Source organism: Typopeltis vanoorti, chromosome 4 (assembly GCF_054136105.1).
Source record: "Typopeltis vanoorti isolate ZY-2024b chromosome 4, IOZ_Tvanoo_1.0, whole genome shotgun sequence".
NCBI classification, from domain to species: Eukaryota; Metazoa; Arthropoda; class Arachnida; order Uropygi; family Thelyphonidae; genus Typopeltis; species Typopeltis vanoorti.
The window spans coordinates 128,319,569-128,391,657 of NC_143552.1; the positions used below are offsets into that span (position 1 = coordinate 128,319,569).

The 72,089-nt window shown below is 35.0% G+C and overlaps 1 protein-coding gene across 3 annotated transcripts; it reads left to right on the forward strand.

Moving 5' to 3' along the window:
• The first annotated feature begins 17,460 nt into the window (after positions 1 to 17,460).
• On the forward strand, positions 17,461 to 50,295 carry LOC150107668 (uncharacterized). Of its 3 annotated transcripts, none has more exons than XM_090391998.1 (2): positions 17,461 to 17,583; positions 44,499 to 50,295. In XM_090391998.1, exon 2 carries the CDS (start codon positions 44,517 to 44,519, stop codon positions 49,326 to 49,328), a length of 4,812 nt encoding a protein of 1,603 aa, XP_090248124.1. In that variant the 5' UTR covers positions 17,461 to 17,583; positions 44,499 to 44,516; the 3' UTR covers positions 49,329 to 50,295. The 3 variants fall into 3 exon arrangements, with proteins under 3 accessions (XP_090248124.1, XP_090248122.1, XP_090248123.1); XM_090391996.1 differs by lacking the exon at positions 17,461 to 17,583 and adding an exon at positions 18,036 to 18,303; XM_090391997.1 differs by lacking the exon at positions 17,461 to 17,583 and adding an exon at positions 18,322 to 18,644.
• Positions 50,296 to 72,089: the final 21,794 nt, after the last annotated feature.

Below are 72,089 nucleotides of genomic sequence, written 5' to 3' on the forward strand. Positions count from 1 at the left end.
ATTCACTATATTCTTCTGCAACCTCACGGCCTTATATCCTTAATCTTTGACTCTATATAAGATGCTTTAATGGCTCTACTCTTTCACACCCTTAATTGTAGAATCCCCCAAAAATCACAATATTTTTTTTTCTATCCTTTTAATCTTCACGCCGCTTATACCTACTGCTGCTTATTTTTGTCCCTGTTCTTTTCTCATATTCTTTTGTACATTGCTCATAATCTCTGTAGATGTATTTCTGCATTTTTCATTCCACGCACACATCCACTTAATCGTTACTAAATAATCTGTCATTCTCATTCGTTATCATTTTCAATCCCCCATACTTTCTATTCCATAAAAAAACATCAGAACATACTGGAATGTGCAAGATAAGCTACACAAATTGGTCATTTCAAAATTCTAAAATTCTAAAAATGTCAATTCCTTTGTCTAAGGAAAACCTGTAGAGCACAATTTACTCTACGTACCTCTATCAGTTACATTGGGTATAATTATACAAAGAAGCCATGCGTTCTACGAGACCGATCGCACTCAAATATGAAGTTTTGATGCTCACTTAAACTCGAAAAGTAGACAAACCAGATGTATTATCATTTGTAAATATAAGAGGAAAAGAAAAGAAAAAAGAACCAAACAAAAATGAGTATCAAAATTGTAAAATCGAGCTTTAACCTTTTTAAATTAGAAAATGTGGACCAAGTGTACTTTAGGTTTAAGACTGGCTTTCATTAACCGAAGGCAGACGAACATTTCTTCTCTTCTCAATAACGGACAGTTCCATCAGCCATCGACTTAAACATATCGTATGTTATCAACATTCATACACACACACAATGGCGGCTCGTCTATAAAGGCCATAGGGGCCGAGCTCCACTTATATTTGTATAACTAGCCTAATAATTGTAGTTTTAAAAAATATATTTCTTGTAATTATTATTGTTTGTTCTATTTCCAACACGTTTTATTGTTTAATAATAAAAAAAAATTACTGTAGTATTTTGTGGCAGTATTGTATAATGCGACTTAGTACGGTCACTGGGATCAGCCACGGCTGGCCCCAGAGACCGTACATAGTGCGCGATTCTTTGATTGTGAAGTACGTGCACTAGCGATCGTGTTTGTTTACCGGGCACAACGCTTATCTTGGGGCCAGTTCAGTCTGGCCCGGTCACTGTGTTTGTACGTAAATAGCGCGATACTTTCATTGTCTTATTATTTATTCTCTTTGTTGATCTGTTTTATTGTTTTAAGTGTGTTTAATTCTTGTTGTCTTTTTTTTGTTACAATTTATTTTAAAGTTTTAAATTTTTATTATGTCCATAAACAATACATTTTAATTATGAACAAAATCGATAGTTCATATTATGTTTACTTTGTAAAAAAATAAAATTTATGATTTTTCTTTGACTTTTATGTGTTTATATTTATGGATTCTATTAGTCAATCTTAATTAAACAATTTTATCTTTTTAAAAATTCATTTTCTTCCGAAGTTTCGACATTGATTTATAAAATAAATAATAGAAATAATAACTATTTTTTTAACAATTTAACTATTTTTTTTAACTATTTTTGAAAAATGAAAACATTTTGCAGGACAGCTAGCTGGAGTCAAACCAGCGTCTTTGGATTGCCGGTCCACTGCTCTCGTCCGATTATATTTTATTTACACCATAGCATATATGTACAGTGAGAATAAATATATATACACAACTATTTACAATATATATCTGTACATATAATGCTTATTCTAATGGATGATTTTGGTTTTCATGACTTGGGAAGAAATTCCAAAGTGGGAAGATGTGGAAAAAAGTTTTGAATATTTTAAGACAAAAAAAATTGATATAAATGACGCATACTTATTTAATCAAATCACCAAATCGAAAACCATATTAGAGGAAGAATTAAAATCTTCAGAATGGAATAAAAAAAATATCTTTAGAAAAATGGGCGTTTATATTTTCAAAAATGGAAACGGAATTTCCGGAGCAATATTAAGATATGTATACTATATGTGAATATGTTTTTTCTATACCTGGTCATAATGGTAGCGTGGAAAGAATATTTTCCTTAAGGGAAATCCAATGGACGGAGGATAGAAATAGACTTTCAGTAAGTAATGTCGAAAATATTCTTCAATGTCTCGGAAACTACGATTTTAATTGTCTTCAAATGCATGATTATTTACTGAATAACAAGATTCTATTGAAAATGGCCAAATCTAGTGATAAGTTCAAAAAGAAAGAGTAATGTTTTAATTAAAACAAAGGATAATTTACCGTTGTATAATTAATAAAGTCTATGTCCCCATCCTCACCTATGGTCATGAGAGTTGGATAATGACTGAAAGACTGCGGACACGAATCCAAGCGGCTGAAATGAGGTTCCTTCGAGGGGTTGCGGGGCTGACAAGACTCGACAGCGTCAGAAGCTCTGCAATTCGGGAAACCCTCAATACTCAACCGCTGCTTCTCTGTGTTGAGAGATCACAGTTACGTTGGTACGGGCACCTGGTCAGAATGCCACAAGAAAGGCTCCCCCAGCAGGCCCTCTTTGCCAAGCCAAAGAGTGGGAGGCCACGTGGAAGGCCAAGGACTCGCTGGATAGATTATATCCAAAACCCTGGGTGGGCACGTTTGGGAGTCCCACCAGAACACCTGAGCTTGGCGGCGGAGGATCGTGACCATTGGAAGTTCGTCTTGCAGCTGCTACCCCCACAACCCAATTAGGAAAGGTGGGACTTGAAGATGTATGTATGTATGTATAATTTATAAAGAAACTTAATTTACCTTTAATTATATATTGTATGTATTAACCAAATATCGCACATTCGTAAAAGGCAAGATATTATTTTTTAATAATTATTAAAAAATAATAATTATTTTTTACTGTACTGATACCGCACCCCACAATGTCCAAATAAGAATTGTTTGAAAATAAGCAAATGCAATATTATCTGTACAGAATTATAAATATAAATAGAATGCTTATACTAAATAAAAAGCGACCAATGAAAGGGACCGTCGCCGCCGTAAATATATATATATATATATATATATATATATATATATATATATATATATATATATATATATATATATATATATATATATATATATATATATATATATACATATATATATATATATATGTATATATATATATATATATAACTTATAATATAATATTATATAATATATATTCATATATAACTTCCTATGGAGTTATGTAATAGATGAAGTATACAAACCGAAAGAGACTTCATTAGTTAAACTGCTTAAAAGGTTTACTGTATAGTATATGGTGAAAGGAGAGCAGAAGTTCAGAGAACATACTACGAAAGTAGAAAAGAATTGATGGGACTGCGGTAAATTCAAGATAAATAAAATAAAGACGCTGAAGCCTACGATTGCCAAGGAAATAATGGAGAGCACATGCCAAGATCCAAGTTATAAACTACATTATGCAGAGTTACACATGAAGTTCTTATTTAACTTGTAAACCCTAAAAAAAAAAAAAAAAAAAAAAAACATTTCATTTCACACTATCACTCACAGCATTTGATACTGCTATATCTTATTTATTTATTTCAATAAATATTAATCAAAATAAAAGTTTTTCTTTCTGAAAACTACATTTCAGCATAATTTTACTTCATTTTATTAATTATGACTAGAGATGTAATATTATCTATAATTATTATAGATAATATTTAAAATTATATTGTAAACTGAAACATTAATTAATCATAAAATATTAATAATAAAAGTGTGCTTCTTTAATTCAGGAACTTTTTCAAAATAGGAAGTAAATTTTGTATTTAATATTTGTAGCTAATTTCGAGTTTATTTCGAAATCGGCATTTAAAGAAGTTACTTTTCATAAAGTATTATTATTATTATTATTATTATTATTATTATTATTATTATTTCGGGGTTACTCACGTTCCTACCACTCATGACTTGAATTTCATGGAATCAAGAAGAAAGGCAAGTTCTAGCTTATTTAAACGAGCTACGGAATTTCTTTTTAAACGTCATACATCCAAATAACGATTTGAAAAAATAAAATAAGATAAAATAAAACAATAATAACTACTTTATATTCAGATTAATGCGTTATGCTGAAATCATCACAGGTCCGTGAAATATTATATACTATCATATGGCTGGTTTTTATTATTATTATTATTATTTTATTGGTAGGATACAATATCTGAGGATACTGCACAGCAGTCTGTTACTTAAATTGGAGCAAATAGGTAAGGATATGAAGTTGCTGACATGAGAGATATTGGTTGATGTATTATATATATATACGCACGCGCGCACACACGCACACACACGAGTGTGTGTGTGTGTGTGTGTGTGTGTGTGTGTGTGTGTGTGTGTGTGTGTGTGTGTGTGTGTGTGTGTGTGTGTGTGTGTGTGTGTGTGTGTATACGAGGGCTGTTCAATAAGTAATAAGACTAATTTTACTGTGGCGAAACCACTCATCACAATATTAATTTCTGTGGAATAAAGAAATGTTGCTGTCTGTATTAACAAAAGCGGTTGATAGATGGCGTATACGGGCTGATGTGCCAGAGTGTCACGTGACTAAACGCAAGCTTGTTTCGACGCGTCTACGAACGCGACCAGTCGTCGAAATGGAAGCGTCCTTGGAGCAGCGTTATGCGATTAAATTTTGTGTGCGTTTGCAAAAATCGGCATCGGACACTTTTAACACGATACGCGAAGCTTTCCACGATGAAGCAGTGTCGAGGGCAAGTGTTTTTCGCTGGCATAAAACTTTTAAGGAAGGAAGGCAAAGTGTGGAAGATCTTGAACGTGAGGGAAGACCTTCAACGTCCATCACAGAGACAATGATCAACACAGCAGCGTTTATCATCAAGGAGGATCGCAGAATTACATTACGCCAGCTGCATGTTGTCCTGAATATTTCTGTGGGAAGTGTTCACTCAATCATGGCTGAACATTTGGGACTGAAACGTGTTTGCGCCCGATGGATTCCCAAACTCTTGACACTGGAGAAAATGCAGCATCGAGTGGATGTGTGCACAGAATGGAAAGAAAGACTGGAACAAGAAGGCGACAACTTCTTAAAACGCATCATTACAGCAGATGAAGCTTGGTTGTATCACTATGACCCTACAATGAAACAACAAAGCAGTGAATGGAAGCATCCGTCTTCGCCTACCCCCAAGAAAGCAAAAACTGTAAAATCGGCTGGTAAAGTTATGACCATAATGTTTTTTGACTATGAAGGCATTGTTTACCAACACGCTGTAGAACCAGGGAATACTGTAAACGGCTCATACTATGCGGATGTTTTACGGATAATGGTACAGAACGTCAAAAGGAAGCGTCCATTGCTGAAGAATGGCTTCTTATTGCACCACGATAATTCAAGGCCACATATTGCTGGTGGTGTAGTGGACGTTTTGCAGAAGAACAACACAGATATCCTATCACACCCTCCATACAGTCCTGATCTCGCACCGTGCGATTTCTGGCTGTTTCCTCAGCTCAAGAAACCACTAAGAGGCCGCCATTTCGAAAGCAACAAAGCATGTGTAAAAGCTGCGGAGGCGGTCTTGAAAGAACTCTCAAAAAACGGACTTTCACATGTGTTTAAGAAGTGGACGCAACGTTGGGACAAATGCATCGCGTCTCACGGTAGTTACTTCGAAAAAGACCATGTAAATGATGACGATTAAAAGTAATCTGTTTTTCTGTATAAATATAGTCTTATAACTTATTGAACAGCCTACGTATATATATATATTTAAAATTAGTTAAAATATACATTTGATTAACTCGAAACAACAGATATTTACACTTAGGCTCGAAACAATAAATATTTACACTTTGAAATTCATACTATATTCATATTAAGTCATAAATCAAAACTATCATAAAAATAAAACAAAAAATGTAATTATTTGTAAAAACCTATCTGGGGATTACCACATAGGTTCATTTGGGAAAAACTGTGCCATTTATAACATAATAAATCTAAAAGCATGTTTTTAATACATATGGAAACATAATTAAATTGGAAGTAAACTATTAAAAGTGTATCATCATTAAACAAAGTTTTAATTTTTATTAAACGAATAAAATAATATGATATAATTATGTTACTACTTACTTTTAATAATCTGGTTGAGCCTCTCAGCTCTTGCAGAGGTGCTGGATATCTGGCTCAATATTGGTCAACTTCAGTCGAAGATCGAAGAAATTTTGTTTTTATTTGAAGGAGCGATGAAAATCCTTTCTCATAAAGATAGGTTGCAGAAAACTGCATGACGATTTTCAGTTCTTTTTTCAGATAATTCGGGAAATTCACTTCTTACTGAAGGCGAGATCCAGAATCGAGCCAAACCAAGATCACGGAATTGCGTTTTAAGCCCACTGTCACTAGAAAGCTCAATTAACTGTTCTTTTTTCGATAACGCAAGGTCGTTCTCGGGACTATAAGCCTGAAATAGATCTCGTACCCAAGAAATTTCTTATTAAAGTTATTCGGAAAATATGTTTCAAAATTCTGTTTCAGAGTTTTGAGGTAGTCACAAACACTTTCCAGAAACTCAGAATCAACAAAAATATCATTTTCCAACGAAAAGGATTCCAATGTTGGAAAAGGTGCAAATTGTCTGTCTTTCACATAACTAATCCATAACACCAGTTTTTTTTATCGAATGCCTTTTTTTTTTTGTCGTAGGCATCAAGAACAGTTAAAGAATTTCTCTGAAGAAAGAGATTTAGTTCATTTAATTTCGAAAAAATATCTGAAAGATAGGATAGTGTTGATAACCATGCTTCGTCAACAAGGAGTGATGAATTACGTTCATTTACAAACAAACTTCGTGAATTAATTGAAATAACATTGTTAGCACTTTGCCCCTGGAAAGCCAGAGAATTTCAGAATGAAGCAAAAGTTGTATATATATTCACTACCCATTTCATCGCAGAGTACTGAAAATAAAGCTAGTTAATAAAATTAGCTAGCTGTAAAGCTAGTTAAACCAGTTAATAAAATTAAAGTAAATCTAAACACTATTTAAATTAAGGGGATATTAAATCCCACATTGTTTTAAAACCGAATAAGAAACTCAGAGATTGGAATCAGAGAGTTTCATGCCGAATATAGTAAACTATAAAAATATCGGCGAAAACTAGCGTGAGCTAATGCAAGTAGTCCTGGTACGTAGTAAAATCTCAGGCAACTCGTTGCAAAAGTGGGGAAAGTTCTGATCACTATTCTTTGGTATTTTCCATAATGTAAAAATACACTTCCTAGGAAATGTATGCTGTTATTACATTATGGAGGGAGGTCACTACCCAGATCAGTTTCAGCCTTTTTTGAGGCTTCATCAGTCAGTAGCTAGACCAAATTAATACCAAAGGGTATAGCGAAAAGAACTTATATACTCTGCTTATACGAGTTGTCCAAAAGGTGCACCCATTAAGTTGCTTAAATATAAAGGGCCAACAGGCTTCATTTCGGCGATATAAACACTATTTCAATTACTGATAATTGAAATAGTGTTTATATCGCCGAAATGAAGCCTGTTGGCTCTTTATATTTAAACAACTTAATGTATAAGTTCTTTTCGCTATACCCTTTGGTATTAATTTGGTCTAGCTACTGACTGATGAAGCCTCAAAAAAGGCTGAAACCGGTCTGGGTAGTGACCTCCTACCATAATGTAATAACAGCATACATTTCCTAGGAAGTGTGTTTTTACATTATGGATAATACCAAAGAATAGCGATCAGAACTTTCCCCACCTTTGCAACGCTTTGCCTGAGATTGTACTACGTACTAGGACTACTTGTATTAGCTCACGCTGGTTTTCGCCGATATTTTTATAGTTTACTATATTCGGCATGAAACTCTCTGATTCCAATCTCTGAGTTTCTTATTCGGTTTTAAAACAATGTGGGATTTAATATCCCCTTAATTCAAATAGTAAAGTAAATCTAGTTAATAAAAGTAACTAACTTTACAGCGTTGTATAGCACAGTTTTAAATTCTGGTGGATTCCTTTGGAGGCTAATGCTTCCCTATGTATGAAACTTATGTATGTTTCCCTATTTATGAGACACTTAATTGAATCAATACCACAGAGAATAGGTTGTTCTTAAAGCAAAAGAGGGTCCCAATCGGTATTAAATGCTGTTCTTGATAAAGTGCCCACTCAGTGTATATTGCAAAAACCAAATGTGTCTAAATTATATATTACAATAATTCGGTTCTGACTGGATGGATTATGTATTTTTTTTTTTTTTTTTGATTTCAATCAGATCATTTGTAGCTTTTTTTTTTTTTTTTAAATTCCGCACTAGCTAAGTGCTAATGTAATAATTTGTGTATGAACGAACCGGCAAAGTGCTTACGCATTATAAGAAAAGCCCTTATAGCTCAGATAACACAGATAACCATATTCTCTGGTTGAAAAGGCCTTGTTCGAATCCCATCTAGGATGCAAAAAATCTTTATATGGTCGTTTCAACTGAAGATAAATTAGTTGATTTCATTATTGGGTTCTTGAATTTCCTACCGGGAACTTCATTTCTAAGAATACACACCATTGATAGACTGGGCAGAGACGATTAACTGCATTTAGGTTTATATGAATCTCATTCAATAATTTGACTGTGATCGGTCAGGTGAACCTAACACGTTAAGGAAAATATAAGACAAATGCATTTTGCCAAACGCCCAAACACATCTCTTAAGTTCAATCGTGATAATGAAATGGTACTCTATACAAAGATGCTATTGTGAAACTCATTGTTTGCATTGTTGCAACATATCGCCGGCCTAGTTGATCGAGTAAAGTCTTCGTTCTTTCCGAAAGAACCTGCGCATGCTCGTGTGCTGACGAGTTATATTTGCAGCTCTCAGAACTAATGAATCCTGTCCTTTTTTTTCCCCTTCCTGCTATGGCTTTTGACCTAAAAAACTTCCCGAGGAAGCAATCAACACTAACATTCGTGTTACAAAAGCTAAAGTGTATTCGAAGAACATTAATATCTCAAAACCTAGTTCTAAGAGCTTCGAATATAATCCTTCAGCACACGTGCACGCGAAGGATCTTTGGACCCAGTCCATGAGACGCATGTATTTTACACCAATTCTGAATTCGATAAGTCGATGTTTTGATGATTTTGACGTGGCCAAACTCTTACGTAATATTGTTGAAAAACAATTAATGTAATATTCATTTATTATTTTTTAAACTTTCGTTTTATTCGAACTACAAAATGATATCGTGCTCAGAGCAGCCGACCAATGATCTAGTTATTTTTTGTCTATTATTTAATGAATGCGTTGTAGAAAATATAGCATACTCAATCGCGCCACCTCTTATTTTTCTTTCATCCTGCTTTCATTATATGTCACGATATAGGGTGCAGTCATCAGGATTGCTGTTACCCTAACTACAGTCCTGATGGCGTCCCTATGTAAGCGCTATTTTGCTGCTCCTAAATTCAAGAAAACATGCAAAATAGATACAGCTTTGCTGGATTTTACCATCCTCCAAACTTACCGCACTTAGGAATTGCCTTAGCTTGCTTAGTGGCAGCCATAATTCTACTCATATTTTATCAACCCTAAGATAAACCTAATAACTGACGGAAGTTATGTTTCGATAGATTTAAAATACAAACAGCGAAAACCAATAGACTAACAGAGTTCAGCAAAAAATACTATTACGGCTAGTACGTTAACTAGGACAGAATACGTAGGGCGTAGCGGTAAGGTCCGCAGTGTGACAAGCCAGCAGAGTGAGTCCCAAAATATGGAGAATAATGACAAAATGTATTCCACGAATACTACTGTAATAAATTTATTTCCATTATTTGTGTTTAGGATCTTCATATCCAAGGGGGGGGGGGATTATAAACCAGACCAGATATCTGCTTTCCATTCTATAAGCCTTTAGAATGGGATTATAGAATTCCATTCCATATTTATCATAACACTAATTACGGGTATAAACTATATTGGTCTGTTCCGGTCTCATTATCCATCCAATATCCTTTTTTGACGTCTTCCGTGCCTTCACTTTCCAATTGGCTTATATTTTAGTATTTGTTTAGGATGTCGGGTGTTGGCCATTCGGTTTACATGTTCAATCCATTTTTGTTTATAATTGTTTAGTTTTTTTTCTATTGATTTTGTTTTTAGTTCTTCTTTTAAAATATCTTCGTTCCTTTTTTGATCTAATAATGTGTATTCTGCAGTTCTTCTCATAAATCTCATTTCACTTGTTTTTATCCTTTATTTATCTTTGTTTATTGCTCAAATTTCACTGCCATATAATGATGTGGGCACTGCTAAAGTATTGTATATTTTCAAGCGTGTTTCTTTTTGTGCTATATTTGGGTTGAGTGTTCTATTTATCAGGCCTATAATCTGTAAAAATTTTAAAGTTTTCATTTTATGTCGTTTTCTTCCCAAGATAACTGAAAGTATTTATCTGTTCTATTATTTTGTTATTAATTTTGCTTCTAACTGGAATTTGTCCACAAAATGCCATTGTTTTAGTTTTATCTATGGAAATTTTCATTCCAAACTGTTCTACTATAATGTTTAAATTATATATTGCTCTTTGTAAATTGTCTTCCTTATCTGATATTATTACCTGATCATCTGCAAATAATAGCGTATCTATTTTGTTATTCCGGGAAATTTCTATACCCTGAGTGTTGGAGACAGAGGACATTCCTGTCTTACTCCTTGGTTTATAGATTGTTTTTCAGACAACTTTTCATTTATTTTTATTTTTATTTCATTATCTTTATATATATATTCAATATTGCATGTAGTAAAACATCAGGTATATTTATTCTTTGTGATATATCAAACAGTATATATATTTTTTACTTTGTCAAATGCTTTTTCGTAATCTATAAACAATTACTAGATATCTTTTCTAGATATGATACAAATTTTTCCTAGCTTTCGCTGTGTCTCTTTCTGATTTCTCTTTCTATTTCATTTTGAAGTTTATTGTAGCTAAGATAAGTTTCTAAATTAAATTCTCTTCTTTTTTCTATAAGTAGTTTTAAACAGAAAGCTGCATCCATTGTAGAGCGTCCTTTTCTAAATCCATTTTGACATTCTAATAATATTTTTTCACTGTATATTTTTAGTTTTTCATTAAGTATTCTGCTAGCAGGTTTTGTTTTATCCCCTTTTTTAAATATAGGTATTACTATGCTTGTATTCTATTCTATTGGTATTTGTCCATTTGTATATATTTTATTTAAAACTTTTAGTAATCTTTGATGAAATTTTTTTCTAGCAAATTTATACAGTTCGGAGTTTATCCCATCTTCTCCGGCTGATTTGCCATTTTTTATTTTATTTAAGTTGTCCTTTAATCCTTTCATTGTTATCATATCATTTAAGGTATTTTGTAAGTTTCTGGTAATTATTTTTGATGCCAGTATTATCAGTCCAAAGATCTGTAAAATAATCCAAGAATTCTTTTACATCTATTTCACAATTTATATTTGCAGTTTCTTTTATATCTGCATTCATGTGTTTTAGTATTTTGTACGCACTGGGTCTTATTTTGTATGTCATTTTCTAGATATGATACAAATTTTTCCTAGCTTTCGCTGTGTCTCTTTCTGATTTCTCTTTTGGCTATTGCTCGTCTTTTTTATATTCAATTTCATCTTCTTGTTTTTTGCTACTTAACCATCTTTTAAAAGCCAGCTTTTTATTTTCAATTATTGTTTTTATTTCGTTGTTCCATATATGTAAATTTTTATTTTTATGATATTTTTTGTGTGTTCCTAAGACTTTCATATGCTGCCGATGCGATAATTTCTTTTATATTATTCCATTCTTTCTCAATGTCTTCATTTTCTTGTATTTTTTCTAAGTAGTTATTAATCCTCTGTTAGTATAAATTTCTTATACTTTTATCATTTAGTAGTCTTACTTTGTAATTAGATTTTGTTTCTCTAGTTTTTTGTATTTTTTGTAGCCAGTTTGGTGGAAATCTTAGTTCTGCCTGTACTAAATAGTGATCTGTGTCAATTTCTAGCCCTCTTCTAACTTTAACGTCTAGGAAGAGGTTTGCTGCTTTTTCATTTGCTATGAAGTAGTCTATTATTGATTTTTGTCCTCTTGCACATCACGTATATTTATGTATATTTTTATGTTTGTAAAATGTATTCATTCTTTTTAAATTATTATATATTGTATAATCAATTAGCCATTTAATTGATTATACAATATATAATATTGTATAAACAATTAAACCATTCCATTTTTGTTTACTGTTGGTTCTCCAAATTTTTGTATATTATTGTTAATTTTTTTCATTCCTATTCTGGCATTAAGATCTCCGGCTATAATTATATGGTCTGTTTTATTTGATTTTTCATATATTCCTTGTAACTCTTTGCAAAAGTAATCATTTTCTTCTTCAGGGGCATACACTCCAACAACTGTTAAATTTTCTTTATTTAATTTTAATCGCATTTCTAATATTCTTTCATTCTAGTATGTATAATGAGTTATTTTTGCTTTAATTGATTTATGGATCCAAATCATTATACCAGCTTTTGCATGTGTTTTTTGTCCACTCCACCATATATGATATTGTAGTTAGCTGTTTCGTTTGTTCCTTTAAGTTTCTTTTTTGTTTCTGTAAGAACTGTAATTTCTATATTTTCGTCATTTAAAATGTTATCTAATTCTTCTTCTTTATGTGCTATACTTCTAATGTTCTATGTAGCATATTCCACGTTTTTATTTTTCCAAAGTTTCTTAACCTTTTCCAGTTTGAGGTCATTTCCCATGTTTTCTGTCCAATTTGGATTTCGTTGAGACTTGAAAGTAATATGTGTTTCCCTATGTCAAGTGACTAGCATAACGATAGGTATCCTAGTGGTGGGCTGCCACCTTAAGACAACTAGGCTTGCCTTTTTTTAGTAGATAGTGGAAACTACAGTTTGAGAGGAAAGAGTCCCCCCCCCCCTGGTCTTCAAATTGCTCTAATAGCACTGGGGGGGGGGGGAGTAAGAAAGAGCAGACGGAAAGAAGAGCAGAAGACCAGTCTCCAGATATGATATACCAAATGTATATTGTTTTGTTATAAACAAATAAAAATATTTTTCTTATATATACGAATAGAGCGCCATACATTATCAGATAGTTTTAATAGTCTATGCAATTGTTTAAAATAATTTAGTGAGTTTTTACAATATTTTATTTATTTATTTATTATGTGTAGCAATACTGGTTACTAGAGAATTAAATTTGCGTGATACAGTTAACTGCAAAATCCAGTGACTGCATCTTTGAGGGGTCACATAATATGGTATATACTTGTTGTAATATATTAGAATCATAATTGGACATGATATATAAGTTATAGTGATCTCGTGATATAAGTTTAAAATAAAAGCGAACATTATTTAGTCCCATGAGGTAGTCTCTCAATCTTTTATTGAAAGCATATTCTGAGGTTATTGATTTTATTTCATTTGGAAGTTTATTGTAGCTGTTTGTTGCTAGGTGTTCAAAGGATTAATAAAAAATTTCTTTGTTTGCCTTGGGTACTACCAGCAAGTTCCGGCCACAGTAAACCATAATCTACAATCTACATTATATACAGAAAAACTTACAGCGTTCTTTCTTACATATAATATACAATAATAAAGATAGAGTTTTTGTAATGGTAAAATATGATGAACGTCAAATAGATCGTTGGTTAAATATGCTAGGTCACTAATAGCTATAGTTCTAATTATTCTATTTTGTATTCGTATCAAAGGAAGCAGATTGTTGTAGTAATCTCCACCCCAACAGGTGATACCATATTGTAGTGAGGAATTTACCCAAGCATAGTATAAGCATCTTAAGAATGATATATTTACAAATTTTTTAACATAATATATTCTTTTAATTAAGAACCTCAACTTATTTGTTAAAAATGTGATGTGAGAGTTCCATTTCGGATTGCTATCGATGTGGAGGCCCAAATACTTGGCTGATTTTTTTTTTTTTTTTTTTGACTAAGCTATGGATACAATTGTGGATATTACTACATTTCGTTTCATGCCATTTTATAATTATATTGTGACCTAGCTTATCTGTTAACGTGAAGTACATATATCTCGTTTTATCGGTATTAATTTTAAGACCATTATTGCTAAACCACTTAATTTCAACATATCATGGTTAATCTGATTTTCTAGATCCTCAGAGGTTGTTTCGGTGTATACCTAATGCCGTATCATCAGCGAACGATATCATTTTGCCAAAAAGTTTGTATTTGCACGGATCATTAAAAAGTAGCAGTCAACGTTTTTAGATGTAGATGACTTTCGTCTTTCAATGAGAAATCTGTACTTAATGAAGGCTCACATATATTTCATCGTTAGGATTGAATATAGTCCTTGGAGGTGTCACGTAACAATAATATGTAGGCTTATTTTTACATTAAACAGCTATCATGTATCTGTAATTTTAAATTGTCCAAATTCTAAAACTTAACTTAAGATGGCAACCCTTATCAGAAAACGAACTCATTATGAGATGAGACTGACTTGGGATTAAATATTTTTCATTACATCCAACAGAAGTATGCCGGCTATGTTAACTGACTGGACAGCATTCTTACTTTTAATGTACAAAAAGCTGTGGCCACAGTCTGTAGAGTGAAAAAAGAACACGGTGGGTTTAAACTCGACACGTGGATTAGAATCCCACTAAGCTATGGATATATGTGACTGTCATTAGGTGGAAGATGCTTTATGGAGGCTTGAAGTGGCTTAAAAGTTCCTTGTTAGGTTTCTCGAGTAGGATTTCTAGTTAACCCTTAGTCTACTCGCAGTAAAATATATGAAAGATCGACAATGTTTTGCAGTGAGATTCACATAAAGAAATATTATTATATGATATACTTAATATATTTCTTAAGCAGCAAGGAGGGTGAGTTGTGTGGGTAGCAGAGTAGAGTGCCCTCCTGCGATAAGTCCTTGGCCTTCTTAGAGATGTCACGTGATAATAATAATAATGTGGAGAAGTGTTCATAAGTATAATGTATTTATATTTTACAAATAAAAATAAAGAGGCATTTCGAATTAGTATTGAATTTTCCAATATAAATAAAAAAAGTCTTCAATTCATAGCGTTTTTTTTTTTTAATTTATGTATTTGACAATATCATTATATCCGTTTTCACATAAGAAATACTATTGTATATGCGAAAACAAGATTGATTTAGTAATTAATTTAGTGAAATAAATGAATAATTAATTGTAAGTCACATTGATTAGAACAAATAATTCTTACTAAATTATTGTATGCAATGAAGAATGTTTACTCCTAAACATTCTTCATTACATACAATAAGATTGATATACTCCTAAATAAGTCTATGTTAAAGGTAGATTCGTTTACTAATATTCTTAACTTTGAGCTCAGAAAATTGTTCAGATTCGTATTTAGAATTTGGAAAATTCAAACTTTAAATAAACATATACAGTAGTAGCTCCTTGAAGTACAAGGAAGCATGTACACTTCCTACGCTTCCTGTTATTCTTTTATTTGTAACCCTGCTTTGTTTTCTTTCAAAAAAAAAAAAAAAAAAAAAATATATATATATATATATATATAGAGAGAGAGAGAGAGAGAGAGAGAGAGAAAGAGAGATTTATTAATTTAAATAATATTATTATATATATATATATATATATATATATATATATATATATATATATATATATATATATATATATATATATATATATATATATATATATATATATATATATATATATATATATACTTCTTGTGCTGTATATACAGGGCGGTTTTAACCAGTTTAGCGCCCTGGGCTAAAAAAATTGGCGCCTTAATCACATTGGATTCAGCAATAATTAAATAATACATATAATTAATTAAATAACTTTCATTGCAAAAAATTTAATTTTAAAATATATCGACATTGCACATTTTTATTTAATTCAACAATCTTATAATACAATAAAGATAGTTTATTTGTATTTATAAAGATACACAAATATAATAAATAAATAAATAAATAAATATATATATATATAATATTAAAAAATAAGTCGAAATTTGAAACGTTTTTTGTCTTACCAGCCCCCCGGAACTCGGATTGGGCGCCGTAGACGTCAGGGGGGGGGGGGAAGCAGTCCCCCTAGTGTGTATATATATATATATATATATATATATATACTAGTGTATGTGTGTGTGTGTGTGTGTGTGTGTGTGTGCGTGCGTGTGCACACACACACACGTATATTTACATATATAAAATAAAAACAGTTGTTTTTTTTTTGTTATTTTACACGTTAATATTTATCAATGCATTGTTTTTGAATAAAATCTCTAAAAAGTTGAAAACAAAGAGTGAGCCTACGATTGGAGGTAGGTATTATTTATTTTTAAATAAATGAAAGAATGAAACGTTGGGTTGAATGATTTCAAAGTTAGCAAAAGTGTTAATTTAAAAAAAAAAAATGTTTTGTATACATTTTCGGATGCTTCAAGTATCTCAAGTATTTTGGACACTTAATGTATTAAAAGTATTTTCATGCATTAAAGTGTTATTAAAAGTATCACCTTGTTGTTGCAGTAAAAGTCGGTCTTCTCATATATATATACAATACATATAGTTTTTCTTCTTATTCCTTCCAGATAAATGATCTGGAGCAGGCACTTCCAGTATTTCATTTACAGTTAGGGCTGAGATTCGAACCTATGATCTTATAGCTTGTATGATCAAGAGTTCTTACTTTTAGAACTGGGATGGGAGAATAATGAACTCTCTCTCTCCACTGAAATGTTCCTTTTCTCTTAAGAAGTTTTAACTAGGTGACAACACTCGCTTGGCGTGGTTCAGTGAGTCAAAGTAAATAGGTCAGAATTGAAATAAGAATTCATTTCGGTTAATGATTATTTTGTTTGCTAGACCTTATGTTTTGATGACATGCTTATATTAGCATGTTTAATTTATCTAACTTGAACGTAATTGACTTTTCTATTTGCTTATATATATATTCAAAAATTGGTAAAATAATAAAGATATAAAGTCCTAATTTAATAAGAACACTCAATTTTTGCTTATGTGAGGTTTTATTCAATCACTAAATTCATTTAAACGAATACTGCGTCTTTCACAAACTCTGAACATTAACCATTGTCATTCCTCAAAGTTGTCTTGTATTTTCCTTTACCAGGAAAGGTTAAAACGAAGCATCACCGCAAAGCATCACCTTGCTGCTGACAAGATTAAAGAGCGAGATGAGAGGAGGCGTTACGTTGGAGGCCATATTGGATACGTAATTTTTTTTTTTTTTTTAGGTTACCGACCTATTACATTCATAATGACCAGCTATGTCCTGCAAGTTGGCTTTCCTGCTAAGCGTTGTTGTTACAGAAAGCTAAAGATGTTTTTGTATAATTTATTAAAAACTGTATTGTTTAATCTAATTACCAGCTATATTTATCCTAAATTAAAAGTCTAATTTAGTAAGAAACAAACTATTGTCCGAAAACTTAATCTGTAAGTAGAACTTTTCTTCACGTGTGTGTGTGTAAAATTATGTGTATAAATTAAGCTGGAAGTGATACTCTAACTGGATAAATGAAACTGCGTATAGACCATCCACTTTATTAACTTATGTAAAATATAAAATGCTGTCCGTATGGTTGTCTTTAAGTAAGCAATGTGAATCGCCTGTAATGCCGTGGAGGAAGTTAAACCTATAATGTAAAACAGTATTATGAATTTTAAAATATAAGTAAATGGTCAAAAGATATGAACTTGTAATCAATAACAAGATATAGTGACGCTAACTATATGTTGCATTTTATAAAGAAAATTTGTTTCACTGAAAGTTTCCCTACCACTCTCTTCCCCTCCTTTTAGTTAATGAATAGTGGACGCTTCCACCGGAGAGTGATTCGATTGGATAATAGAAACGCCGAAGCAGTTTTAGAGTTGGATAAGTTTTGACTGTTTGTTGAGTATATACGTGTATATAGTTATACATGTTATATATATATAATTAATGGTTTTTGAACATATATGAATAGCTCGGTTGATTACTGCGGTATATGTTAATAGAATAAGTGAATATCAAGAAGCGAATTAGAGCCTTTTAGAGACATTTTGTGCTGTTATCAGTATGACCCGATAAGAGCAGATGTTCTCCATTGCTCCAGTGTTGCAGCAACAGGTGTCATGCGTGAATGCCATCACTCACTTTAAACTCTTTACGTTGTAAGTTCGTATGTTTTGTTTTATTATGTTTTAATTTTGACTGTAGAGAATCAGTAATCATTATTGAAGGTGTATTCAGTTTTTATAATCTCCAAAATATTCCCGATAACAAGGAATGTATGGGTATTATAAATAACGGTAATGTAGTTACACTTAATGGCTTATCAAGTCATGTATTCGGATGTGATTTTCGTCTCTATCGTGCGCCTCTGCCATTTTCGAAATAGTTCTACATAGTAAAATGCCTATTGTGATTTATGACTCACTCACAACTGGAGATGAATTCATGAAGTGAAAGAGTGGAAGGATATCCCATTCAAACGCTAATATTTCCTTGTTGTGTAAGTTAATACTTTCTCTAAATTTCATCATATTAATTACATTAAATACTACTTGCCTTTCTGTGGTCATTGTTAATGAATCTTCAGATTTTGATTAATTGTTCATAATTAGTTACGGAATGTGCTAATTTAGGGATGAATGTGCTGAAATGTTTGGGTCTTCAACAAAAAGTCACTTAAAGATTTGCTGTTAACGTCCCGGAACTTTAAGGGCACTATATGTTCGTTCTACGATGTTCACTCATATACCACACAGACATAAAATATAAATAAAAAAATACTTAAATCTGATTTCCCAGGATTAACTGCTGACTTATTTTTATCTTTTTATTTATCTGTAGACTGTTTTTATCATTAAAAATCCATTTTCTGAAAAATCTATTTTCGTTTTTATTTATTTATTTATTTATTTTCATTTACTTATTTGTTTTTATTTTCTTGTAACAAAAACATTTTGCCTGATTATCCCACTTACTGTACGTTAGTATGCCTGTGTTTTCAAGTTAAACAATCTGTAAAGCATACTCTAGAGTGGTTTGAAAAAATTCTTACAACCAAAAACAAACCGATCCCTCCCACACCAAACAAACAAACAAAAAAATTAAACACCATCTGTTATTAGTTTGGATTTTAAAGAAGCCGGCTGATCCTTTAATTCCAACCTAGATTTTTATGCCATCACATGGTTTGTTAGCTGCCATCTTATTCTGCCAAAGCCAGTGGCACATTAACATGTATTATTTATTTATTTATTATTATAACATAAACAGCAGGAATCAGTCTACCTGAATTTAGAAATCATTGCAAAAATTAAAAATAAATAAATAAAATTATTCTGCCACCATTCAAAGATATACAAATACATTCCCGTTTAATATTTTCCTATATGTCCAACTGATTGCTTTTCTCAGTGTTCATTATTGTCATTGATTTATGTTTTATATTTCACAGCTTATTCATTTATTTGACCATCATTACAAACATTTTGATACTCTCCTGTATCTGTTAAACTCTGCTCAGTTTTGTATGAGGCATCAGCTTTAATGAGACCTTTTTTTTGTTTAAATAATGATGACTGTGCTATTTCTTTGAATGTGCACTTTATATGAAATGGCTCTTGAGTAAATAACTTATATTTCCTTGGTTAATAAAATATATGGAAATATGAGATGAATAGAATAAGAAGTCAAAAGAAAGAAATGTGTTTAACTTCCAGCAGCTATACTATAATTTTTTTTTGAAGCTACTTCATATGTTTCCAGTAAGCAGGGAACACAGTGTCATGTTGGGCAATGACATTCATGTACTACTTGAAAACATTTCCAAATATCCATGCCTTCATTGAGAAACAAACCAATGTCCTGTTCATTGGAGATTGAAGGCACTGTCCACTCATGATTCTGATATCGTGTTAAGTTTACCTCATCTCTGAACATTTTAAAGAGTTTCCTCTTCCTGCTCCTTTCAAATGTGGATAAAATCTGCATATAGTAATTCAGATATTGTGAACAGTGGCTTATAAAATGGAACAATTATTTTCTTTGCTCTATTTGTTAATATTCTTGTCATAATTGCTTTAATCCCTCATACTGTTTTCTCAACTAACTTCAGTGTACTTCCTCCAACCGAATAAGTACTTTGGAATGAATAGATGGAAATATATTCACCCAAAATTCTTTATACTTGGAAACTTTAAACCAATATTTCCCACATTCATATCTATTTAATTAATTTAAGTTTATTTAGATCTTCTTGTAGACATATCGCTTTTATTCATTAGTACCCTCCCAAACTTTTCATCATTTGCAAAACAACCCAAATATCACCCTTCAGATACTATTCACAGAAACATTCATATATGAATTAAACAACATTATTATTATTATTACGGGTGACTCCAGGGAGTCCTTAGACTCATCGAGGGAGACCCTAAACATCATGTCCACACAACTATACGACATTCTCACAGTATCTATCATACCTTGCCTTGAACTCGCTGACCGTCATAGCACCCACAACAGACTCTAGCAGCTTATTCCACTCATTCACCACTCTAAAAGTAAAAAATCCAGCTCTAGCACCCTTACTAACCACAATCTTGCCCAGCTTCCATAGGTGTCCCCTAGTTCTCCCACCACCAGTCCTGATCTCAAAAATATCCTCTGAATTAATCCTATAGAAACCCTTTAGCAATTTGAATGTCTCAATCATATCTCCCCTTTTCTGCCTATCAACTAATTTCTGCAACCCACAAATTAGCACCAGCACAAACTTCCCCTCCTCTATGGGATCACACTTATAACTTTTTTTTTTTTGAGAACTTTCCTTTCAATGCATAACTAGCTAATGTTATTACTGTCAGAGAATCAATCTCCCGTCTATGAATATATTATCCATTCCTGCTTTAACTAATTTAAATAGCATCTTCATTATCAAATTCCTGACATGTACTCTCAAGGGGAGGTGTGTGTGCAGGATATGACAGTACTATACTATAGTTTCCTATCTTCCTATATACAAATTTCCTCCAACTCAATCTGTTACCTGTCAAGACTCCAATCCTTGTCAGATCTTATATTTCTATCTTCTAAAGCACTTTTTACCATATCAATCCACCTATAACTTAGTCTTCCTCTGGGTCTTTTTCCTGCCAACCTGACAGAGAACACTTGTTTTGCTAATCTTTCCTCTACCATTCTGTTTAAATGATCATACCACCTGAGATTAGCTCTGCTAACACATTCCTGGATGCTAACAATATCAAGTTCTTTCCTAATATCCTCGTTTTTAATGTGATATTGCCATTGATGCCATCTGTTCATGGAGAACCTATAGGACAAATAAAACATTTCAGCTACTTAGGCACAATTTTTAGTGAAGACGGTAAATTAAATATGGAAATTTATCATCTCAGGACTCATATCTATGGTCTCTAGTCTTTGATCAAGTGTTTTATTTCTAACCCAGCTCTCATATCCATAAGTTAAAATTGGTTTGAACACTGTCTTGTATACAGCTAATTTAGTGTTTTGACTAATTTCTCTCTTATTCCATATAAATTTAATCAGTTGACTTCCTACCATACCGGCTTCACTCATTCTGTTGTCTATTTCCATATTTAATTTACCGTCTTCACTAAAAATTGTGCTTAAGTAGCTGAAATATTTTATTTGTCCTATAGGTTTTCCATTCACAACGCAGTCGATATTTTCAGTGTTTCTTCCTATTTTCATCATCTTTGTCTTGTTATTGCTGATTTTCATACCAAATTTATTACAACATTTATTCGATTTAGTCAGGGAATCTTGTTGACTTGTACTGGATTTATTTAAAAGTATACTATAACATCATCTACATAAAGCAAAGAGCTGACATTAACATCTCCAATTTTGGTATCAGGTTTAATACCACTTTTCTTCATAATCCTGTCCTGTCAGGTGTCTTCTCCCTCCAGGAAATTGACTACCATGTGTCTCCACCATGTCCTATTCTGCACCTCTCTGCTGCATTCCTCATATGAGAGATAGGTCTAGTCTTCTATATTTTTCATCCACTCCAGTCTTTGTCTTCCTCTCTTTCCCTCAGCAGTTCCTTCAAGAAGTGTCCTTTGTAGGCAGTTATGTCTCAGAATATGTCCAAAATATCTGACTTTTCTCTTTTCAATTTCTTTCATCACATGCTCCTGTTGACGCCTGTCATCTCTAGTACCTCTTCATTTGTCTTTTTTTCTTTTCATGATGTTCTCATAATTCTTCGCAACATCCACATTTTCATAGGCCTCCAGTTTTTTCACACTCGGATTGGAGAGTGTCCATGTCTGTACTCCATATAATAACGTAGACCATATGTAGCATTTGGAGATTCTTAGTCTTGTTTTCAGATTAAATTCTCTAGATGTTAGTAGATTTTTTCATACTGTTGAAAGTTGACCTTGCGATTTCAATCCTTTTTCTAATTTCGTCTTCTGTCCTGCCATTTTCGATCACAGAGAGTATCCGAGGTATATGTATTTTTGCACCTGTTCTAATTTATTTCCTTTTATATCGATGCATATTTTTGGTATTTTCTTTTCTCTTGAAATTATCATGATTTTTGTCTTTTTAAAGTTGAAACTGAGGCCATACTGTTCGCTATACTTGAGGGTTTCATCTATAAGAGTTTTGAGGTCATATTTGTTTTCAGCTAGAAGAACCGTGTCATCTGCATATATTAGGTTATTAATATTTCTACCCCCTACAGTGATTCCTTTGAGGTTACTAATTTTATTAAATATTTCTTCTGTGTATAGGTTAAAGAGAATCGGAGAAAAGACACAGCCTTGTCTCACACCTTTCTGAACTGGGAATTCTTCTGAGGTCTCTCTATTTATTCTCAAAGATGCAGTCTGTTCCCAGTAAAGATTAGTTAATAGGCTAATGTCATTTTCATCCATGCCTATTTTTGAAAGGATTTCAATTAATTGTTCATGTTGGACATTGTCGAATGCCTTTTTGTAATCTATGAAGCAGAGGCACACATCTTTTTGTTTTTCTAGATATCTTTCTATGATGGTTCTGATGTTGAAAATACCTTCTCTTGTACCTACATTTTCCTTGAAGCCATTTTGTGTATCATTTATTTCTATGTTTATTTTTCTTTTATTTCTTTCAAGAATAACATATAGGAGGACTTTTGATACTTGACTGATGAGGCCGATTGTCCTGAACTCTTCACATCTTGTAGCTTTTGTTTTTTTTTGGGAATTGGAACGATAATTGAGTGATTAATATCTTTGGGTAGAAATCCAGTCTCATATATTTTATTGCATAATTTTGTTAGAAATTTCAGTCCTCCTTCATTGAGAGCCCTCAACCATTCTGCCAAGATGTTATCTATTCCTGCAGCTTTATGTGGTTTTAGCGGCATTTTCAACTTCACAGAGTAAAATGGATGGTCCTTCTAAATCAATCATATAATTTCCTTGTGTATTCAATCCATCTTTCCATGATTTCTTTTTTATCCATTAGAATATGGTCTCTAATGACACTTGCATGGTTTGCTGTATTTGTCCTGCTTGTCATTTCTCTGATCTTTTCATGCATTTCTCTACTTCTGTGTTTTCTATCAAGGTTTTCTATATCTATACATTTATATTTAATCCATTCCTCTTTGGCTTTCCTGCATTCTTTTTTTATTTCTTTATTCATGCTTTTATATTCAGGTTTGTTCTTTAACTTTTTTCTTTGTTCCATCAACGTCAATATTTTTTCATTCATCCAAGGTTTATTCCTTTTCCTTTTTAATTGTGGGAGTGTATTTTTGGCTGCTTCATTGCTGCTATTCTTGAATGTTTGCCAGTTCATGTTAATTTCATCAATTAGCGTTCTATTTTCTGTGTGAGTTGTGGTGTCATACTTGTTAAGGGATTCTGTGAATTCTTTTATAAAGCAGTCTCTAACTTCTTGGTTGTTAAGTGAGTCTGAATGATAAGTTTCTCTTACGAATGGTTGGCTTGGTATCTTAAGTTTTATTTTGATTTTTGCAATCACTGGGTTGTGGTCCGATCCTATGTCTGCTCCAGGATATGTTTTTGTTTGTGTTATTGCATTTCAGAATCTTTTGCTTATTATTATATAGTCAATTTGGTTTCTATAGATGTTCCCAGGGCTTGTTCAGGTATATAGTCTTCTGGGAGGATGTTTAAACAGTGTGTTGGCAATTATTAGGTCATTGGTTTCACAGAATTGAATTAATCTTTCACCTCTTTCATTTCTGATTCCAAGCCCTTGGTTTCCCATGCAAAATGAGATTTTTTCTGAACCCACTTTTGCATTTAGGTCACCCATCAGTATAATAACATCATCTGACTTAGCACTGGAGATTGCAATTTGGATGTCTTCATAAAATTGTTCTAACTCTTCATCTGGATAATCTTGGATTGGTTCATATGCTTGGATAATATACAGGTTGAATGGTTGTGCAGTTATTTTGGCTGTTATGATTCTGTCATTTATGGGCCAATATCCCTGTAGAGATTTTGCAATTCTATTACTTAGGACAAGCGCTACTCCATTAAGGTGTAAGTCACTGCCAGAGTAGATTATATTGTGATTTTTTCTTCTTATTATGCCTGTGTCTGTCCACCTCACTTCACTGATACCTGCAATATCGGCCTTCATCACTTCTAATTCCTGGAGTAGGTTATCTAATTTGCCTGCCTCATAGAGTGTTCTGAGAATATCCTCCCTGGAGGGTTTGGGATATTATCTTCATACACTACCTTAGTAGTTCTTGTCTTACAATTCCCAGTTTCAAGCTCTTCTTCCCTGTAGCTATAAGAGCTGATGGTTGCAGGGGGTCTCAACCACATCTCTAACTTCATATTGTGACATGGTGTGTTTCATGGTTGACAATGGATAAATACGTGGTGAGGCTCCGATCTCTTCCACGGCAGCTGGCCACAAGTCCCTTAGATGTCAGGAGTGTGCACTCAATGTGCCGCACATCTTGCTGTCATGCCCTTGATGCCATTGATTAGTCAGTGTTGATTCTTCTGCCATCTTGGCCATTTCAGACTTCGTGCACATATGGGGTGATATTCCCTATTTACAGCATTCTATATTGCTGATACCCTCACTTAGTTTAGTCTGCCAGCCAAGACAGTTTACCAGGGGGGTGGCCACTGGTGTGCACTACCAACTTCTTGGAGCCATAAGTGAGAGTTGAGTGTATGTGAGAACCAGAGCCCAACATCCTAACCCTGACATCAGCGGCTGACATCGATACTAAGGTGCTACCTCTCCATACACCCCTTCCTTCTTAATAGATAATGACTAACAGGGGATAATGTGCAACCTTGTCTGACACCAGATTTAACATTAAACCATCTTCCTGTACTTCCTTCATTATTTACTCCTCACTTACAACTCAAATAAAGAATAAGTATTACTTGATATAATGCCCTATTGACACCATACAACTGTAGCATTTTGAATAACTTCTCTCATCACCATGTCATATGCCTTGTCCAGATCTACAAAACTTAAATACAGATCTTTGTTATATTCCAATGATTTCTCAACTATTTGTCATAAAGTGAAGATCTGATCCTGACAGCCTGTATTCGGCCTGAATCCAGCTTGTTCTGCACCAAGCTTTGCTTCCACAATAGTTCACAACTGTTTCTCAAGTATACTTGCATAAATCTTATCAGGAACACTCAATAGAGAAATACCTCTATAATTCTCACATTCTGTTTTATTTATCTTTTTATATATATGGATACTATGAGAGCTCTACTCCAATCATCTGGAATTTGTTCCTCTGTCCAGGCCTTCTGAACTATGCAGTGCAGCCACTGCAAGACTTTTATACCTCTATATTTGAGTATTTCTGCTCGAATATCATTCACTCCCATTGCCTTTCCACATTTCACGCTTTTAAATGCTTTTTCTACTTCAAGTATGGATATGTATTCCTGATTGTATGCTTGTTGAGTGTACTTTACCACTGTGCTATCACTGTTTGTTTCATTTAGCAATTTTACAAAATAATTACTCCATACATCAAGTCTATCTTTTTCTCTAGTTTTCATGTCACCTTTATCATCTCTAATTCCTTTTACAGACTTTTTCACTCTTTCCTCCATTTCTGAGCTGCTTCAACAACCTCCAGAATATCTTGCCACCTTCTTGATATTTATTTTCTATGTTCTTACCAAAGTCTTCTCGTGTCTTTTGTTTAGGTAGTTTTATGCAGTGTTTAGCTTTCTTACATTTGTCTCTGTAATCTCTAAGAGCACAAGCTGACTTATTTTCCAGGAAGTTTTAAATGCTTTCTTCTTTTCCTTCACTGCCTCTAACTTTCTTTGTCCACCATGGAGTTCTGATTTTTCTATCCTTGCAGACAACCTCACCACACACCTCTCTGGCTGAATCAATCAGTTTTTTCATGGCTTGCCACTGTATCTCCAAGGTTTGGTTTCTATTCACAAACTCTTTCATTTTATTTTGAATATAATGTTTGTGTATTTTAGTCTACAGTTCACATCTGAGAGCTGCTCATCTTTTATTTGCTGTAAAACTTCGTTACATGTTCCTCTTTTCTATATTAAATTCAATTTTAATATAGACTAAATGGTGATCACTTCCAATTTCAAATACTCTGTACACTCTATTGTCCTGCACCAGAGAGAAAAAATCACTATCAACAATAACATAATCAATGAGACTTTTCTTATTCCTTGCCTCTTCTCTCCATGTGAATTTTTGCACATTTTTATGTTGGAACATGGTGTTAGTAATAACCAGTCCAGGTCCTGAGCAGAAATCCAACAGGTATTTGCCATTATTAGCTTTTCTCCAAATTTTCCCAATATATTTTTGTGTCTAACAATCATTTCCTACTCTGCTATTTAGATCCCCAATAAGGAACAGCATTTTTCATTGTCAGTTGATTTCTCTGAAGCCTCAAAAAATTCCTCTACTTTTACCTTAGTAGAACCTTCTGTGGGACCATAGGCACAAATAAATCTCATTGTCCATTTCCCCATTCTGATAGTTGCCCACATCACTCTACTCGAGACTGCCTGCCATTCAAGAAGATTAGCCTCATATTTACTGTTGAATACTATGGCTACTCCTGCTTTTCCTTGATTGTCATTGCCTGAATATAACATTTTTTATTTATTGCTCAGAAAGATCTCACCAGTTTTTGTCTTTTTTGTTTCAGTCACCCCTATTATGTCAATCTGGTACTTATCCATTTGCATAAAATATTAAAAATATATTTGCCCCAACATATCACAAACGATGAATTATATCAATGGACTGAGCAAAAAAAAAGTATCACCAGTGAAATAAAGTAAAAAAAAAAAAAAGAAACCCAGATATAAATTAAGTTTGTTTCTAAGTCTGTTATAATCACCTGCCTTATAATTCTTTATATAAATTCTTTTCTCCTTGTAGCTTTCACTCGTTGCTTTATTATGCAGAGTCAAGGCTACATTGAATGATCTCTCCATCTAGGAGAAAGGATGATGTCACAATTGAGGTCTGTTGTTATGATCAAATCAAAATGCTTATTCTAGTGTTCCCTCTATAACATGATGCCTAAGACATATATCTCTCCAGGAGTTTCAGAAATTGAGTTCCCTTATTACTATATGCTGCTTCCTCTGGCTATTCTTACTCACACTTGCAAAGCTAATTTGGCTAATCATTTCCTACTCATTAGCACTTACCTTGACATCTAATAGTAGCATCCTGCAAATATTCTGTATTGGCTGCTCTCTCTCTTTTGTATTCTCAAAGAATCTGTGCCAGTTCTCTAGAGGGCACAACTTGTAAGTAGCACTCCTCCACTTTGTTTTCCCTTCCATTTCTATCAGTTTGCTATACTCTTCTTCTTCTTCTTCTGCTATTCCAGTCAGGACATCATCTTCTGTTAACCATGCTTCACTGATATCAGTTATTTTGGATAGACTGAGATTGTCACACCACAGACTCATTCCCTTTATTCCTCATACTCCTGACATTTGTGTATAGGAAAAGCAGTACATTGTCATTATTTCTATTAACAACATACCTATTGTTGCTCTACCTGTCTTTGCTCTGCTCTGAAGTATACTATGCAGCCTCCCATTTTCCAACCCACTGTTCCCCACAAGGCCATTCCTGCTACCTTCCAGCTCAACAACTAGTTTTCCTGACCTGATGCTTTCACTTACTCAAAGGCAATGATCTCTCCAAATGCTTGCATCTCTCTATATTCATGTTTAATCTATCCCCCCCCCTCCACACACACACACTATCATATCTTTCATTATCATCACTTGTCCCCTTAACTCTGTGTTATCATACTAAGGCAACATATTTAATATCCTTCCTCTCACAATTTTCTGTTGCACAGTCTATCACTGATTTCGTATCTCTTGCTACCTGATTCATGCTGCCTTTCAGGTCATTGTTACCAGCCATCGTTATCATCTCATCCAAATTTTGGATTAGATTATAAAGATGATGCTCACTCCTCTAACATTCTTTTCTGTACATCCAGCATCATCAAACCTCCATACATGTTACTATCTTCACAACTTATTATACATAGACATAATCTTAATCTCTCCCCTCTTCCAAACTCTAGCATTATTCTCCCACTTTCTTGTTTCTCCTTTGTCTCTTGTTCCCTTACTGCTGCACCGCTCAACTTCTTCTCAATTATTCTCTTGCTCTTTTATTCTGTAGCTTTCTCTGCTTTCATTCTTATTTTTGCTCTCTTACTTTTGCAACTTTTTCTAACTTCCACTCTTACTCGGTTTGCATCAGCTAATCTTATCTTAATTTTTACAATTCACCCTCTTAACTCAGTCTTCGTGCCTTCTACCGCCTTTCTCAGCAACCCCCCCCTTCGGTTGAATTCAGATCCTTTTTTGCAAAACAAAGAATCCCTAGAATGCAAAGAATCCATTCATCATCCCCAACCCTCTCATTGGTTTCGTTATGTCGCTGATGTTTTTGCTATTTGCCCTCATTCTGAAAATGAACTTACCACTTTCCTACAATGGATCAATAGCCTTTATCCATGCATTCAATTCAACCATGGAAAAAGAAAATACTGGTAGTTTACCATTCTTTGACATCCTTCTTATTTTAGTTGCACTGAAGTGACTAACCTTGACCCATTGAAGATTAGTATGAATGCCTGTGTTAAAGTCAGCTATTATATACTGGGATGTTTGTGTACTGCATGGTTCAGGAAATGAATAGAAAGAATGCACCTACTATTATCACTAGAACTATGGATTGGGTCAGCGAAGGTCATTTGTATATAGGAGAAAGAGGATAAGCACCTGGGAACAGAGTCCTGGGTTGCTGTTGCATTGATGGAGAAATCTGAAGAGATGCAGCTATCCACCTTAATGCACAGTGACCAGAAAGAAAACTAGCTAACCAGTTAAAGAGTGAAAGGTAGACTCTAGGATAGCAAATTAACTGCAGTGAGGGTACTGTATCACTAGTTCAATAATAGATATATTTATCTCTTTTTTTTGGAATACATTGTGTGTAGGCTTGCTTCTGTGTTATCAGTTAAATGCCAACTGAGGATAATAGTACAGGAGGGGTGTTAGTTTCTGAACACAGCTTTTGAGTATAATTGTAGAGCTGTTAGAACCAGAAGACTTTTGGGTATCAAAATTCTTTAAGGAAATTCATTTGATGATTTTTTGGTGAATGACTATCATGTTCCTGAAGCATGTGCAAGAGGTGATTAGCCTACTATCGTATCAGAAAAATGATCATCCGTGACAGAACTGGAGGAGAAGAATGATGCCTAGAAGTTATCTTTAAGTGGTATTACAGTGATACCATCTGAGTGTGAGAGATCAGAAGTACAGATGAACAGAAGCTGTGCCCTATGGCCTTTTCAGGGAACCAGAAAGTACAACTGCCATTTGTATTAGAGGCAAGTTTTCTGCATTTGTGCCTTCAAAAGTTAGATTTGATTTTGTTGATGGTTGTTTTGCCTTTGTTGCATATTACAGTGTAGATTGGGATTGAACCTGTAGTTGTCTCAGGCCTATTTGGTATAAGTGTTTTCCTTGGGCTGCAGCACCTGTTGAACCACACTGGAGAATGGTTGTTAAAAGTTTTTCACTTGGTTATTTATTAAATTAAAGATGCCAAGAAATTATATTCTTGTTTAATCCTTTATTCAAGGGTAAGCAAACAAAGTTTCCACATGATTCCATCCCATAATACAAACATACAAAAAGCACACATCCTTTTAGGTGTGTATAATGCTGTGCATTATGGGAAGGGCCTCTAAATGTGAAGTCTCACTAGCCTCTGTATACAAGTAGCCTAGTTATAAAGATGCTTCATGTGCAAAATTTGCTTGCTTATATTTGAACTGGGTGGGGGGCTATGCCTCCCCCATGTTCCAGACTGGTAGGTCGGTTCGCCTTGAATTCTGATGACTCGAATTTTGAAGACTTGACACTCAGGGTAGCCCTGAGTTTCAAAACGTGACATAAAAAGGCTTATCATTTTATATATATAGGGTAGATAAAGAATTAAACCAGAATATAATTTCTTGGCATCTTTAATTTAATTGGATAATGGTGGGAATTTTGAATTGAGCATGGATTTGAAGGCCTTGATTCCAGCAAGAATAATTTCTGTAACTTGTTCAGAACAGGTATTTAGGTGAGTGGGACTTCAGTGTGGAATCTTCAGCATTCCACAGTTGTGAAATAATTGCACTCATTTGTGGACACACACATTCTCTCTCTCCCCTCTAATATCGTACTAATAAGATCTGTGCACAGAGTTTGACCATTGAACACACAGAAATTGACAACTATACAGGCAAATCTTCCAGAAAAACAGAAGCAGTTTATAGACAAAAAATACCATTAGCAAGCAGTATATAGCATAGCATGTATACTATTACACTATGCTATGCTGTCCTCTTATTGGACGCCTGAAGTGGTTTGAAACATCTGTTTGGTCTCTAGAGCAGGATTTCCAGATTACGCAAAAAAATAAATGGAAAAATATATATATATAAAACCAACTTTCTAATAATCCCTTGACTGGAACTGCAGATATACAGATTGGTCTATAATTGTAATCTTCCATCCTAGAACTATGCTTGTTGAAGTAATACTATCTTGACTTCTTCTACTACAAGACTTTCATTATGGCAAGGAGACTGGTTACTCCCTATATGTGCATTATGTTCATCAGTGTTTTTGCTCTGTCCCTGTCTCTATTTTCTACAGTAATAATTTCATCATGATTAAAATAAACTTCTCTCTGAAGCTGACTTCAACAATAATGACAAAAAACAAAACATACCAAAATCCCTACAAAAAAAAACATATATATATATATATAATAATAATCACTAATCTTTAAAGTTACCCATGGCATCACTATAAACAACAAATAAAATGATAACCACAGTAATTAACTTTAATGAAGTGAAAGTACAGATGTTTCGTACTGAAAATAACATACATCATCAGTGCATAAGACAAGTAAATCAAAGAAGTGGGAATACAAGGTACATACAACAATCGGTTTACCAACTAAAAACGGTTTCCATGTGCTGGAAATGGATGAGATCTTTCAGCTGGAAAAACAAGATCTTAATAGACAGGTTGAAGACACTGCCATGAGTAGCCCTCTATGAATGGATGTTCTTATGCATTCATCCCCAACCCTCTCATTGGTTTCGTTATGTCGCTGATGTTTTTTCTATTTGGCCTCATTCTGAAAATGAACTTACCACTTTCCTATAATGGATCAATAGCATTCATCTGTGCATTCAATTCACCATGGAAAAAGAAAATACTGTTGGACATCCTTCTTACTTGCACAGCCTCTTGTAATTTGCCAACCAGTGTTTATTGAAACTTACCTCTACTGGCAGATACAGTCATCAAAAGTCTTCTCATTACACCTCTCAAAAAATTGATGTTATCAAGTTTTTAATTCATAGAGCACATAATGTATGCTCCTCTCCTTCAAGCATACAACAAGAACTTCTCACTATCAAAACTTTAATGGTTACAACCCTCATCAAATCCAGCAGATAGTTGACTATGTTCCAACATAGTCGATTATGTTGGAACATAATTGACTTTAATTAAATTTAATTTAACTTTAATTTAATTGACATAATTGAACATAAGGATTTTTCAATAGACCACAGGGTTCAATCCCTTATATTTCTGGTATCTCTGAACCTATTGGTAGAATTTTGAAGAAGTATTGCCTTATTCTCACATCTTTTCCTATCAACAAAATTTCCCATTGTTAACATTTACAAAAGACAAACTGTCACCTCTATCATTAGCTGGTATTTACCAGATACTTTGTGAATGTAATTTGACATACTTTCGGCCGACAGGCTGTTCTGTGGGAAAAAAATAATTAATGAACATCAGTATTATATTGAATACATGAAACCTCAAAAGTCTGGTCTGGCACAACATAGTATTGACACTAAACAGAGTATCTGGTGGGATGAAGCTCGTCTTCTCCATGGAAGCAATTTTAAATATGAATGCCTTTTCAAAGAAAGTTGTGAAGCCATTTTGACATAATTGAACATAAGGATTTTTCGATTGTGTCTCTCTCTCTCTCTCTCCCAAAAGTTTGGGAGACTTTCATTCTCTGTAAACATCGAAAATAGTTTTAATATTATTTATTAACATATTAATTTCTAGCACATGGCAATTTTTAATTGGGAAACCAATTGTTGTATGCACCTTGTATTTCCGCTTCTTTGATTTGCTTGATTCTATGCACTGATGATGTACTGTTATTTTCATACAAAATATCTGTACTTTCATTTCATTAAAGTTAATTACTATGATTATTGTGTAATTTGCTGTTTTTAATAATAATCACTTTCATATCTACCACCAATATTGGTGGTAGATATGAAACGTGTAAATATGTGTAAATGCCAACATATGAGGTATACACCATCACTTGCAGATTCTCAACTGCAACCTACGATCCCTCTTCACTGTGCAAATTTCCTACAGGCTGATTATATTTGCTTTACAAGGGTACCCATCACAGGAGATCCAATCTATCATACTCTCCTTGAACTAATTAATGGACAAAATACTCACAACTGACTCTAGCAACCCATTCTACTCATTCCTGACTCTCCAAGCAAAAAAATCTAGTACTCACACCCCTACTAACCACCAATTTATTCATCTTCCAGAGATAACTTCTTGTTCTGTCCCCTCTAGCTAAGTTCCTCTAGGTAAACCTGAAACATTTTCCCTGCATCAATCGTATAAAACCCTTTAAGCAACTTAAATGTTTCTATCGCATCCCCTCTTTTTCTCCTATCAACCAATTTCTGCAGTCAACACACCCTCAATCTATACTCATAGGGAACATTTCACAGGCCACTCACCATCTTGGTCATTCGTTTCCGAATCCTCTCCACTACTTCTTCATTCCCAAGAAACCCAGGGAACCATACTTGAGCACTAATCCAAATGTGGGCATATCAAGACCTTATAAAGAGGAATAACAATTTCCTTAATGTTCTTCAGTAGCCAAGTAATCTTATGGGTTAACTAAATATTTACTTTAGCAATATCCTCTAAACTTTAACTCTCTGTCTGCCACCATCCATAAATCTCTAGCTTCATCTATTTCCTGGAGTACAGTGCCATCAATATGATACATGGCTTGTAATCTATTTTTCCCAAAATGCATAACTTTACATTTCTCCACATTAAACTGACATCCATTAAATTTTTCCCATACTGACAGACTATTTAAATCGTCCTGCAAGCTCTTCACATCGCCTTTTACTCTACCTACTTTTGCATCATCAGCAAACAACTGAATATTTCTCTTTCAGGTTATTTATTTCTTATATAATTTATGTACAAATTAAACAACAATGGTCCCAGCACTGAACCTTGCGGCATACCACTAGTCACCTGTTTTTTGCCTCGATTCTGCCCCTCCATATACCACGTTTTGATATCTCCCCCAGCACTTACCCTCTTTTCCAATTAACCAGTGTCATGTCAATCCCCATTTGTTCTAATTTGCATAACTGAGTTTGATATTCTCTAAAATGCCTTTGCAAAATCCAACAGAATCATTGTGTAGCCATTTCCTTTATCCTACTCAGCTATTACTCTATTATAAAAAGTTACTAAGGCATGACAGACCCTTCACAAAGCCATGTTGACCCTCATATAGTATCATATTTTTATCTACTCATTCTTTATCTTTTTTAACCAATTTTTCTAGTACTTTTACCACAATGCCCTATATTCTGATTTGTCTATAATTTACTACTGCACTCTTAGCCCTCCCTTAAGCAAGGGAATTATTTTTTCCTCTTTCCACACTCCCTTTGAATGCTACCAGAGCTGAAATTTAAATTAAAGAGCCTAGTCAGAGGCATTGTTAGTTCCCTTGCACATTCGTGAAAAAACCCTAGTTGATATCCGATCTAATCTCACAGCTGTATTTACATCGAGATTCTGCAAGATCTTAAGAACCTCCAATTCATCCACCTCTGTTCCCATATCAATGTCTGTCGCATATGTTAAAACAGTGACCTCACTAGGATGATATACCTTTGCAAAGTGGTTGCTCAGTAACTCCACTATGTTATCTGCTTCTGTCACCTTGTGACCATTATCACTCATTAAAGTTAATCTTCCATAGTCATTCTTCCTCCTTTCTCGCCTTGTACTGTTCATGAGTTTGCTGGTCATTCTTCTCTTTATATGCTCTCCACAGTATTTCTTCTTCTGCAGCTCTTGCATAATGATATTGCTCATCCATCTAATTCCTATCTGATTAACCCTCCTTATCTTAGGTATACAATTTACTATTGCTTCCTCTAGGTAAACCTTAACTATATCCCATGCAATACTAATATCCTTACCCTGCAGTATTTTATGCTGTAGCACAGATTTAAGCTTGTCATAATCACCTGCCTTGTAGTTCCATATATACCCCCCCCCCTTCTTGACAGAATAATTCTCATGTTTTACAATTTCTGAAGTTAAGACCCCCATGGTCACTTTCACCTATAGGAGGCAATGTGGTCACCTTGGTTATGGATAGCTCTTCTGATCCTATGACTATGTCCAATACTTTCCCACCCCTAGTCCCCTCCATCACATGCTGCCTTAGGTAATTATCTCTTAGTAGATTCTTTAAAGATACTTGTGACAGTAGGATTATAAAATATATACACGTTTACACAAGAATATTATTTAATTTGCCAAATATTTCAGTCTGAATATTACAGACCATCTTTAGTGGCTACATAGGAATAGTTTTAAAAAAACAATTTGTGAATGATCAATTATTCGTATTCCACCTTGTTTTTTAAAACTATTCCTATGTAGCCACTGAAGATGGTCTGTAATATTCAGACTGAAATATTTGGCAAATTAAATAATATTCTTGTGTAAACGTGTATATATTTTATCTCTTAGTAGGTGTATAAATTCTCTTTCCTTCTTGCTATATGATCTTTCTTCCTTCCAGTCTATATTCTCCATACTTGAAGTCTCCCATAATAATCACTTGACTTGTACTCATTGTACTAATTTGACGATGCATGTCTTCCAGATCATCTGTGGAACTCTCTGGCCTATAGCAACAATTAGATGTATATTTTGTGTAACTGGCCTTAATCTCACACCAGACTACTTCAAATGAATAGCCACCTTCCCACCTATCTCTTATTCTTTTTGGCTGCAATTCATCTGCTATCATCAGCAGTACCTCCCCATCCTATTTTCCCTCTCTCTCTCTCTCTCTCTATGTTCACTGGGCATCTACAGATGCCGTATGGTCACTCCGATGCTCGGTGATGTTCCACACCAGGCCTCGCCATGTAGTCCTGTTGTTTGCTTTTCTGGCAGCCTCAACTCTCTGAAGATCAGTCACTCCACACATGCCATCCATCCATCTCATTGATGGTCTACCCCTGCCTCTTTTTCCAGGAACTTTACCTTCTATTACTGTTCTGAGAAGTCCTCCTTCCATCCTTTCTATGTATCCAAAATATTTTAACTTTCTTCTGTCAGTATCCTTAAGGAGCCTTAAAGTTCTACTAATCTTTTCTAACACCCATTCATTTGTATGCCTTTCAGTATATGATATCCTCAACAGCCTTCTGTAACACCACATCTCAAAAGAAGATATCCGTTTCTTATCTGAGTTCTTTAGGTTCCAAGTCTCTCATCCATAAGTCGCTGTTGGAAAAACAACTGCATCTAAAATCCTCAACTTTGTTCCCATGGAGATAGATCCATCCTTCCAGATTTTAGACAGGTCTCTGACTGTTGTATTAGCCATTCCTGACCTTTTTTTGACATCTTCTGAACAGCAATTCTTCACATTAATAATGGATCCCAGGTACTCAAACTTGCTGATTTCCTCAATTCTTTCTCCATTAAGATACACTTGTTTCTCAAGAGCTTCTCTGTTTGTTTTTCCTTTGAGAACCGTGATCTTTGTCTTGCTAGAATTGAGTTGAAGTCCTCTGTTATTACTGATCTTGTTAACTTTGTCAAGAATTAGTCCTAGTTCTTCCATGTCATTACAAAGGAGTACTGTATCATCAGTGTACCTCAGATTACTGATCAATCTACATCCTATCCTAATTCCTGTCCTGAGCTCATCCAATGCTTCACGCATGATGTCCTCCGCATATATACCAAACAAGTGAGGAGAAAGTAAACATCCTTGTCTAACTCCTGGTCTATCTTCCCTGAAAATACTAAATCCTTCACATTCTATCCCTGTAACTATATTATCTGCTGTTAGCCAAGTTCCTACTAATGTGTATAACTTTTGGCAAGGTTGCACTAACCAATGCCCAAAACACCTCCCTCTTTTCCTGATACTTCTGGCATTACTATATAGAAACTGCAGCATCCCTTTAGGCCCCACCCATCTTTACTTTCTGAATTGACTACCCTATTCAATATTTTTGCTTAATAGACTAGATTCCTTACTTGGTCATTCTTGCACCCACTCACTTCAGGGGTGCCTTCATACAAACTCACTTGCTTTCACACAAATTGCTTAAGTTTCTCTGAATTTGCACTTCAGCATCCTTGGTGAACAAAGCTCTCTCTCTCTCTCTCTAGACACCAAACGCCATACCGTTTTTATATGCAGTCCATCAGCATTAGACAAATCCTTCTTTCTGTCAAACACAGACCACAAATCCAACATCATTCCTTCTGCTCAATCTACATATTGACTCATTGGTTATCAATGTCCTCCCCCTCCTCAGTTCACTTCTATCAAAGCGTGGTAGGAGACTTACAATCTTCACCATCTCATTCTTCAGTTTTACCTCTTCTAACAACTCCTTTACATCCTACCTCATAGAATACTTCTCACCTCTCAAATCATTTGTACAACCAAGAGAATAATTTCCTTCCACTTACCTTTTTGCATCCGGATGGCATGGCTAATATTGTGAATTTTTGCACCCAGAAAAAAAACGATTTTGTCACGCTTTTGTTAAGTATTCCTCTGATCATTGAGTCTCTGTACATAATTTCCTCCTTGTTCTTCGGTCGGTCTTTATTATTCCTTCAGACCATCTACTTCTTTCTCTTTGCAGCCCTGCTAATCTCTTGCCATTTCTGCAGTTTTTCAGTTTCTTGCTTTGGCCTATGAAGGATAACATTCAAGCGTGCAATTTCTTTTAATAATTATTTGTTCTCCTCTATTTTCACAGCTGGATGTTTGACATTAATAACATCATTTTCTATCTTACTGTTCATACTGTCCAGTGTACTAATATTTGCTGCGTTCTCGTCACCTGACAGACACTCGCTTTTGAAACACTTAACTCTCTCTCAGGTTTCATTTTTTTTTCCTTTTTTATGCGATCCAGCATTGCTTGCCAGAGAATGTCGAGTTTAGAGCCCTTTGCTTTTGACCTTTTCTGGGTTAGGTTTCAGTAACATTCATCTGCTATATTTATTGCTTTCCCACTTACTAAGCCCACTCTGACCCCTTCACTTTCTTATCCCTGAAGCTTAACTTACTGTAATTCAGCTATCAAAATAGTGAAGTCAGATAACCAACATTCACAACTCCAACTGGTTTCCCTTTTTCAATGTTACTAACCCAGCTTGATGAAATGCGGGTATTTGCTGCAGTGATCTAACATAACAGCTCTCCAACTCTCAAAACTCCCAGTTCTAGTTTGAGATTAATAAGTTAATCTCAACTAGAACTAGATTACATCTGTTTTATGTAAACAGAATTGCTTCTCCTCATGCAAGAAAGTTTAAGTGCATTTTTGACTTGTACAAGCTTACTCCCATAAACCTGGAACCTGCATGGGGAGTTACAATTCTTTGTTTCTGGAATCCCTGAACCAGTTTCTAAGATCTTCAGGAAATATGATATAGCACCCATGCTTTTTCCTGTCAGGAAACTCTCATCATGTTACCTTCTATGAGGATAAATTGTCTCTTCCATCCATCCTAAGTGTATCCCAAATCCTTGTGATTACCATCTCTTTTACTTTGGGCAAATAGAAAATTTTGTTGAGAAAAGGCTACAGGAACATCAATTCTATATCATCTATAATAAGTCTGAGAGTATGGTTTAGCACAGCATGGAATTGACACTAATTTCCTTGTCACTTCAGATTTGAGCATTTGTTCAAAGAGTGCTGAAGTGCTAAATACATTGAACTGAAATGGCTTTCTCTGCCTAAAATTTGGAAGAATCATTCTTATTAGGCAGTGGTTTTTTAATCCCATATTGTTTATTTACTGTAATGTATTACACTAACTCTTGACATGTTTTATTAATCTCCTCTGTTGTTATTCTGTCATTTGAATTGACTTTGAATTTTAATGAAGATGATTTTTAGATTCAGATTAAAATATCGGATTTAATAAAGTTTTATTAACTTCCTGTGTTAGTGTTTTTCAGTGCTTGCTTTCTAATACCTGATCTCTATTTTATCCATTCTCCTTCCAGATATGCCATAGAAATCACCTCTCTTCTCAATAACTTAGACCATAATATTATGCAACTTCCCTCTCTCAAGAACATCCATCTCCAGCCACTCCAATCTCACACTCATAAATGGGCTCTCTTAAACTTCTATGTTTCCTTTCCTGGTCAGACTACTGCTTCCACTCTTCTAATCAAAACAGTTACTTTGAGTAAGTGATTGAAATTATCTTCACTGGAATAATGATCCTCATTTCCCAGTCCATCCAAAATTTCCACCCATTTTCCATAGTTTAATAAATTGTGTGCAAAGCACTTAAAGAAAAAAATTCAACATACTGCATTTGGCTTGAAACAAAACCTAGCTTTATACTCACTCTGATGCATGCAATACATGTAGAACAGCCTACAGTAAATCAAAATCTGACTTCATAATGGTAAACATCAGGAAATTTGCTTCCTCTCCGAATGAAAGATGTAGCTTCTGGTGGTCCCTTGAGAAAGCCATTGGATAAAACTTGTGCTCATCTTCTCTCTCTCTCTCATCCAGATTGTACCATTGGCTACAACACCCAACTTGACCCCCCCTCCTCTTCCTAGTATTGCTCATTATTGCTCTTCTGTTCCAACTGCTTTATAAATGACCAAGGTATCTGTAAAGGCTTCAGGCCTGCAGTGGCATCTCTCCAGTTGTGCACCAGAAATAACACCCAACAGCGCTGCCACTCATTCGTATACGATAACCAGACTTAGCGTCACTTTCTACATAATTTACTTGACTTCCATATGTTTTTCTTCCTCTTCCTTCTGAGTTATCGTGATTTTTCTCTTTCTTCCTTAATTTATGGAAATCAGAGTAGCATTCATTATTCCAATGCTATCTATTAGGGCCTCTTTAAACATAGCATCCCTTTTCACTCCAACTACAAACATATTGAACTTGCATCTCCTCTTCCTCATTTATTCCATGTAACTCTGTCCTGTGGAACAAACTTATCCCATGAAGTATTTGCCAACAACTACGACCTCCAATTCATCAAAAATAAATAAATAAATAAATAAAATAAAAAAAAAGGCCATTAGAATGGTTGGTGAGTGGAATGCATGGCTTTTCATTGTGTTGGACTGCAGATACAATTGAGCAAATTTAAAGCATGGTTTTGATGACCTTTGTTTGTAACATTGTGCACCTCCCTTGATGAATCTTTTGACTCCATGGAGGTATGGTGTTAACAATAATATTATTATAATAATTAAATGATAATTATAGTAATAATAGAGATTGTCAAGATCAGATGTTTCACTTTACAACAAATAGTTGAGAAATCATGGGAATATGATAAGGATCTGTACTTAAGTTTTTAGACTTGGAAAAGGCATATGACAAGGTGCCTAGAGAAAAGCTTTTCAAAATCCCTACAATTATATGGAGTAAATAGAACATTATACAGTACAATACATAGTCTATATTTAAGGTGTCAGTCAGCAGTTAGAATTGAAGGAAATACAGGAAGACGGTTTAATATAAAATCAGTGGTAAGACAAGGATGCACATTATCTCCACTCTTATTTATCATCTATATGGATCACATTATGGCAGAAAGTGGCATTAGGCCTGATATTAGAATTGAACATGTCAAACTTAGTTCTTTGCCTTATGCAGATGATGATGTACTTCTAAACACATTTAGTGCAAGTGTCCAAGATTCTCTAACTAAATTGAATAACTGTAACAAATTTGGCATCCTGCATAGAAAACTTCAGCTGCATTCTGAATGGAAATCCTATTATCATTATTATTATCCTATTATTATCGAGCCAAAGACTCGTCTAGGAAGTGCTTTGTCATACACACACACAGCCAGTGGCGCACTCAGGATTTAACCTTGGGGGGGGGAGTTGAGTAGACGTTTTGCGAATACACACTACACATCGCATACGACCTACAACTGAGCATCTGCAGTGATCGCTAATTCATAAGTAGCACACAACATAAATAAAAAAGTGAATTTTAATTAGGAAAAGATTTTTGGAAATTTTTCTTGTGTTTTTTCCTTTTCTTTGGGGGGTGCCCGGGCCCCTTGCCCCCCCCCCCCCTCTGGGTGCGCCACTGCACACAGCTCATCATACTTTGACTTAAACATTCAAATACTCTGCAGATATTGCATTGAATGCATATCTGCACGATAAGTTGATATTGCATTCAATGCAATATCAACTTATCATTATTAAATGGATAAGAATCCTATTTTGTTATATAGCCAGTAAGTGAAACTCAAGATCGAGAACTACGATCTAAGAGTTTCAATGCCGAAAAACTATCGGCGAAGGCAATTCGAAGCAAAGGTGGAGCAATTTTGCTCCACCTTTGCTTCGAATTGCCTTCGCCGATAGTTTTTCGGCATTGAAACTCTTAGATCGTAGTTCTCGATCTTGAGTTTCACTTACTGGCTATATAACAAAATAGGATTCTTATCCATTTAATAACTATTAAATTGCCAGAAAACTAGCCTTTTGGCTTTTAATTTTAATCAACTTATCATGTTGTAATCTAACAAAAGCCTTTGCAAAATATAAGTATACTACTCTGTTCCATATCCTTTATCCAATATAGCTGTCATCTTATTTAATAAGTAAGTAGATTTTGAAAGTTTTTCTACTTGGTTATACTATAAATTAAAGGTCCAAGAAATTATATTCTTGGTTTAATCCTTTATCCAAGTGTAAACAAACAAAGTTTGCACGTGAAGTAAATTCATGACTGGGAAACTCGTATATAGAGACTAATTACTTCGCATTACTTGCCTTAGTATCCCATAATGCAAAGCACATATACTTACAGATATGTATAATACTATGCATTATGGGAGGGGTCACTACCCAGACCAGTTTCGACCTTTACTGAGGTCTCATCAGTGGGAGCCAGACCTAGAAGTGATACAAAGGTTGAAGTAATGCAGAAGTCATATTTCCATATACAAGTAGCCAAAAGGTCACACCTTATTACTAAAATACTCTGGATTAGAGGTAGATGTTGAAAGTTTTTCTGCTTGGTTATACTATAAATTAAAGATGCGAAGAAATTATATCCTTGAATAAAGGATTAAGCCGAGAATATAATTCATGGTATATATATTTAGATATACCACTGTTGTAAACCTGATTCTCACTAACCTTTCCAATACTAACCACTATACTTGACACATACATTGGCTATAATTTGAAGTTCTTATAAACTTACTATAGAACACGTAAAATATTTCAGCTATTTAGGCACAATTTTTAGTGAAGATGGAAAATTAAATCTGAAAATTGACAACAGAATAAGCATAGCTGGTATGGTGGGTAGCCAGCTAAATAAATTTATATGGAATAACAGAGAAATTATCCAAAACACCAAACTAGTAGTATACAAGACAGTTTTCAAACCAGTTTTAAGTAATGGATCTAAGAGTTGGGTTAGAAATAAAGCAGTTGATCAAACACTAGAGACCACAGATATTGAGAGTTCTGAGAAAAATTAGGGAAGTGAACCGATGTCATCAGTGGCAGAATCATATTAAAAATGAAAATATTAGAAAGGAACTTGACATTATTAGCATTCAAGAATGTGTCAGCAGAGCTAGACCAAAGTCTAGGTCGATTGATTCATTCAGAAGTGCCTTGGAAGCACAAAATTTGGATATGATATGACAGGATTGGAGTGCTCACAAGTGATAGACTAATTTGGAAGAAAATTGTTGATAGGAAATTAATAATAATGTAAAATTAATCATCTAGTGTTGTTATAGTATCCTGAACACCCCTTCAGGATACATATCAGGAAGTCAGTGATGATGATGAATTTATTATATATATATATATATATATATAATAAATGTGACTTCTCCAGAAGAAGAAGAAAGATAGGTTGCAGCTTGAATAGAAGAATTGCTATTCTCTTTTAATACTTTTTTGTTTCCATGGTAGGCAGAGCTCCTTTAGCCTTAACTAACTTTTGAAGATTGGTATGTAGCCACTCTCTGTCCTTCAGACATTTGTTGATAGTGAGCCTGAAACATCCCCTGAAAAGTTTTGATTTTTATTTTTTTGAAGGGGGAGAGGGGAGTTCAGCAGCTAATTGCCAGCATTTTGTGGTCTAAATCCTAATGTTCTATGACTGATTTTCTTGAGATGCGAGATTAAAAATTAGTTTTCAGGAAGGAAACCTACTAGTCCATTAACTTGGAACTGGGTGAATAAATAAAAAAAATAATTACTCAGAAACAAGAAACAGACTTTCTTTGGGTGGCCTGTCACAATGAATGCAAAAACAACATTCCTGCATAGTTACAGTCACCAGAAGATTTGTTAGGTAACAAATATCATTGTCTTGAAGGAGAGGTGATGATGATGCACTGCAGTGCCCTGCATATTAGTGTAACTGCACTCCAGGAAGTGGAGTAGGCAAAAGGATCTTAGGTGGTAAAATTCAACAGACAGTGAAAATTCAAAATTTTGGTCTCCACACTCCAAATACTGTTTATTATAAACTCATTCGGGAGGTTCCCAAATGCAAAGGACCGAATTGAAGAGGAGGAGAAACTAGATTCAAGAAAATCTTTTTCATTTCATCATGAATATCACTCATGAAAGTTGTAAACCTATTGTACATTAATACCATGAATGGATTTAGGGCTAGATAACTCTTAGCACATTCTGGAAACTCTATCCTAAAGAACACAATAGTTTTTCAGTTCACTTTGGATTGCCAATAAGCAAAGTGGTCTCGTACTATGCAATGAAAATCATCCATCGCTACACTATTGCCACTACAAATCTGCTACACATTTACAGTTTGTAACGAATCTACCAATTGTTTTTTTGTTTCTAACAGAATTATTTAAGGGCTCCATAGCTCAGCTTGGTTGGAAGGGCTTTTTCAGCTAAAGATGAGTTAGCTGGTCTCATGCTGAGGTCCCCTTTCCCCAGAAATGTATGTTTTTCATCCCTGTAAATAGGCAAGCCAACTGGAAGAACACACACACACATGCACAACTTACAGATAAAATATTTCATTGGTCATAAGATTATGACATAAATTAAAGTTTTGAAAACCAAGGATACTTCGTAGGTCATATTTAAAGGCCCCGAAATGAAATATTTATGTAATAAAACTAGCTTATTTGTTAAGCAGTGGTTCTCAAACCTTGGTTGGTAATTGTAAAGGCCATGTAATTCCAGCGATGTAACTTTGTTAATTTCTGAGAAATAATTGCCTTTTATGTGTTTATGCATTATTATTAATTTAACTTCAAAAATCTGTTTAAAAACTATCCTCTCTTTATGGTATTTGGATATATTAAGGCTTTCTGTTTTTCAGTGTTCATGCTAGATAACAATGGAGACCTGCCATTTCCCTGCAGCAGAAAATGATTCAGAGTTACCCATTCTTTCTTCTTCTAAATTATTAATTCAGCGATTTCTTCTGAAGGCTGCTTCTGAAGAACATTCCAAAATGAAGAATGAAATTGGTATAGTAAGTGAACTTGTGAAATCTTCAGGAAATATTAAAGAAACAAGAGATGAAAGTTCTGAACATCAGTTGCCTCTGGCTAGTAATGAAGGGAAAGGAAATTCACAGAAATTATCTGGAAATAAATGTAATGAATATCAGTTCCATTTGAAGTCATATCATATTGTTAACAAGTGCCAAGGACAAAAAATGTATAAATGTGATATTTGTAGTGGAGAATATCGCCATGCATTTAGTTTAAAAAGGCACTATATTCGTAGTCATATTAATTATAATTACTTGTCTGAAGCAGACATTTCCAACTGTAATATTAGTGTAAATTCAAAACATTTAACTAAGAATTTAAATGAAAATAATAAGCATTTAGCTCAGAATAAGCTGGAAATTCAGCAAAGTACAGACTCTACAGGACTTAATAATAGCAGTAGCAGCAGTAATTTAAGCAGCACTCCAAGCGTTAACTTTCCTGGTCTGTATCGCTGTCACCTGTGCTCTAAACTTTTTGATGAAACTTTGGAATTAAAGAATCACATAATTAATCATCCATCTAGTGCTACTCAGAAGCAGTTTTTTTGCAAACACTGTGATATGGCTTTCACTCATAATCAGAACCTGGTTCGTCATTTATCAGTGCATTCTAATAACAAAACATATAGTTGTAAATATTGTGCAAAGTATTTTCCAAGCTCAACAAAATTGAAGAGGCATGAAAATACACATGAAGGAATGAAGTCATATCAGTGTAATTACTGTACTGAAGTATTTAGCCAAAGTATAAGAAAACATGTTCAGAGACACCATCCAGAAAATTATCATCCTTGCTCATTTTGTTCCAAGTTTCTGTCTTCTAGTGCACAGCTCAAATTGCACATATCAGAAGTACATAATAAAGATTTAACCTCCAGTTCTGTAAGAAAACAGATCTGTGAAAATTCTAGTAAAAATGTTAAATTAGACTCACAAAAATTAGTTGATTCTCTTGCCAGTTTAAAATATGCCTGTACAGTTTGTAGGAAACGCTTTACTACATATGTTAGTATGTGCCGTCATCGGCGTCATGCTCATCAGCCTTACCACACCAAGAAAACAAAACATTTTAGGAGTAATACTCTTTCTGATAGATTTGATATTGATGAGACATGTAATCGCAGAACAGACATTCCAGAAGCTGAATTCTACCTGACAGTGGCTGACAGGATATCAGATAATCTGCTGAATTATATTGATGGTAGAACTTTTGATTTTAATCATAGTAACTTATTGGATAATAGTGACAGCACACGATATATGATGCAGTGTACTGAAAATAAGGAGAATACAGTTTCCTGGGCAATGTATAATTTCCCACCTGACTTCAATCCTCAAAGAATTCAGAACATAGAATCAGTAAAGGAATTATCAAGAGCAAATGAAAATGTGGATATTGATATTTCTGAATGTTCAGATTTACAGAATTCTTCGACAGATTCTTCAGTTAATATTTGCAAGTTGAATGTTCAAGTTGATTCTCTTCATTCAGAAGTTGTGCAGAATGAAGATCAGATGATCAGCTATTCTGCTGATCAAATGGAAGAAGATATAGCAAAAAAACATGAAGCGTTATCATTGATTTATATTTGCTGTGCTTGTTCAGAAAAATTTACATCCCTTCAAGCAATTGAAGAACACAAGATAAACAATCATCCAAATGTTTATTGCACTCATATCGAAGTGGATGATCATAATGTTCCACCTGAAATATGTGTAAACTTTTGCAGTTCTGTTGGAGTTCTGCAGAACTGTATTGTTCCTCCTGCTATTTTTCCAACATCTCAAAACTTGACATGTACGAAGTGTAATGAAATATTTAATTGTGTTCCAGATTTACATCAGCATATACTAGAGTGTGGAAAGGATTCAGAATTTGAGGTTCAAAGCTCACACAATACAAATGTAGGTGAAAAAAAGTGTTACATCAGGAAAAGTAAAATTTATTATAAAAATTTTCAGAGTTTGAAAAATTTCAGAAGGTGGCATTCAAAGAATTTTGAGAAATTTATTAAAAGGGATACAAATTCTGATTTACAGTTAGTAAATTCAGGACAGAAAAGAAATGAAAAACACTTATTTTACTGCAGTGATTGTTGCACCTCCTTCAAAAAGCAGTCAGAATTTGAAAGACACGAAATATATTGTCTACATAAAAGAAATAAAGGAAAGAAGTTCAAAAGAGTTAAAAGTCGTAAACATATTCAAAGTACTGTGTGTCCTGACTGCAAACATTCATTTTTATATGTTGCAAGTCTTAAAAAGCATATCAAAGATGGTTGTCCAAATGTAAAAGAAATTGGCAAGAAATCTAGTAAGCACAGAGCAAAACATGCCCTGAGTAATACATCGAAACCAAAAAAAAATAAAGCAATATTTCTGAAGGATATTGTTACAGAAAAGAAAGAAAATTCTTGCAGAGACCAACTCAAAATTGAAACTGGTGTTGTTTCCAATGATACACTGAATTTAACTTCAGTTTCTACTTTACCTCAGCAGTCAGAAAATGCTGTAGACCTTTTATCTCTTGCAAATTCTTCATATCCAGAAGACAAATCTGATTCATTACCTATGCCTTTATCTCCTCCTCCTCCTCCTGCAGATGAAGGTAATGTACCTGTCAAGCAATCCCCACCCTGTTCTCTTTCCTCTACAGAAGGCATGTGCTTGTATTCATCCCAGGAGCATGCTGTTCACTCCCTGTCTTCACTGTATTCACCAAATAAGGAACTCCAAGAAGAAGAAGAAATTTCTAATCTTACTGAATTTTCTCAGCTACTTCATGATGTTACAGTTTCCCATTTTAGGTTGAAATCAGAATCTGTGCCAGAAATCATGGAACAAAATCAGGATAATACTGACACAGTTATGCCAACTGAACCAGAGAAAGTTGATACTTCTAAAGAAAACGTGTTAGCAATAAAAAATGAAAATAATGAAGAAATAAAACCTGATATTTTGCCAGCCTGTAAAAACAAGCAGCTAAATCATCACTTTTGTCCGCATTGCCTTCGTAATTTTTCATATTTGGCTAACTACAAAAAGCACATGAGAGAAGGTTGTCTCATAAAAAAGCAGCTAGAAGAGGGAGGAGTTACTCCATTAAATGATGCTGATTGTACCGAAGAATCATCTGCATATTCACAAATCAGAGGAAAAATTGAGTCAACAGTTATTACTCTCTTTAGAAAACAGTCTAAGCAGTCTGAATTAATGAATAGTACACTTTCATCTAAAACCAATAATACACCACGCTTTCAAACATTTTCTTGCAAAATATGTCATAAAATCTTTTTATCTTATTTCAAAATGTTGCAACATAGACTCTCTCATAAACTGCAGTCAGATGGTGCCTCCTCAGTTGTAAAGATAAACTCAGGAGAAGTAGACCAACTAGAAGAAAATCTAGTGAAGGAAGAAAATTTTATTGGAGACAAAAGTGATAATTTAAATCTTATTAATGAGACAACTTCATCAAATTCATTACCAGTTACAGCAAGTAATAAATTGCTTGACATTTCTGGTAGCTCATCAGAGAAGACCAAAGTTCTTGATAAAACATTTAACACAGAAATTTCTGAATCGCCTGATTCCATCGAATTAGAGAGTAACTTAGTTAATTGTAGTAATGTACATAATTTAACATCATTGAAAAACTTGGATAAAAGATTATACACTCAAGAAAGTTTTGTGCAATCTTCTGATGAGATCAATTCTGAATCATTATTAACTGAAAAGTTGGTTGTAGAGGACTGTACTTTTAAAAAGGAAATGCCACCTGAATATGTTGAAAATGTTATTAAAAAGAATCAGAAACGCACATGTGATAAACGTGATGCATTCATTAGGAACAAATCCAACAAAAATTCTAATAAGTCTGATTATGAAGTCTCATTAACTCCTTCCCAAGTTGCTTCACAACCCCAAATCAGAATAAAAAGAGACCATAGTAGCATTATTGATATAGTTGATGATTCCATCACCATGTATAACAAGAAAAGACAAGTAAAGAAAGAAACAGAAGTATGTGCAAAACGAAGATTGGAATCTGGACCTTCTAAAACATTAAAATCTACAACACCCCCTAAAACAAAAATGAAAAAAAAAGGGTTAAAGTGTTCGAATGAAAGCATTTCAGGAAAATATGATATTGCATGTGCCAAGAAATGTAATGAAAAATCAACCCAAATAATTAAATTAAAAACTACTAACCGAAAAGCTCAAACTAATGATGCTGTTCCTAAAACAAGCAAAGGCAATACAAAAATGAAACACATACTGCGACGAGCTAATAAGGTAAGTGACAAGCTACATAATTCCAAGGGTGAGGTTTCAACTAAAAAGAATACAGCCTCCAAAAATACTGCTTCAAAGATCCAGGTAAGCACCAAAAAAATGTCCCCAAAAATTTTGTCCAAAACTGGTGTCAGTGCTAAAATAAATACAAAAACAAGTTCACGATACAAAAAACGCAATAAAGCACCTACAAAAAGTGGAATTTCAAAAACTGTAAAATTGAAAGTTACCCGAAAGTCAGTCAAATGTGAGGTGTGCTCAAAAGCGTTTTCATGTGAACTATACAAGAATCATCATCATAGACTAGCTCATTTAAATACTAAATACGCTAAGAAAGGTGCGAAAAAAAGATAAAAAAATGTATTGGTGCTTCCATAAATACTATATTCTAGTGATTACCTAATTTTATTTATGATTTGTTAATATTTTGATTATGCTAAACTAAAGGTACAGGTCTTACAGCTCTTGAACAGGCTTGCTTTTGATAGTATAATGTATTTATTTTTAATACAAAATAATAAGACAGTTGAGCATTATTTTTGAGATGTTAATGAAAAATGTTTATATAATATTTTATATATATATCGCTGTAAATATTTATAAAATTCTGTTAGAAGAGCTGTAATCTTTAACAGCAATTATATACGACAAGTGCTGTTATCATATGTAGTAAGTTAATCAATTAAGCCTGTATATTAGGAACTTTAACTATCTTGACTCTCTCCAGAGTTGCCTGTAATATTGCCTTTGTAAAGAATAAACAATTGTTGTTATAAATGAAATTTGATAACGATTAGCATTCCTTTGTAATTAAGTTTGTAAAGGGAAAGTTTATAAACTCATTGCTAATGTACTATAACTTTTATAGATATATATCTCTCTCTCATGCAGTAAGACCTCCATAACCTATGTGATAGATGCCTAATGGTTTCTCCTTTACTGTCAATAGAAACTGATTCATTTAGATTTTACTTGTGTGTGTGTATATATATAATTTTTAATATTTATATATACATGATGTAGCTTTTCATATTATACATATAGGAGTTCTCTGTATAGAAATTTTTGGTAGTGATATCTGCAGAAAACTATATATATATATATATATAGTGTCTGTGTTCAAAGATATTATTCTTATATGTAAAGTTAATTACTAAATAGTTTTTTGCATCTGTGCCTTTTTATATTTCTGAGTCATTTTGTAATATATACAGATTTACATTATTAATATATGGATAAATTATATATGCTGTTGCATATACAATATTTTCAACCTTAAATTATCATTTAAAAATCATTAATAAAGAATATGGTGTCTGTTTTCAGGAATATGTTAATTATAATTTTAGAAAATCATACATATTTCAGATCATGTAGTTTTGCTTTAATCATGGAATTAACAATTTCATTGAGATTTTAAATTATGATTCTTTCAGTGACCTTCATATCACTCTTGAAGGTTGTATGTAGGAACAGGCCTAGACATTTTTTGCTTGAAATGAAGTATAATATGCTAGAGGTGCCATTAGAAGATTATTACTTTCTATTGAATCATCATTCTGAAGTCATTTCAATTTTTGCACTGCAGAATCTAATCTACAACTGAGGTTTGAAACTCTGAGGTGTTCCCCATATAGAAGTGGGCACACTTAATGCTTGAAGGCAAGACACTTTTTGAGATGATAAAGATTGCAGTGACATTTTTCTAGTAGAAGAGCTCAGTATCATAGCAATTTGCTTAAGGATTTGAACATCTAATTTAATGTTTCACTGAAATTTAGGAAGCAACTGCTTATGATGCTCCTCTTCCCTATGGATTCTATTCAATGTTTTGAAGACATTATCTTACAACTTTCAGTATTGTTTGATTTTGCAAATTTAGTAATGTATCATATAGTTTCATTTTATGATTATACCTTGATACAACAATATATAAGCAGTGATACCAAACACTTTGAAATTAAAGACAAAATTAATTTTTTTGTTTGTTATTATTAACAGGTAAGTTTCTCAGTATGTTAAGAGCACTTTTGCAGAAAAAATTTTTGTAAGTTTGAACTATTATTATTATTCTGGACCTCCAAGGATCACAGGACTCATTTGAAGCCTACCTTAGACAATGCAGTCTATCATACCACTTATTAACCTCATTTACTCTTTGCATCCCTCACAAGTATTGCAGTTCCTGCTCCTCTCACCTTTTATGCAAAAAAAAACAAAAAAAAAACTGCTACTTCCTTTTTCAGCTTCCTGAGATTGGTTGCTTATCCTTGTTCCTTTCCCCCGCATGTGAAAAAATCTCTCCATTGTCAGTCCCGTAAATGCTTCTCGGTATGTCTCAATCATATCTCCCCTTCATTTTCTATCCACCAAACTCTGCAAATTTCATGTCCTCGGTCTATTTTTATAGCCAACATAGTACAGTCTTGATATAATTTTTGTTATCTGCTCTGTACCTTTTCCAAAATTACTTAATCTCTTTCATATCTCACTTTCCAGATATTGAGCATATTAATTCAGATGGGGTTTCATACAGTAGCACCACCACTCTTTTATTTCTACTAGTTAATGTCCTCAGTACTGCAGCAGTTCTCTGGGTTGTCTTCACAACCTTTGTAGTGTACTTCACGGTGTCCTCTGTACTCTTCCTGCTTCAATCTTCTATCTATAATCACCTTAAGATCCCTTGCTTCTGCCACTTATTCTTGTATAACTCCAAAAAAGTGATTATGATGCATCCCTTCTATGTATTTCACCTTACATTTAGCTGAATTAAATTGACATCCCCATTTATTTGCTCAACTTTTCAGCTTATTCAAATCCTCAGTGCCACAACATCAGCACTATTATTAATAACCTTCCCAAGCTACACTCATCTGCAAACAACTGAATATCTCAATGTAATCCAATGATAATATCATTGACATAATGATTGAGCAGCAACAAACCCAGTACTGAACTCTGTAGAACTCCATATTATGCTTTCAATCTATCAGAAAGCCAGTTTCCAGTCCAGTTCATTGACCTGATATCCAAATCCTATACATTGCAATTTCAAGGTTAACTATGTGTGATACCCTATAAAATGCCTTAGTAAAATCTAGAGAAAATGACAGTGCCTTTCACTCATCCACTGCTCTTGTTACTCTGTTATAAAAGGAAACCAGATTAATAAAACAAATGCCAGAATTCACAAATGATGTTGCTTTAATCTGCCCAGTAATGTATATATGCTTTTATCGATTTTTCCAAAACCTAACCAGTAGAAAAATTCACACTGGTCCGTAGTTTTATATCTCCATTTTACCACTACCCTTTTGTAATGCACTGTCTTCTCCACAAGAGTTCACCCTATTGTGGGACTTTCATTAAACAGTCAGGTCAATGGTACACTCACTTCCTTAGCACAGTCCCTTAAAAGGTGGTGAAATTCCATAGGGTTCCACTGTGTTATTTGGAATACATCCTCTTAAAGATAAATAGTACTAAATCATTTGCATTGGTCACCTGACTACCAAATCCACTCAGCAAGGTCATCCATCCATCCATCCACAATCCTTGTCCTCCTAGAACAAGGATTGTGGATGGATGGATGACTGGCCACATAGCAAAAAAAAGAAAAAGAAACTCCTTTTTAGTTCTTAGATAACAGTGCTGGTCTCCCCCTGATTCTAATTTTTCTCTCCTTACTATACTAGTCACCTTCCTAGCTTGAGCCTTATTTTCCTCAAGCAACTGTTCTCCACCTCTCTCTTTATATGCCTCCCATAACCTCTTTTTCATCTACAGTTCCTGTTAAAATTCATTAGTCATCCATTTATTCCAAAATCGCTTTATCTTTTTCATGCAATCTGCCATTGCTGTTAATAAATTAGTTTCCATAAATTGAGTAACAAAGAGAAAAATTGCAATAACTCAGGGAGTGGAAAACAGGTGAAAGTTAGGTATGTTATGTAAAAGGTAACACTGAGTCTGGTTATCATATATAAGTAAGTGGCACTGTTAGCAGTTTATGCAAATGAACCACAGCATAAAAGCAAGCATTTTGGAGTGATTTTCCATTTTGTGTCTGGAGTGAGAACAAGACATTTCTTGATAGCAGAATTCTTGGATATGGCTGCAAGACATCATTTAATGATGAGAAGCCATTGTAAGACTAGAGGCTGACCAAAGATACAAAGATCCTAGAGATACAATGAAGGAAGGCCATGGGCTACAACTTTAATGGGTGACCAATATCTCAGATCATCTGGTCACCGTAACAGAAATGCTACCTCGATTGAATCAGCTACTATCTGACCTCATGAACACTGTGCACAGAAGACTTCACAGAGGTGGGCTGTATTCTAGGCAACCAGCAGCCTGCTTGCATCTATTCACCCTCCCCCCACTACCACAGGACAGAACATTAGAAATGGGCCAGACTTCACATTAACTGAACCCAAGACCAGTGAGTATTATTGGTGTTGTTTACTGAAGAGTCCTGATTTGCCCTACAAAGTAATACCAGACATGCTCTGCTCTGAAAGGAACACACTATGGTGGAGATAGTGTGATAGTTTCGGGAGGCATCTTGTTGGGTGGATGCACTGATCTGTTTGTTCTTCCTAGCAGAACCATGAATGCAGCAACTTATGCAGATGAGGTTCTTGATCCCCCTATGTTTGTCTGTATGCAGACGTGATAGAGGAGATGTTTATCCTACAAGATGATAATGCTCATCCTCATTGAGCAATGCTCATTGATCAGTATCTTCAAGAAGAGAATATTGTACATATGGACTGGCCAGCCAGGTTTCCTGACCTTAATCCTGTTGAGCATGTCTAGGATACCCTGTGTAGACATGTTTTCTACTCTCAACACCTCTCCCCAAGTCCCTCATGTTAGTTTGGCACTATTAAGATGAGGGACTTGGGGGCTTTGCAGGATTACCAGCTGAGCTCACAAACACCATTATAAACACTATGAAACATCATTGTGAGTGCTGCATTCTTGTGAGGGATGACTACATTCTTTATGGAGACACTTTAACAATCTCATTTTGATCTTTTGTTTTTGACCATTGTCTTCATGTATCCATTTGTTACTGTATTAAACTATTTACTTGCATCTTGTATCATACTGCTTTTCATCAAATTGCATAAAAATTCATTGTACATGGGAGAAATGTATTTCTCCCATGCACTACTAACATATTTTTCTTCAAATTATGTTATACAGTTTCCTGCCCCGAGTTGGTTTCTGAGTATCTTATATTCACCTGCTTTATAATTCCATATAAATTTTATATAATAAATTTAGTTTAATCCTTTATCCAAGTGTGAGCAAACAAAGTTTGCACCTGAAAATATCTTCAGGACTGGGGTAAGGTAGTACAACACCTGGAAACTCATGGCAAAGGGGGACCAAGCTAACATCACTTCTATCTCAGTATCTCCCATAATGCAAAACACATCTCCTTGCGGATATGTATAATGTTATGCATTAAGGGAAGGGCCACTGCCAAGACTAGTCTCGACCTTTATTGAGGTCTCTTCAGTGGGAGCCAAGCCCAGAAGTGGAGATACCAGGCAGAAGCAATGGCGAGGTCATCTTTACCTATAGGAGTTGCCAAAAGGTGTGCCACCTTTTTATTAAATTGCTCTGGATTTAGAGAAAGATGTTGAAAGTTTATTTTTCACTTGGTTAGACTATAATAAATTTAGTTTAATCCTTTATCCAAGTGTGAGCAAACAAAGTTTGCGCCTGAAAATATCTTCAGGACTGGGGTAAGGTAGTACAACACCGGACAACTCATAGCAAAAGTGGAGACCAAACTAACATCACTCCTATCTCAGTATCTCCCATAATGCAAAACACATCTCCTTGCGGATATGTATAATGTTATGCATTAAGGGAAGGGCCACTACCCAGACTAGTTTTGACCTTTATTGAGGTCTCTTTAATAAAAAGATGGCACACCTTTTGGCAACTCCTATAGGTAAAGATAACCTTGCCATTGCTTCTGCCTGGTATCTCCAGTTCTGGGCCTGGCTCCCACTGAAGAGACCTCAATAAAGATCGAAACTAGTCTGGGTAGTGGCCCTTCCCTTAATGCATAATATTATACATATCCGCAAGGAGATGTGTTTTGCATTACGGGAGATACTAAGATAGGAGTGATGTTAGCTTGATCCACCTTTGCTACGAGTTGCTCGGTGTTGTACTACCTTACCTCAGTCCTGAAGATATTTTCAGGCACAAACTTTGTTTGCTTACATTTGGATAAAGGACTAAACTAAATATATTATAGTCTAACCAAGTGAAAAATAAACTTCCATATAAATTTCTTCCTCCTTGATACTTCTGGAAACCTTAAACGTGTGGACAGACTTATGTGTTCGTCTTACATGTTGTTTATTTTTTAACAGTATATATTAGAACACAGAAAAATAAGTAAATAATTAATTTATTAACTTATTGCTGATATTTCGCTGGTGTTATAACCAGCATCTTCAGAGCACAAAAACACAGTTTGTCACAATACATGAGACTATAACAACATGGTGTAATCAACAGACTAGTTAAACAAAATTGTAGCAGCAACACAAAGACTAGAGTCCTGATTTTGGTGCCCTCTATCTGAAAAAAAAAAAAAAAATTGCAGCTATCACATAAGACTACAGAGTCCTAAACAGAGAAAAAAAAACGGTACTAGTTTTTTCTTAAGATGACTGTCTCTCAGAATTTAGGCAAATTTATACTGCCATATTTGTTGAGATTTGGAGTGTATTTCAGGGCTTTTGTTGCCTCTAAGAACAATCTCTCCGACTTGTAAGAGCTTCTGTGCAGTACTTTTGTGTTCTTCCAGTTGATCCTGTGTGCAGGGGTATCCAGAGCATGGTCTGCTAGGCCCGACTTGCCATAGTGATAATGCCGGATGTATTTTTTGTGTTCGCTGATGCGGATGTTCACAGTTCTTCCTGTTTGACCATAGTAGGCTTGATTACATGAGCAGGGTACTTCGTAGACTCTTGGATGTGATAAAGGGGGAATGCTGTCCTTGGGTGAGTAGATAAGGGTTGCTAATTTGCCACACAGTCTGAATGTGGTGCGTAGTTCATGTTTATTAAGAATTCTTGAAATCTTTTCGGATGTGCTTTGATGTATGGGATGGTGACTGTTTTGTTGTAGTTCTCTGTGGTGGATAGTGGGAGGGGTTTCTTAGGAGCATTTATTATTTTGTTTATCTCATGGGGATTATAGCCATTGGCCAAGAAGGTGTTGCATAAGTGAGCGAGTTCAGCAGCAAGAGCATTGTCATTACAACAGATTGCGCTCACTCTGTGGGTTAGCGTTTTTAAAATGCCATATTGTTGAGAAGGGTGATGGTGTGATTGTTTGTGTAAATATCTCCCTGTATGTGTGGGTTTTCTAAAAACTGAAAATGATAAGGAACCATCTGGAAGACGTGTGGTATTAGCTTCCAGTCATTGTAAAGTAGATTTTTGGATGTTGGCTATTTAAATGCGCTAAGAATATTTCCAATGTCTCTGGGCCATGTGGCCAAATAGCAAGCACATTGTCAACATAGCATGCCAAAGTGTTGGTTTGAGAGTGGCTGTATTGATTGCTAGTTTTTCCAGGTGTTCTATGTAAAAGCTGGCTGGGGGGAGGGACATGGCTGTCCCATCTATTTGTTTGTATATTTTCCCTTTCCATGTGAAATATCCTGCATGTATTGTGAATTTGGATAGTTCAAATATATCGGGGGGGGGGGTGACTTCAGTAGATTGAGGGTTTCTATTAGTGGTACATTTGTGAATAGTGAGGTGATATCAAAACTTACTATTAAGTCTGAGCTTTTTAGGGTATGGTGTTGTAAGATGCTTTTTAGGTGGGCTGAATTTTTGACAATGGAGGGAGAATTGTTTGTGAGAGTGGCTAGTAGCTTAGCTAAATGTCTAATTTTAGGCGTAAGGATGTACCTTGTTTGTGAATTTTTGGTGCTCCTATTCATTCTCGAAATAATCAGGACTTCATGGTCACTCTCACCAACTAGACTACAAGTATGACATGTCAATAACAATGAGATCCTCTGATGCTATGATTATGTTCAAAACTCAACCCTCACGTTTCATTCATGGGGATCAACTAGTTTTGGATTTAGTTAGAGCATCATGGCCTAGAGGCTGGAAGAAGTTTGTTTTCATACCACTGCACAAGAAGGAAGATATGAAGGATTGCAAGAACTATAGAATTATTAGTATAATCGCTCATGCAAGCAAGATTTTATTAATAGGATTGATTCCAAACTTGAGTAAGAGATGCCTGAGGAACAAGCAGTTTTTCTGGAAAGGCAAGGGACCAGAGATCAGATTCTTTGCCACAGATCATTGAGATATATAAAGAGTTTAGAGTTCCTTTGATAATGTGTTTCTTAGATTATTCCAAAGCTTTTAACTGTGTTTGGCATTTGAAATTGTGGGAGATAATGAAAATAATGTATTTTCCTCAACACATTATCAGATTGATGCCTAACTTGTACAGTGATCAAGAAGCCATGGTAAGAACAAGTGTTAGATTAACTGATTACCTTTGTGTAGGTAGGGTTAGGCAAGGATGCCTACTTTTTCCTCACCTGTTTAGAATCTATGCTGAGGACATCTTGCATGTAGCATTGGATGAGCTTAAGACAGGAATTAGGATAGGTGGTAGATGGATCAGTAATTTGAAGTATGCTGATGATACAGTACTCATTTGTAATGACAAGGAAGAACAAGAACAAATCCTTGACAGAGTTAATGTCAAGGATTTGTTCATACCACTAAACAAATCCTTGTTTTTAAATCATCAGCAAGAACAGATGATTTAAACTCAACCCTAGTAAGACAGAGATTGTGGTCTCAAAGGAAATATAGACAGGGAAACTTTTGAGAAACAAATGTACCTTAATGGAGAAGTAATTTAGGAAGCAAGCAAATTTGAGTACTTGGGATCTGTCATTAATGTGAACAGTTGCTATTCAGAACACATCAGGAGATTAGGAATGGTATTAGCATTTGCTGCAGTGCAGTGCCTTCTAATCAATCAAATATCTTCCAAACAATCAATACCCCAGGATCCAGTTTACCATAGACAAGGAAAACAACAACAGTCTCCTCCTAGACATTCTAATTACATGACAGCCTGATGGATCCCTGGCAGTCTCTTTTACAAAAAACCCACATACACACACATAAGGACAGATACATCCACCAGCAATTACACCCCCCCCCCTTCAACAATATGAAATTATAAAAACCCTATATAACTGCAAAATTAATCATTTCTGATAAGTGCCTTGACTACTGAATTTGACCACATTCTCAACCCTTTCTTAGTCAATAGCTACAAAATCCATGACATATTACCCCCTCCCCTCTTCAGAACAGAGATTACACAAAATCTATCACCATTTCATGTATCCAGGGCATATAAAAAATTAAATCCTAAAGAAATACAACCTTACAGCCACTTACAGAACAAAAAAATTGGCATCTCTTATCTGCTCCACCAAAGACTTGCCAGGTGTCTACCAGGTCCCTTTTAGTTGCAAACTATCCTGCCATGGCCAAACAGGCAGGACACCAATACCAGCATTTCTGAACACATAGACTACATTCGTTTCCACCATTACATTCACTCCAGGCTTGCTGACCATGCTTTAGACACTCGCCGCACACAGTATACGCTGGAAAAAGGCCTCTCTTTTGCACGACAGCAAATGCAAATATGAGAGGCTATTCCTGGAATAAGCCTCAGTCCTGAGGCTGGTTCCAAATCTCAACAAATTTGGGTGCATGAAACTGCCCCAAATTTGTTATTCACTCATCCTTAGATCTTCAGCCCAATAGCCAAGATCATCCAATTTAGCCCACGAGGAAATGCCATTTATAACTCTAGGCCCAACTTTGGTTGCCTTTCTTTGGCCTCATTTACCTGGTGTTAGTGCCTGCATGCACGTATCATTGTTTTGTGATGACAATATAACATTGCCAAAATATAGGAAGTATTAATTAAAGTTAAAATAATTAATATAAATAATATTTATAATTAATATTAATAGTATATGTTGTTATTTCCTGAAAAATAATAGTTATGAATAGCCGACCTATAAGCCATTTAACCAGAATTGTCTAAAATCTGGAAGGATGGGCCTATCTCCACAGGAACAAACCTGAGCATTTTGGATGCAGCTGTTTTTTCAATAGCAACTTATGGATTTGAAACTCAGAACCTAAAGAAGTCTGGTAGGAAAAGGATAGTTGGTTTTGAGATGTAGAGTTAAAGGAGACTGTTGAGGATCTCATATGCTGAAGGGCAGATAAATGGATGAGTGCTAGAAAGAATCAGTAGAACTTTGAGACTCCTTAAGAGTATTAACAGAAGAAAACTGAAATCCTTGGAACACATTGAAAGAATGGAAGGAGGACTTCTCAAAACAGTAACAGAAAGTCCCTGGAAAAAGAGGAAGAGATAGATCCTCAGTGAGATGGATGGATGGTGTGTCTAGAGTGACTGATCTTCACAACTGAAGCTTTCAGAAAGCACATAACAGAACCACCTGGCAAGCACTCGTGGCAAATCACCAAGGAAAAAAGTGATCGTATGGCATCTGATGATGTATAAATGATTCTGTGGATGGACAAAAAGTCCATTATATTCCATAGTGTGTTTCAATGCAATGTCCCATATATCTGTTTTATAGTCCAAAATACTATACAGCTCTGTCAAATTCATGTTTGTCCAAGAGCTGTCAAAGTATGAAAATAAGATTACTTGTCAGTTTTCCTTGGCAGAAGTCACATTGATGTTTTAAGCATATAAATTAACTCTTTTCAAATCGGTGTAGACAGTATCTTGTAGTAAGTGTTAAAGAGGGAGCTGTCTCTTCAGTTACTAGTAGTCAGGAGGTTTCATTTTTTAAGCCCACAGACCATGCAGCACCTGATGATGTCCAATGAACTTATGGATGGATCAGAGATTGAAGTCATGCTGTTTTCTCTGCCCTGTTATATTGCAATAAAATCTCCCATAATGATCACTTGTTTTGCACTTGCCAAAATCAATATTTTCTGCTTATCTCTATCTGGTCTACTATAACAACATCCCAATAAATATCTGATTCTATTCACTTTTCTCACACCATATACTCTCAAACCCATCAATGCCATTCTGCATTTGATTCTCTACCCTGAAAAAGCACAATTCATCTCTTACCCTAAGTGACAATCCACCATCCCATTTACTTTCTCTCTCCTGCTGAAATAAGCTACACCTTCAAATTCTATCCCTACCAGAATATGTAATTCTATCAACCAAGTTTTGCTGATACCAACAATCTTCAGAGAGAGACTGAGTCAATTAATGTCACAAACCCACAGCCTAATCCTAATGTTTCTAGCATTCATATAGAAAAACCAGTGCAATATTCCTGTGATTGTTGTAGACTGGTGTAGGTATTGAACATTATTATTGGGAGTCCAAAGACTCATCGAGGGAAAGTGCGCCAACAGCATCGAACAATTGCACTCCTTCCAACTACTAACTGCGCTCAAACTTGCTTAACGTTTTGCAAGCCATTAGTAGCAGAGGCTAGACCCACCTTTGCTGGCAAATACAAAAAAAACAAATCTTACAATGATATTTATTAACTGGCTTATATTTTGCTGTATTTGAAACCAGCGTCTTCAAAGCACAACTACTTGTTACAACACACACACACACACACACACATATGCAACAATGAGTACACAAAATAGTTCAAATTGTAATGAACAACAGACCCAAAGTACTAATTTTGTGCCCTCTAATGTTGTAATGAAGAATTTTTACAGTTGTTGGGTTGAAGTTGATTTTAACATGACTGTTTCCCAAATTTTTGGCAAATTAATACAGCCATACTTGTTGAGGTTAGGGGGAGTACTTCATAGCCATTTGCTGATTAAAAATATTTCTAACTTATCTTGTGTGATGGAGTGTTCAAAGTATGATCTACTACTTGACTTATCGTAATGATGGCGTTTAATGTATTTCATGTGTTCTTTGAGGAAGATCTTCCTTAAGATTTGTTAAAATCACAGGTTACTCCATACACTCTAGGATAGAATTGGTCTTTTAGGACAAGGAATCATCCTGGGAACTTGCATAAAAGGAGTGGTGAGAAGTAGTTTTTTTGAATGTAGAGAAATGAGAATGCATACAGTGAATGAGTTTTAAGGAATGGTGTGTTAGATTGTGTACTTGAAGCGCCACTTCATAAGTTGACTCACTCCTTGGAGGTTCTATGTAATAAAGATCTACCACAACACTGCATAATTTGATGGTAGAATAAATCTTTCTTATGCAGTCCCACAGCATGCCACCATCGCATATAATGTGATGATGGTACAGTGTAGATATTTATATTTTTATTATTTTCATACAGAGGAAGTTAACAACTTAGCTATAGAATTTAAAAGATCTTAAGGTGGAGCTTAGCAGGTCTTTTGTGCCAAATTCAATTAGCTGCTTTAGAAATAGAAGCAGCTACTTGAGTTTCATAAATATTTTGTGGTATTCATGCAAACATGAATGGCATAAGTAAAAAAATCCCCTTGTTGATCAACAGTGGCATAATCTGTACTGTGATCATTTGTTAAGTAAGAGTTTCTGTATTTCTTTAATGTAGTTAAGAGCAATTGGACTATAATTTGAAATGATTTGTTGCTTTTCTTAGAAATAGGTTGAATGTGGGGTTAAACCACAAGTCGATCAAAACAGTTCTGGATATATCATCATATCCAGGAAACTATTTGGTATCCAGTTTGGCCAAGATTTTTCTGATCTTTTTGTGGTGAAAATTCAATGAAGGTATTGAATTTCGTGTTTTGAAATAGAGGAATATCTTTATGGAGATCAACATTGCAAAATAGGAAGAAAAGAAGCCAGGAGATTTTTTTTTTTTTTTTTTTTGTAGCCAATGATGCATTGGACCTACCTTGAAGCAGAAGAGGTGGAAATGATTAAACAAAACTTATAACACAGCTTTGGCGTGACTATCAGTTGTGATTCAGGTGTCCTGATTGTGATCCTTTCAAAATCAATTTAGGATGCATAAATTGCTTTTAATAATTTCAAGCCTTAATATATTAAATAGAAAGGAAAAACTAGATTTTATGAAAGCCATTTGTGGTCTGACTTCTCTTGAACAGTCCTAGAATGCCTTTTTTGTGTGTTTTGAAGAGTGAAGGTTCAGATAGGTTCTGGATGTACAGAAATACAGAAACTCTTACCTAACAGATGATCACAGTACAGATTATGCCACTGTTGATCAACAGGGGGATTTTTTTATTTATGCCATTCATGTTTGCATGAATACCACAGAATTTTTTATGAAACTCAAGTAGTTGCTTCCATTTCTAAAGTAGTTAATTGGATTTGGCACAAAATACCTGTTAAGCTCCACCTTAAGATATTTTAAATTTAAAGTCAAATAGGAAATGAATGTTACCAGTAAGAATTATAATAGACAAGAAACCATATTCTAGTTTTAATCCTTGATCTAAGCATAAGCAGTTTGCATGTGACATATCTTCATGACTAGGTTACTTGAATGTTGAGGCTGTTGACTTCATATCAATTGCATTTTAGTATCCCATAATGCAGAGCACACTTACTTCCTTACAATATTGGATAAAAGTTTGTGTAGTGATCCCTTCCCATAGTGTATAACAGTTCCTAGTTTCATCATTGGTAGCTAGACCTAGGAAGATTCTTAGGTTGAATTAGTACAGAGATATTTTACAGAAACATAACGATTGTCCATAAGAACAAATAGATTGTTCTCCTAGGAACTGTTTTGGACTAGGTATTGCTCTACTGCCTCCTATGAAATAATCTGGGGCGAATGCTGGTCTTGAAATTCACGCTTGCTCTTGTTATCATTCAGGGAGTGAGAGGTGTGATTGAAGTCTGATTAGTGGATGTTGAAAGTTGGCCCTTCCCTTAATGCATAACATTATACATATCCACAAGGAGATGTGTTTTGCATTATGGGAGATACTGAGATAGGAATGTTGGTAGCTTGCTCCACCTTTGCAAAGAGTTGCCCGGTGTTGTACCACTTTACCCCAGTCTGGAAGATACTTTCAAGTGCAAACTTTGTTTGCACACACACTTGAATAAAGGATTAAACTAAATTTATTATAATCTGATTAGTGGAATAATGAATTACTGACCATTTTAAACTATATTTAGAAATTTACGTACATTTAATCATACAAATACAACATTTATTTTGCAAATGATATTCTAACTATTTCAATTTAGCTACTTGAATACAAATTCTACCCTACGGTTCTTTATGAACTGGTCATCATCATAAAAAGTTGGTTGTATTAACTATTTTCCCAAGCAACATGCACACTTGTAAAGGCTGGCTGAAGCTCACTGGCTAGAGCTACGTTGACTGCGTATGGCCTGTGTTTAAGCAACAGGGTGAGACGACGTGAAATGACTATGCGCGCATGAAATCACAGTGCTGCTGCGAGGACCTGGAAGCTTCTACAACTGAGCAAGCCAAGGTAGCTTTGACAAGACAGGCAGCATCAGCCTTCAATGCACAACGCAAAGCTCAATTATTGCTGCACAAGCTTAAGACATCTTCTATCTACAAAAATAAAAGCCTAAATGGAATGCTTATAAATGCATGCATTTATTAACAAATAAATATTATTTCTTTCTCAATTAATGAGCTTGCGCAGCAAGCATGGAGAATTCGCCCCTGGAAATAATGCAAAAATTGTCTGGAAAGAAAAATTGGAAACGTGTGTAAAGGATAAAAACAGAAAATTGCTAACAAAGGAACAGGAAGTAAGACTGCTGGAAACAGTGAAACTTTGAATGTAACAGAAAATGATGACAAAGTTAAGACACGAGAACTTCTAAAACAGTTAGAACATTAAGAACGACATAAACTAAACATAAGCATTGAAAAAATCTCCCCAAATTAAGAAATAAATGCAATAAAGAAACAAAAGTCCAGAAAAGCATGTGGAAATGACAACATATGCATTGAATTACTAAAAGTAGAGGAAGGTACTGCTGTGAATGGGTTAACTAAATGACAATCTGATTCTGGAAACTGAAAATACCAAAAAAAGGAGACCTAACAAAATGTGAAAACAGAGAGGAATTAGCCTTCTATTGTACTGGGAAAGGTATTTAGCAGAGTATTAATGGAAATAATGAAAAATGAAATTGAAGCTTTACTGAAGAAAGAACAAGCAGGCTTCAGAACTGGAGCTGGAACAATACAACAGATCTTCATTTTGAGAAACATTATTGTTATTATTATTATCCCAAGACCTCATGGAGTCGAAGACTCATCTAGGAGGTCCTTTTATCACATTATTACCCCAAGACTTATCTGGAGGTCCTTTTATTACACATCCCACCATACCCGCAGATACCACACTCTCAGGCAAGGCATTCCAATCATTCACAACTGTGCACGAAAAAACCTGCCTCTCGCACCCTCTTTATACAGTTTCCAGGGATGACCTCTGGTTCTCCCCTGATCTCCCACTATTCTCTGTAGAACTTCTCCACCATTGATCCTATAACAACCCCTTACCAACTTGTAGGTCTCTATCATATCTCCCCTCTTCCTTCTCTCCACTAGACTCTGCAAATTACATCTTTTCAATCTTTCCTCATACTCGACATTCCAGAGGTCAGAAACTACCTTAGTCAGTCGCCTTTGGACCCTTTTCAACATCTCTTCATCCTTCTGAAAACCTGGTGACCAAATCTGGGCACAATAGTCCATGTGTGGCCTAATCAAAGCCTTATACAATGGAACAAGAATCTCCCTACTTCTAAACGTCAGTGTCCTCCGCATCATTCCCAGAAGCCTTTGTGTTGTCTTCACAATAAAACATTGGACTCACATCCCCATTTCCGTGCCTAATCACTCGATTTATTCAAGTCTTCTTGGAAGGCCACAACATCACTACTCTTTATGGTTCGTCCCAGCGTTGTATCATCTGCAAACAACTGAATATCTCCATCCAAATCTTCACCAATATCATTAATATACAAGTTAAACAGTAATGGCCCTAAAACAGACCCCTGAGGCACTCCACTAGTGACTTTCCTTTTCCTGGATATCGCTCCCCTATACACAACTTGATACCTATCAGATAGCCAGTCTCCAATCTAATGCACTAATCTAATATCGAACACCATCTGCTCTAGTTTGACTGTCAACTTATGAGATACTCTATCAAAAGCCTTTTGTGAAATCCAAGTATATTACTGTGTATCCTTCTCCTCTGTCCAAGGAAGCAGTCACTTTATTGTAATAAGTAAGTAGCTTACTAAAGCATACCTCCCTTTAGCAAATCCATGCTATCCATCAGAGATAATACTATTGTTGTCAACCGAACTCTGGATCCTAGCTCTCACAAGCTTCTCCAACAACTTAACCACAACACCTGACACACAGATAGGCCTATAGTTTGATGCTTGAGTTCGATCACCTTTATGAAGTGGCACAATCTTGCCCTCCTTCCATTCCTTAGGAACTTAACCAAGTGCAAGACTCGTATTAAAAAAATATGTCAAGGCAGGTCTCAACTCCCTGGCACATTCCTTCAGAATATGAGGTGATATGTTATCAAGTCCCACAGCCTTATTTACATCTAGTTTACTCAACTCCCCAAACACCTCTTGCTCACTTACAGTCAGTCTCTTCTCCCCATCATCAACTGCTCTCAATCTCTCCGTGAAGTCACATTCACAAGATTGAAAGATCTTTATGAACTGCTCATTAAGTATCTCCACCACACATTCTGCAACAGCTATCTTTATACCATTTTCTCCAATCAATGTCATCCTTCCATAATCATTCTTTCTTTTGCTGGCTACATATCGAAAGAACTCCTTAGGATTTTTTTTTGGCTTCATTAGCTAACTGCTGTTCATACCTCTCTTTAACTACTCTCACCAACCACGTCACCCTCCTTGCCTGGTCTTTGTAGACCTCATGAAATTGGTTATTTCCACTTCTCTTGTGCTGCATCCACAATGCCCTTTTTCTGTGTATCTCATGCTTAATCTCTTTATTCATCCATCTCACACCTACCTTATTTAATCTTCTCACCCTTGGAATACATTTAGACATTGCATCTACCTGATAGTTTTTGAAAATCTCCCAAGCTGCATTGATCTCTTTTCCAGTTAACTCCTCGTTCCACGCTACACCCACAAGCTGTCTCCTGAGCTCTTCATAATCACTCCCCCCCCCCTCCTTGTAGTTCCACATATATCCTTTTCTCACAGGGGTCCTCGCACTGCTGGCAACCACCCAGGTAATCACCTGATGGTCACTCGCCAATTGGCGGATGATTTGACACCTCATTTATAATTACATCCTCTGATGAGATGACCAAATCCAAGAGTCTTAATCCTCGTGTGCCCTCAGTTACATACTGTCTGAGGTAGTTATCCCTCAAAAACTCAAGAAATTCATTTTACTTCCAGTTGCTATCTCATCATTCCAGTCTATATTGCCATAATTAAAATCACCCATAATGATCACCCTTTTCTTATTTGCTTGGCTAATTTGACTATACATTTCACTATCACCACCTTCCACATTACCTGGTCTATAACAACATCCCACCAAGTATTTGATTCCATTCACCTCTATCTCACACACCATGCTTCCTCAAAACCACTGGCAGTATTTCCCTCTTGCAGCTCTAATTTATATAGGACATAACTCTTTCTCTATCATCAATAGCACTCCCCCCCCTCCCTTTTTACCCCTTCTATCCTCACGAAACACACCATACCCTTTCATCTCTATTCCTGTCAGGATGTCGTCCTCTTCCAACCATGTCTCACTTATTCCGACAATCTTGGGTGAACACGCAATTAGTGCAATCATTTCATCTGCCTTGTTTCTTATACTTCTAGCATTGGTATACAAACACAACAGCTCATTTCTGGATCTATAGCTAGTTCCACTGATACCACTCACTCGATGTGATCTTCCCATGCTAGACTGGGGCCATTTCCCTTTCTGCTTCTTCATTTTAGAACCCTTTTCAATTCCAACTGTCTCCTCTTGATCTCTGGTCATTCCTTTCCTGCCTACACATGCTCTCACCTCCTCTTGGAGCATCCACCTTTCTCACGCTGTGTACCCCTGTCCACCCTGATCCTCCCTGTTTCCCTGCTCCTCTTGCACACCCATTCTCTCATTTTCTATACTCGTACCACTCACTTCCCCCATTCATATCCACTTCTTCAATCTCTCCTGCTCTTCCACATCACTCTCCCTCTCGCTCTGATTCATTCTCTCTATTCACTTCTCTACCTTACAGCAGCAGTCTCTCCAAGCGGCTCACACCATAACTATTCAAATGCAGTCAGTCGCTTCCATACAGCTCACTTCGTCTCTCAAACTCATTCCACACATTAATAAACTGTACTCCCATCTCCTCACACATTTCAGCCAGCATATCATTCATAATCCTTGCTCTCCGCCTCATTTCACCACAGTCATACCCAGGCAACACACGGATTACCCTTCCTGTCACACTATTCTCTTTTATCCTTCCAAGCAGCCTCCTGATATACATTCTAACACGCTCTTTGTCGTCTCTCAACCAATTAATACTATTAACTCTTTTGCTCGCTCCCGCCTCAATCACTCTACCCATTTTACTGCCTGGAAAATATACCTTGTGCATTCTACCCTCTAGCACACCTTTAATAATGGAGTCGCCATACAACGCCACTCGCTCATCTTTCGTTAACTCTTTCATGCCATCATGATTTATTTTAATAGTTTTGACCTGAATTCTCTTATTTTCATTCTGCATCTATTTCATTTCTTGCCTCATCCAATCCAATTCAACTTCCGAATCTCGCGACACATTCTCTCTATCATTCAATCTTTCTAACTCTCGACCCCCTCCTCTCACTTTCACTCTCATTCATCCTTCTTTGTTTCCGTACTTTCTGCCCAACATACGTCCAACTTTCGCTATCATTCTTCTCACTTTCATTCTCAATATATTATAGAACAAACTTTAGAATTTGATGTTCCCTTGTACTTGAATTTTATAGACTTTGCCAAAGCCTTCCATTGTATTAACAGAGAAATCCTCTGGAAAATTCTAAGCATCTATGGCATACCGAATAAGATAATGTTATCAAACAAATGTATGAGAACAGTAGATCCTGAGTTTTGGTGCAGAACCCTGAGACAGGAGTCTTCCTCATTGTAACTGGAGTTCGACAGGGATGTGTACTGTCTGGCCTACTTTTTAATATAGTGATAGACTAGGTTATGACCAAAACCATGAAAACTAAAGCTGGCTTAAGATGGAATATAATAACATGTCTTGAAGACCTAGATTATGCAGATGACATTGTTCTGATTTCTTCTCGTTTCACTGATTTGTAACAGAAGACATTAAGAGAAATTGCATCTTCAGTAGACTTAAAAAAAATGATAAGGATTAATAATAAAAGTAAAGAAACTCTAAAGATAGACAACACAGAAGTGAAAGATGTGACAGACTTTCAATATCTTGGAGCAATAATCAGCCAAAATGGTGGCACAAATGAAGATATTAAACAGAATAACCAAAGCATGCAATGCTTTTATAGCCAATATGGAAATCTGCAGCATATAAGACTATAACAAATTTGAGGATCTGTTTAAGTAATGTTAGTTCTGTTCTATATGGAGCAGAAACTTGGAAAATAAGCAAAATGCAAGAACAAAAGTTAAACAGTTTCCAAACTAAATGTCTTAGAAAAAATTTTTAAAATTTATTGGCCAAACCAAATATAAAATAACGAACACAAAAAGTATTCAAGAGGAAATCAAATTGCGTAGATGGACGGGACACATACTCCGGATGAACCACAATAACACCCCAAAGATGGTTCTTAGACCCCTGAAGGAAGGCATAGGAGAGGGCCAAAGCTCACATGGAGGAGAGAAATGAAGCGGGTTAGAAGACAGAACATTGGCTCTGTTCAGAACCAATGGCTCTGGACAGAAAGTTGTGAAAAGAAACTTTCTTTTAAGGTTACACGGTGATTAGCATTCATATTTCCGAATTTAGGGACAAAACACATGTAGAAATGATTATTTTACTTATTGGAAATACAATTTTATTAATACAGACCAGTATTTTACAATAAAAACATTTATTCAAACCTACCAGTTTCGCCAGCAAACTGTCTGGCTTTTTCAAGGCATTACGGAGATATGAAAGTTAGTAAATGCAAATTAAAAGGAACATAAAAAACGTTGTAAACCAAACTAGTATCTATGGTTACACGTTTCGCGTGACAGAGATGACTTATTGTTCTTATTCATTATCATGCATGCGTGTTTGTTGTAGACTTGTAATGTGATTACTGGCTAGCTGTAGTTCAAATTGATTGAGAGAGTGGATCAAGTTTTTCCATGAACTGTTTAGAATTACACCCTGATTTCTGTTGAGGTTTCCGCCGGTTATTAGTACTATTGTGGCTTCCTTAAATACACGATGCCTGTAGTCGTCATCGAGATATGGCATGGAGCTGTTTTGCCAATCTATCGTGTGGTTAGACGTGCAGAAATGATATGCTAAGCCGGAAGAGATGCTTCTGTTGTGATTTACATCACCAACATGTTCTTTTTGTCTGATTTCTAAACTCCATGAAGTTTGTCCTATGTAGGCAAGACCACAGGAGCAAAGAATGTAATATACTCCTGGATATTTGTAGAAAGGAACCTTATCTTTTGGGGATCCTAAAACTTGTCTGTTGCTGGTGGTTGGTTTGAAGACCACTCTGATGTGGGCTCTTAGTATTCTTGCTATTTGATAAGAATACTGCACGTCTAACCACACGATAGATTGGCAAAACAGCTCCATGCCATATCTCGATGACGACTACAGGCATCGTGTATTTAAGGAAGCCACAATAGTACTAATAACCGGCGGAAACCTCAACAGAAATCAGGGTGTAATTCTAAACAGTTCGTGGAAAAACTTGATCCTCTCTCTCAATCAATTTGAACTACAGCTAGCCAGTAATCACATTACAAGTCTACAACAAACACGCATGCGTGATAATGAATAAGAACAATAAGCCATCTCTGTCACGCGAAACGTGTAACCATAGATACTAGTTTGGTTTACAACGTTTTTTATGTTTCTTTTAATTTGCATTTACTAACTTTCATATCTCCGTAATGCCTTGAAAAAGCCAGACAGTTTGCTGGCGAAACTGGTAGGTTTGAATAAATGTTTTTATTGTAAAATACTGGTCTGTATTAATAAAATTGTATTTCTATTATAAAACGACCAAAAATGTATAATTTAAATATTTTACTTGTTATTAATAAAATAACACCTGACGTTTCGACCCCCTGTATTGAGGTCATCATCAGAAGGATACATGTGTATGTATAGGAAACCAAGCTACATGCTCTTGCGCTGTATAAAGGTAAATTAAATCTATGCTGTTAATTAATCTTTTTCTTAGCTTGACCTCTAGTGATAAAAAAATTAAATAATTAATAAATATATTAAAAAACGACAATAAACTCTGCTAAAGTCCTCGTGTACTAAGATTCTTCTGGATTTGTATAGTTAAGATTGTTATACTAGAATTTTCTTCTGAACTTGTACAGTTGAAGTTGCTATTGAATGTTAAGGGGAAAAGAAAAAAAAAACACTTCACTAAGTCTTCTTGTATTGAGATTTTTCTTTGGCTTGTTCTAGTTGCTAAAAAGGTTGCAAATTGGTCCTCCACATCCTTGGAATGGTTATAGCATCATTTTTGTTCAGATTTGGATTATGTTTGAGCATTTCACATACTTCTTTAAATTTCCTCTCGAACTAGGTTTTGGTGTGGTGTAAGGACTTGGTACCTTTTCAATCAATTCTGTGGTATGAGTGGAGTATGTGATCAGAAAGGCCAGTTTTTCCAAAATGGAGGTGTTTATGTCCGTCCTTCCTAATTGGGATGGTTCTTCCTGTTTCCCCTACGTAGGTTACACGTGCAATGTATTTTGTAAACCCCTGGGGGGGGGCTAGGTGTGGAAGAGGATCTTTGGAAGAACTGAGTAGGTGTCTTAATTTTGTTGGGGGTTTAAAGGCGGTTTTGATGTATTTGTGTAGTGTTCTGTCTATTTTTTTCGGAAATGTCTAACATAAGGTATGGCAATAGCATTCTTGAAATTTTTTTGCTTTTAGTGGTATCTGTGGAGGATCTTCTGAATAGTTTTTTTACTGTATCCATTTTTCATAAATGTATGGTTGATGATCTTATATTCTTGGTTTAGAGCTTGTTCATTTGAACAAATCGTTTGAGCTCTGTGTTTAACGGTGCTCATGATCCCTAGTTTTTGTTTTGGGTGGTGATAAGAATTTTTGTATATGTACACAGGCCTGTGTACAATCCGGCTAGAACTTATTTTAACGCTTTCTTTGATCGGTTATAGAATTAGCCGATCTCAGGCAGTGATTTATTTTTCTCTAGGAAACTAGGGGCAGAAATGCAGCAGGGAGGTAGATGTTATGCCAGGTCAAGGTCTTTGATCTCGATATAGATTAAGGATATTACTCATATGGGTATAGCAGAATATCTAGTTCCTGCTTGGAGCAAGAACTTTCAGCAACACAAACTCGCGTCCGTTGTTCTCATAAAGCTTGTGATTTTATTTTTAGATCTACTGTATTCATATGAATGAAATTGTGAGCCAACATACTTCTTGATCTTTTCTTTGATAGTATCTTCTCTGGAGAAAGGAGACATTTCCATCTCCCTAGGAAATGGAGACGTCTCCTTTCCAGGTAGGAAAGGAGACGTCTAAAGGAAACCTCCAGGTAGGAACTTTATGTAATTTTTTTTTCAATTAAAGCTGAGTTAGCCGATCTCATAAGGAGTTAGCAGGGTTTTTTCTCCCGTAAACTCGGGTTTTTCATCCCACCCAGAGACAAATCGGCCCTTCAGAATACATGCAATTTACAGACAAAAAAATACTAGTGACGTTGATGTAGATGATGATGGTAGTAGAGCTTTAGTGTAGTG

What these genes read in the sequence shown, in the direction of transcription:
- LOC150107668 (XM_090391998.1), top strand. Translation starts at nt 44,517, where the DNA reads ATGGAGACCTGCCATTTCCCTGCAGCAGAAAATGATTCAGAGTTACCC.